This window comes from Dromiciops gliroides, chromosome 1 (genome assembly GCF_019393635.1).
Source record: "Dromiciops gliroides isolate mDroGli1 chromosome 1, mDroGli1.pri, whole genome shotgun sequence".
NCBI classification, from domain to species: domain Eukaryota; kingdom Metazoa; phylum Chordata; class Mammalia; order Microbiotheria; family Microbiotheriidae; genus Dromiciops; species Dromiciops gliroides.
In genome coordinates, this window is record NC_057861.1 from 73,473,452 (window position 1) to 73,540,178 (window position 66,727).

A 66,727-nucleotide genomic window follows, 5' to 3' on the forward strand; every position below is an offset into this window, starting at 1 on the left:
TGAAGCCTTTTATCACTAAATAACTGAGGATTTTCTCCACCTGCTTTGTTGAAATCTAAACAGAAATAAGTTTGGAGGTACAGTGTTCTAAGGTTGAAACCTTCATTCAAGTCTTCTGCCAGATTTCCAGTTTCTGAAAGTTTCAAAAAAGCCCATGTCATTTCAACAAATGACTCAGTATGATAGATAAGCAGACACATGTTCTGTAAACCAAATAAATAATTTTTCTCCCTCATAAATGGATTATTATGTGTTCAATTGTGTGTAGATAAAAAAAGATAAAAAATAAATTTAAAAAAAGAGTCAATTGTGTGTAGATGCTGGTGTCATCAATAAAATATAAATTCAGGGGGAAGCTAGGTGGCGCAATGGATAAAGCACAGGCCCTGGATTCAGGAAGACCTGAGTTAAACTCCAGGTTCAGACACTTACTAGCTGTGTGACCCTGGGCAAGTCACTTAACCCTCACTGCCCCACAAAAAAACAAAAACAAAAACAAAAAACAAAATTCAGGCTATAGAACCATGTATACCCTTTGACCCAGAAATACCACAACTAGGTTTATATCCCAAAGAAATGAAAAACAAAAAGGAAAAGGACCTATATGTGCATGAATATTTATAGCAGCTCTTTTTGTGGTGGCAAAGAATTGGGAATTGAAGAGATGCCCATCAATTTGGTGAGTGGCTGAACAAGCTATGGTATATGATTGTGATGGAAATGATGAGCAGAACACTCTCAGAAAAACTTGGAAAGACTTGCATGAACTGATGCAAAGTGAAATGAGCAGAACACTGTGCACAGTAACAGCAATATTGTACAATGATCAACTGTGAATGACCTATCTAGTGTCAGCAATACAATGATCCAAGATACTTCTGAAGGGCTCGTGATGAAAAATGCTATCCACTTCCAGAGAAAGAACTGATGGAGTCTGAATGCAAATCAAAACATACTTTTCTTAAACTTTATTTTCCTTTTTTTTGGTCTGTTTTCTTTTACATGACTAAAATGGAAATATGTTTTGCATTATTACACATGTATAACCTATATCAAATTGCTTGCCTTCTCAGTGAGGGAGAGGAGAGGGAGAAAGGGAACTTGAAACTCACAAAGTTTTTTAAAGGAATGTTAAAAATTATTTTTACATGTAATTGAGGAAAACTAAAATATTAAATTAAAATACTGAAAAATAAAATAATATACAAATTCACTAACAAAGTATTACTAGATTCATAGTAAAGTGTGTAGGTGGGAAAGAAGGCTGGAGTAAAAGATTGGCTTCTACCATGGCTGGAGCCCAGGAATAAGCCCCCACCAAGGGAGGGGGTTATGAAGTCAGGATTATGAGGTTCATCTCTTTTTTTTTTTTGGAGGGGCAATGGGGGTTAAGTGACTTGCCCAGGGTCACACAGCTAGTAAGTATTAAGTGTCTGAGGCTGGATCTGAACTCAGGTACTCCTGAATCCAGGGCCGGTGCTTTATCCACTGTGCCACCTAGCTGCCCCGAGGTTCATCTCTTGAAGAAACTGAGAAGTGGGGTTGGGTCTGGCTGTGGCTCTCTCATATCCCTAAATACATGTGACTTCTTCATAGGTATATGACCTTCCCCATACATGTCTTGTTCACATGGCTCTGAACCCTCCACATATGTGAGGCCCCCTCACATGGGTGTGACCCTGGGCCGGAGGCAGTTCCCAGAGAGGCAACGGAGACAACAGAGGCTGAACCGGAAAAGGGGTTGGCATCGAAAGAGGACACGGTAGAAGGTTCGGACAGAGAGGTCTCCGGAAGGGTCAGCATACTTCAGGGCAGTCAGGGGCATATAGAGGGCGTTGGTCTGATAGCGAAGGGACGGCTGTGCAGAGCCAATCACCTGGGCGATGGCCTGGAAAAAGTAGGCTCCTGACTCTTAGGCCCAAACTTCCTGAGCCTCCTAAGAGGCAAGAAGAATGAGGGACATGGAAATAGAAGCCCAAGGAGGAGAGGGGAAAGGAGGGAACGAGAGGTCAGGAGCCTCATTAGGATCAGAGGAGGTTGTGAAAGGTACAGCCAGCCTCATCCCAAGGCATGCCCAGCTCCAGTGGTCAAATGGGGAGAAAGAGTGGGAAAGGACCATCCCCCTACCTGAGCAACATCCTCAGGGCTCTGGCCCAGGGTCTGGAAAATATCCTTCGATGCTGGGAGGTAAACATCTAGAAAGTAGCTCAAAGTGTCAGGATCAGTGCCTGGAAAATCATCCTTGGAGACCTTGGCCACTAATTTGGCCTCAAAATCTGTGTTCACTGGCCCTGGTTCCACCAAGGACACACTGGAGAGGAATGAAGGCCCAAGACTTCTTTGGACTCCCATAAAGCCTTTCTCCAGCTACTGACTGCCCCAGGACTCATCTTGGGAGTCTCATTGTGGGGTATTCAACTCATTGGCTGGAGAGGGCACTAAGGTGTCAAGGACACCCTCTATCCTCAAAGGCCTTTCAGGGACTCTTCTCACCCTAGGCCCCTCCTCTTAGAGTCTAGGCCCTCTCCCCACTCAGAGGCCAAGACCAACCCCCTCCCTCAGGACACCCTTTCAGAGCTTAGGCCTCTCAAACCCATCAATCCCCTGCTCCCAGAGCCCAGCCCTTCCTATCCCCTTCCAGCTCAGCCCCCCACTCTCCCCTCAGAACCCCCTCCCCCATCACAGCGTAGACCCTCCCTCCTTCTTCAGGGCCCAGTTCCTCCCCTCCTCAGAGTACAGATCTGCCCCCCTTCTTCCCTCACGTCTCCCACTCAGAATTCAGATCCCCAGAATATTCCACTCTGAGTTCCATCCCCATCTCACAAGATATTAAACCGCAGCAGCTGCACAGCCAGACTCTCACAGAACCCCTCCAGTGCAAACTTGGAGGCTGAGTAGATATCATTGAATACGACACCTGGAAAGTCACACATGTCAGAATAGGAATGGATTCAAGTTCTATGGGTGTCTAGGGGACCCCATGCCCCAACCCTACCCCCTGCTCTGGGAGTATCTACGTGGCCTTCAATTTCTTCCCTCAGAATTAGGGGCCCTTAGGTAGGCAAGGTCCCTCTATCCCTGAGAGAGGGAAGAGACAGAGCAGAGCATTCTGAGTGAGGTCAGATCCCCCCTTTCAGAAGGGTCACCTAGGGTAAGGAGAAGTATTTGGGTAGAGGGAGATATTGAGTAGATGGATCTGAGTGGAGCTATCTTCCTACTCAGAAGCAGGACCCAACATGGAAGATCCCAGAGGGGGGGAAGGCAGCCTTACCCTGCAATCCCATGACACTGCTGACCACCACGATGTGGCCCCTACGTCTCTGCTTCATGCTGGGCAGCACAGCCTTGATCAGCTGGACTGCCCCGAAGAAGTTGGTTTCAAAGACCTTCCTGATGTCTGCCATATTGAGGCCCTCCAGAGGCCCTACAAGTCCCAGACCTGCATTGTTCACTGGAGGGAATAGGAAGGGGGCAACATCAAAGATGGCTGAGGATGAGCCCTGGCCACTCCCTCCCTAACCCTGGACAGCTCTAGCTCCAGTCTCAGCCCCTACTATACATCCCATCCCAATCTGGAACTGAAGAAGAGAACCAGAAGTCTAAGTGGGAGAGACTGACCTCAGACCTGGGGAAGGTGCTACTGTTGCCTGGGGGGGTGGCAATCAGGGAGTCAGAGGAGTCATAAGAACAGAAGAAAGAGCCAAGATCAACTAGGCCAACTCTCTCATTTTAACAGTAGAGGAAAATGAGGCCAAGAGAAGGAAAGTTACTCGCCCAGTATGACCCAACTTGTCAGTGTCAGAGCAGGGTCTAGAACACAAGTACACTAGAACTCCAAGTCTAGGAAGATGATAGGGTAGCATGGCTTGGGGCAAGAAGGGCCTCAGCCTTCATCTAGCCTGGGGCTTCTTTGCCTTCTTTGATGTCATGGACTACTTAAGCAGTTAGTCTGGTGGAGCCTAGGGATGCCTTTTCAGAATCACATTTTTAAATGCATAAAATGCATGGGATTATTAATAAAACCAATTATATTGAAATAAATATGTCATTTAAAAATTCTTATCCAAGTTCCCAAACCCTCAGAAATCTGTCCACAGTCTCCTTGAAGGGTGCTGTCCTTGGATCCCAAGCTAAGAACTCTCTGATCTATAACACAGTGGAATCAACCAAACTTCCAGAGGACTCATGACAAAACATGTTTTCTATCTCCAAACATAAAGGTGATAACCTCAGAGCAAAGACTGAAGTATATTTTTTGCATATGTTTTGCTTGAATATACATATTTCCAAAGGGTTTTATTTTTCTTGCATTCCCAATGGGCAGAGAAGGTGGAAGGGAGAAAATTCAGAACTGAAAATAAAACTGAATTTTTTAAAAAACCAACCCAGATCTAGTTTAACACTCCCATTTTACAGATGGAGAAACGGAGGCCAAAGGAGAGGTACATAGGTAGTGAGTAATAGCCAGAATATGCCAAGTCCTCAGGCTCCGAATCCAACCATCTTTCCACTACAGAGGGTGAAGGAAAGAGTCCAGCCCCCACACCCCACCCCTCTCCCTTTCCCATCCCATCCCTTCGCCTGGGCTGGAGGTAGACTGGATGACTCCTTAGACAGGCCGGGCTGAAGTTCTGTCTCACCTAGCACATCCAAAGGCTCTCCCTCAATGTTGCTTAGGCAGGCAGATACGGAGTCCTCACTGCAGACATCCATCTGTGCCACAGTCAAGGTCCGGCCCAGAGCCTCGCCAGCTGCAGCCTCCAGTTTCTCCTTCTTGCCCAGGTCCCGCATGGTGGCAGTCACTGCTCTGGCCAAGAACACTGCACTGAGAGTGGGGAAGCAGCACAGTCTCTGGGCTCCCTGCCTCCCTCAGCTCCTATGGGACAATTGCCTCTGGCTTCTGTGTTTTAGTGCGCACGTATGTTTGTGTACACAAGTGTGTATCTATGTATCTGTGCTCATGATGGGAGCTTAATACATGGTTGGCTCACATGTGTGTTATGTGTACTGCATGTCTATGAACATATAGAACCAGGATCAGAGAATGGAAGATACATGCATGACAGGAAGGCAGATTTTGGCTCACTATAAGGAAAATCTTCCCTATAGGTAGAGCTATTCAAAAAAGGAATGGGCCTCCTTGGGAGGTAGTGAATTCCCTGTCACTGATGTCAAGTGAAGACCAGATGAACCCTTTCTGAGTCTGTTTTGGAGAAGATTACATTTCACATGGAGATTAGACAAGATAACTTCTAAGGTCTCTTCCAGTCCAAAGATTCAGAGCTGGAAGGCCCTTTCTTTACAGGGGAGCAAACTGAGGCACAGAGAGGTTGGGTGACTTGCCCAGAGTCACAGTTAATAAATGTCTGAGGCTGGATTCAAACTCAAATCTTTTTGACTCTCAGTCTAGTGCCCTATCTACTACACTAATCTGCCTTACTTCTGAGAGTCTCTATGTCTGCTGTGTAAGGATAATTTGGCACAGGAGGAGAGAAGGGGAGGCTCTAGCCAATTTGACAGAAATCCAACTGGGGCCTCAAGTCCTAACCGCCCCCCTTTCCCCCCTCACCAAAAGACTTCTCTTTGCCCTTACCAACCCTTGATCCCTCTGGGCCCTGATGATTTGTGTGTAGGGTGAAGAGGGTGAGGTCAGGCTGGGGAACCAGGGGTTGTGGGATCATTTGTGGGATCACCAGATCTGGTGGGAGTGACTAAGAGCTACCTAGAAGGGGGACTGCAAGGGCCTCCCAGATCCTCTCTCCCCAGACATATGGAGGACTGTGTCCAAGGTTATACTTATGTAATAGGCTTAGTCCTGAAGGCATAATCCCAGAAGGAGTGAGGAGGGAGAGAAAGCAGGAAAGAGGAGATAACTGAAGATGGGGTAAGGAGTGGAGGCGAGGGGGTTCTTCAAGCCTGGGGTGAGGAAGGTCCCCATGACACGTCCTTCCCCAATCCTCACTTCCTTGGAAAACGGAGACAAAATGGATTGGAGTGAAGTAATGGTAAAGGACAGTTTTGTCGATGTGTCCATCTGTGCCGATGAATCTTTGTGTCTGTGTCAACACGCCTGCATCTGCATCACTAAAAATGGAATCAAATTGTATTTCTATGCCTGCGTGTCTGTTTCTGTGTTTGTGTGTCTATGTATTTCTGCATGTCTGCTTCTGTTTACATTTATATGTGTATAGGTTATTGTATCTCGGTCTTCTAAAATTGTGGACTCCCATCTTCCAATAGAAGAGATCCCAAACCCATCCCTCCCCCTTTGCCCTGCTCACCATGGTACCTCTGTTGAGGATCCTGGGCCAACTTTACAGCCAGATGTAGACCAATTCCTGAAGAGCAACCGGTGATTAGAACAGTCCTGGGGTGTCCTCCTGGGCTCTCAGCTCTTGCCATGTCTGACACCTCTGAGTCATGTGATCACCCCTGTTTGTCCGGTCATGCCTGAACTCCCCTTCCTTCCAGGATCACATGATTCCTTGCAGTGGGGTAAGAAGCGGGTAGTGAACCAAAAGCTTAAGGATTATGTAGGGAGGGGGACAGGTAGGAAGCTAGAGAAGACAGGAAGGAAGAGAGTAACAAAGCACACCTCCTCCAATCACTAAGCACAGGGAGCCCTTGAACCTAATGGATAATTTGGGGGACAATTGGAGTGTACACAGTGATGTGGTAGAGCATAAAGGACTCTTGACTTTGGAATCAGATAACTCAGGGTAGGACTCCTGGCTCTGCTGTTTGCTATCAGCGTGACCTTGGATAGATCTCTTAACATCTCAGGGCCTCAGTTTTCCTGTTTATAAAATAAAGTGGTAAGACTTAGATAACTCCTAATGTCCATTTTCTCTCTTAACATCCTTTATATCTCTTATTAGGCTACCATCCTTAGAACTGAGAGTTTGGGGAACCATTCCCATCCCCCTCCCCATTTTCTCAGATCTCAGTATCACAGATCTCAGGGAGTCAGGCAGAAAGTTGTGTTTCTGGAATCCCTGTTCCACTGGATGGGGCACAGGACTTTGGGCAAAGATCAAGCATGACACATACACACACAGAAGACCAAGAATGAGTTGGAAGCCCACTTATAGGGACTGAGGTTAAATATAAGAAGTTACTGGCCTGCAGTAGTTAAAAATCAAAATGAAACCAAAACTAAAACCATGTCTATAGCAGTACATGGACTTCACAACTGTAAAGCAATCAATTATATATTTTTGTGATGCGTGTCATATTGTGTGCTCCAACAAATGTCCATTTCTGTGAATGTATTTATTTTTTATTGTATATATTGGTGGGTTTTGTTTGTTTGTTTGTTTTTGGTGAGACGATTGGGGTTAAGTGACTTGCCCAGCATCATACAGCTATTAAGTGTTAAGTGTCAAGCGTCTGAGGCCGGATTTGAACTCAGGTACTCCTGACTCCAGGGCTGGCACTCTATCCACTGCACTACCTAGCTGCCCCTTGTACATATTGTTAAATGCAAAAAGGAGATATGGTTCTGTAATTCCAAATAGTTCAGGTGTGTAACTCAAATTATTATGTCTTTCAGGATAATGGTAGAGCAATATTAAACAAGCTTCCACTTTAAAAGAGGAAGAAAAAGAAGGAAGAAGAGAAGGAGAAAGAAGAAGAACTAGGAAGAAGGAGGATGAGGAAGAGGAAGAAGAGGAAGAAGAAGAAGAAAGAAAGACTACTACTGTAAAGTTGCTATCTGTAATGTGGATAAAATTCTAGCTAGTCTGTCTAAAAATCTAATGAGTGGTGGCCAATAAATTAGAAGCTTTAGCAAGAGTTTAGACTTTTAAGCATTTATTAGGGAGCATAAGAATTTGCTGAAGAGAGAGAAAGAGGCCTAGATTCAGCTATCTATCTCAGGGAGCCAGCGTCTCTAGCTCCACTCCCACCCCCCCACCCCCACCCCAGGTCCTGGTGAAAGAGAGCGAGAGAGAGCCCCTTCTTCATCCCACAAGCCTCCTGTGAGAGGCGCATCCCATACACACACACACACACACACACACACACACACACACACACACACACACACACCACATGGCTTGCCCTCAGACACCTTCTCCTCATGGCAAAGCTTTCCTACAGTATCTCTTCAGCAGGGGGCGTCACTCCAATTGTCACACTACCCGCGTATGATTTCCTGAGGGCAGCTAGGTGGCCAAGTGGATAGAGTGCCCAGGCTGAAGTCAGGAAGACTCATTTTCGTAACTTCAAATCTGTTTTCAGACACTTACTAGCTCTGTGACCCTGGGCAAGTCACGACCCTATTTGCCTCAGTTTTGTCATCTGTAAAATGAGCCGGAGAAGGAAATGGCAAACCACTCCAGTATCTTTGCCAAGAAAATCCCTCCTGAGGTCACGATTCAACAACATGATTTACTGAGCCTGGAAACGTCTTTGCTATTCACTCAGCAGAAAGAGGCCCCGGAGGTCTCATAAGTATTATTACTGAGTGAATAGTAGTGAGCCCGAGCAGGGATATTTGAGTCTCACCCCCATTCTCTGCCACCCCGACATCGGGCCAGAAACCCCCTACGTCTCTACCACTGCACACAAAAACTCTTTGTTTTTAAAGAGAGAGCAAGCGAAGAAGGGGTCAACCCCTCCCTCAGGGTCAGGGCCTCTTCTGCCCTCAGAGACTGAGCAAGGATTCCCCACTCCAACTCTCTCTGGTCTCAAGGTGCCGCCTCCTCTCCCCCTCACCTCCGCCCAGGTCTTTTGGTGCTTCCACAGAGAAGCTTACGTATGGGCTTATGTTCAGAGCATGACCAGCCCCAGGGGACCCCCAAGCCCAGACTCGAGTCCTGGAGCGACTTAAACGCGCGGGTGCGCACGCAAGCACACACGTGTACAGAAAAACAGACACAGATGCAGACACACATGTGCTGAAACCTGCCCTGGGTTGGGATGGGGCGGCAGAAGGCACAAATTACTCTAGGTCCCCCTACCTCAACTCTTAAGGATGAGGGGGAGGCTTGGGTTGGAATAACCCTTGCCCCAGCTCCAAGCCCTCAGTGAGTGTCCCTGCCGGGAGCCAGCCTACCCAGAACCGGCCAATTAGGTCTCTGGACAAAATTTTCCCAACTTAGGCTTCCCTCCAGGGAGAGTTCCAAGTGAGCACGCCTCCGCCCCGCCTCGCCCGGCCCCGCCCTGCCCGGCCCGGCCCAGGCTGGGCCCGGGAGCCGGGGTGGGGTGGGGACAAGACAGAACCAGAGGGGGCGGGGGCTCCGGCAAGTTTCTGTTCAGAAGTCTTAAGTCTTGCCTTAAGTTCGAAGTGAGAGCCCAGCTGAGAACATTCCCTACCCACCCCCATCCCTTCCACCTGTCCCAGCCGGTAGCAAGGAGGCTCTCCCTGTGCCCTTCAGCGGGTGATAGTGGCAGACAGCTGTGCCCAGGACCAGGGCCGGCTGGAATTGAGGATGAGAACTGGGATCGATAGCCGAGAATGGGGCAGGTCCAGGTCTTGGGCAGAACTTTTCCTGATCCTCACTTCCCTGGTGCAACTACCCCAAGAGGGAATAGGTAAGTGGGACCCCTAGTGAGGGTGAGTGGATTTCCCAAGTCAACACCCCCACCCCAGGTCCTGGAGAGGGAAAGGGAGGGCGATCCCAGAATTTTTCCCAGTGCCTGGGTGGGGCTGGGGGAATGAGGGTGTGATTGCGTGAGATACATAATGAACTGCAGTGTGTCGTTCCGTGCCAATAGTGGACAATTATGTGTATAACGGCTGCTATGTCAAAGCGATTATTAGAGTCTGAGTGATTTACGCGTGATTGTGACTTTCTGTTTGAAGTGGCATAGTGACTGGGTGATCGTGTGTCGGTGTATGTGTGACTGTATCACTACGATATGGTGGTAGTTGTGATTTGTCAGTGTGTACGATAATGATTGAATTGTGTGCTTCTAGTTGTATACCCGTGTGCCATTGTATCCATGTCTGTGATTGTGATGGTCACACACAGCACACTGTGTGCATTGTAACATTGTGAGGGTGCTCAAGTAATTGGGAGCATGATTGCATGTTTGTTTTCGAGACTGGTATTGTTTGAGTGGTCGGTGTGAATTGTGCTGTGTGACCTATGGCAGTTGGATGCAAATGTGTCTCAGTGTGTGATTTAATAATTATGTGTGTGATAAAGGGGTATGTGTGTATCTGTGACACTATGTGTATTGGAGGTGTGTGAAAGATGATTGTGCATCAGTGGTATTAATTAAGACCTGAGTTAAAATCTGGTCTCAGACACTAGCTGTGTGACCCTGGGCAAGTCATTTAACCCTGTTTGACTCCGTTTCCTCATCTAAAATGAGCTGAAGAAAAAAATGGCAAACCGCTCAGTATCTTTGCCAAGAAAACCCCAGATAGGGTCACAAAGAGTCGGACACGACTGAAACGACTGAACAACAATCGTGAGATTGTGTATGATTCAGTTGAGTTGCAACATGAAACTACGTGTAATTATATTGTATAAATCTGTTTTTATTGTATCATTGTGTACGTGTGGTGGTGGGGATGTGGGAAGGGTGTGAGTATTTGCGGGAGAAATTTATTTGAGAGAGGATTTATCGCATTAGCTTCTGCTCTTCCCTTGGCTTTGGGGGGAGGAGAGTAAAAGCGGGAGATGATGGCGCCCCCTGGAGGTCTGAACTGCCTCCCCAGGTCATCTTTCCTACCCTAGTGTTGCCCATGTCTCCACCTTTCTCTCCAAACTCCAATCCCATTTGCTTCTTTTGACTATGGGTACTCTGCCTGCTTGTCCGTAGTCCCTAGCCTGGGCTGCCCCGCCTGCTTCCTACTACACAGGAGCCCTGGGCGGTCCCTGAGGCCGCTCAGCTCAGCACCATGGACAGGGGCCCAGGGAGAAGGGGAGGGGCAGGGCTGGGTTCAGGGGCTGGGTTGGAGGGGGCAAATATCCTCTCCTCCCCCACCAGCTGCGACCCAGTTTAATGGTGTTTTTCCTTTCTAATTTCTCAGCATCCCCCGGGGTGGCCCTAGGCCTGGGTTGAGTGAGTCATCAGCGACTGTGACGCATAGCCAGCTGTGCATATCTGGCAGGGGGGGTGTCTTTCCATCCCCAGGGGAAGGAGCCCCCATTCCTGCCCTTAGAACAGGCATTCCTCAGGGTGAGGTGACTCTGAAGTACTCTGTCCTGATTGCTTCTGGGAAGGCTACAGCCCTTCTCCCACATCTGGGACTGGAAATCCCTTTGGTCCCCAGAGCTAACTCATATTAATATTTCAGTGCCCATAAAGAAGACCTTGAGCTCTGTAATTGCCCCAGACCTCTTTCATTCTTTCCCTAGGCCCTAGCTTGGCAGAGAGTTGGAATGGGGGAGAGGAGAGAAGCCACTGATGCCAACTCCACCCCCATCCTCTAGGACTAAAGGCCTCTTGTCTTTGGTCACTCTGGCCTGGGGGAAAGGGAAGGAATGAGCTAACTCCAAGAATAGAGAGAGCACCAGATACAGCCCTAAGTTTTAGAAAAGTCATCTGAGGAAGAAAGGGGAAGAAACTGAAATGGAAGCAGGAGGGATTTAGGTTAGGCATTAGCAAGAATTTACAAATGCCAGGAATTGTTGGAACTAGCAATTCCGAAGTATTTGCCCCCTCCACATTTCCACCCCATAGACTGGGGGGGGGGTGATAGAATGGTTGTGAGAGGGCTGATGGGGGAGAGTGGTCAGATCACCATTTATATTTCTTCCCTGACTAGGGGCCAGTGATTGTCCATAGGGAGTGATGTCTGTAATCAGCAGGGAGCCAGAGTCCCAGCCCCTATTTCAACTCCTACCCCCTAAGGGAGTCCTGTCACTAATCCTTCCCCTTTTTCCTCCAAATCCTTTTCACACACACTCAAGGGTAGCAGTCAGGACAAGCTCTAACCCAGATCCCACTTCCTGACAGTCCAGTTATGTGCCTGGCTATGACATTCAGAATCAGTCAAAAGAAAAAAAAAAGAAGGCAGAAATAAACACAAATACACACAGGGGGGGGACAATTGATGAGACAAGTTTATGAATCCCAAGAAAGGGGAAGAGAAAATTGTCTAATGTGGAACATTACCAAAGAAGGATCTGTAGTGGGGGGGGGGGGCTCTGAGGATCCAAGGGAAACCCCTCCCTCACTTAATATTCTCCCTTCCTGGGGGGGGGGAGAGGATTGGAATCTTGCCTCCCCTTTGGTGAAGTCAGCAGGGCTGGGAGATTGAAGTGAGATCATGGCAGATACTGTGGAAATCTTGATTCTGCCAAGAATCTTGGGTCAGAAGGTCAGTAGGACAGGAGGTTGGGTGGGGGGGCCCAGGGGAAGCCCCCTGCTCCTCCTCAGCTCTGCTCTGCAGCAAAGGGAGGGGCCCATCTGGATTCACTTAGTCTCCCTGCCTGGACTCCTTGGTTTTTCCCAGGGTGGGGGCTGCTTTACATAAGGCCCCCCCAATCACATTTTCTCCCTACCTGTCCCCTCCCCTCCCTCCCTCCATTCCTGTATCTGTTACCTTGAGGAGCTGGGGAGGGAATCGTCATTAGGCACCCCCAATACATGCTCCTTAATGGGAGATGGCTCTGTGGACATTGGGTGAGGGGGTCATTTGCTCCACATCTGGCCTCTTCCTGCTGCCAGCTTGCCTCTGTGTGTGTACGTGCAGGGGGGACACTTCAATAAGAACAAACCTTTTAGAACGTACATTCTCTGCACATGTTTTCCCTTCAGCCCCCCCCTTTCCCCCTTGTTTCTCGGGAAAAGATCAGGAGCCAGAGGGAATGAGAGGGGAAAGGACCCCAGGGGGAGAGGAGAGGGAAGAACTGCGATTTTAGCCTGACTAGGAGCAGGGGTGAGAGTTGTAAGGGCCCAGGGGCCCTGGACTGTGACTGGGGGAGAAAAGAGAGAGTCAGGCTCTGGGGCTCAGGCCAGGAACTTTTGATTCATCCTAAAACTAGGTCAGATTTTTTCTCACCAAAGACCAAGTAAAAAAGATTGGAGCCAAAGGCCTAACAGGATGGAACAGCTGGGGGTGGGGGTAGTAGGAGCAAAGAAGAAGGTGTCCTAGGCCCAGGTCCTGCCTCCCAAACTCCTAATTCTGGCTTCTCCCTTGCCAAATATCAGCTCCCCAACACAAGCCCAATACATGGAGAAAGTTAGGCTGTCTCAGCCCATCCCACCCCAGCACCCATGACCTTATGGGTTGTTCCTTCAGCTGATCTTGTAGATGTGCTTCAGGCACTGGGAGTCAAGGGAGGCCAAGCCAAGGTCCCCGAAGTCCCAGGATTCTGCCCCCAGAGGTCCCCAGAAGGAGATCGAGCATTCGGGGTGGGAAACTCCAGCCAGCTGAGTGTCCCCACAGGACAACTTTGGCCAGGTAAGGCCTGGGAGGGGAAGTCGGGAGGATGTATGGAGAGGTAGTCAAGGCCACCCGGGGAGGCTCCATTCTGAGCTGTCTTCTCCCACTGTCCCACCCAGGTGGTCACTTTCCAGAGAACTTTTCACTGCTGGTCACCCTGAGGGGCCATTCACCTGGCCAGGCTGTCCTCCTGTCCATTTACGATGAGCGGGGAGTGAGGCAACTGGGACTAGGAGTGGGGCGGCCAACCCAGCTTCTGTCTGACCCCCCCAGCCCCAGTCTGCTTCCCACCACAGTTGACCTCATGGATGGCAGGTGAGTGTACTCGGAGCTCTGACCAATTAACCTCAGCAGCGTCTCCTACCCCCACATGAAGGCTGAACTCCTCCTCCCCCCAGGTGGCACCGTGTGGCAGTCAGTGTGGACAGCTGGACAGTGACCCTGGTGGCTGACTGTGAGCCGCAGCCCCCAGTGAGCTGGGGGTGGCAGAGATTGACCCCCATCAGCACAGCTGGACTTACTATGCTGGGGACACAGGACCCTGGAGAAGAGGCCTTTCAGGTGGGGGCAGAACCCTTGGAGGGAAGGGAACCTGGAGGGCAATGAGAAAAATGGAGGTGGGGAGGTCTGTGAAGACAGACATAAGGGAGAACCTGACCCTGGGGGCCCTGATCCCAGTGCTAGGGCAAAACAGAAAACCAGGCTGGAGAATTGAAACCCCTCCCCACCCTGCTTCTACTGGAGTGTTCGACTTCTCTATTCATTGCTTCTCCCAGATCTCAGCTCCGCCTCCCTAGCTGCACTTCCCCATCCTTGCTCCAGGCCTGGAGATGGAAACTAAGAGTTCAGAATAAAGGAGTGGGTGGGGTGGAATGGGGCCAGGATGAGGCATCCTTCCCGAGCTGTTGAGAAAGTGCAGTCCAGGCCAGTCTTGAGATGATAATGGTGTGAAATTGTGGTGTTGCTTGTATTCCACCCTATTGATGGGAAGGGGTCAGGGTGGATTCTAGAGTGTGAAATGACTATGAAAGCAACCCCTTCCCTGTGTTTGGGGTGTTCATGTCCTTCACTGGAGACTTCTCTCCACTAGCCTCCTCTTTAACTTTGCTTTGTCCTTCCCATTTTCTCCTTTGGTTCTGAGGAGTTAGGACTATAAAAGAATGTGGGTGGAGACAGCTAGGTGGCACAGTGGATAAAGCACCGGGCCTGGATTCAGGATGACCTGAGTTCAAATCCAACCTCAGACACTTGACACTTACTAGCTGTGTGACCCTGGGCAAGTCACTTAACCCTCATTGCCCCACAAAAAAAAAAAAAAAAGAATGTGGGTAATACCAGTGGGGGGGGTAGAGGAGGCTCTCTGGGAAATTCTCTAGAAAGGTCTTGGATGAGAGTCTCTAGAAGAACTCTAGTGAGAATCTTTGGGGGAGTGTTTTTTTGGGAGACTTGCCCAGGGTCACACAGCTAGTAAGTGTCTGAGGCTGAATTATAACTCAGGTCTTCCTGACTCCAGGGTCAGTGCTCTGTCCACTGTGCCACCTAGCTGCCCCTCTAGATGATTTTTTCTGAGAAAACATTGATAGGACTCAGTGTGTCTCTGGGTATCAGAGGATTCTGAATATCTCTTAGAAGGTCTTTATGGGATCTCTGGAAGTGGGGAATCCCTGGAGGATATCTAAGGGAATGGGGTTGGTTTTGGTGGGGCCTTTGTGTAATGGTGATGAAATGACATGGGCAGGGGTAGTTGCTGAAGTGATGAGGTGGGAATCCCTGGAGAATATTCTAAGGGGTTGTGGGTTTTTAAAGTACTTGATCTGGAAGAGTTTCTTAGAGGAATGACTCTGCAAAGAGGAATTTCTAGGGAGTTTCAGAGACATGGAACTGGAGGATATTTCATTTTAAAGCCCCCAAAAGAGAACCGTGAATTGCTAAGATGTTGGGGATGCCCGTCTCTGAGGGCCTGATGTATATGGAGGGAGCAGAAATGTCCATGAGACCCCTCTCTTCCTGAAAACATACTTTGTGAGAATGGGGAGAGAGGGTATTGGGAGAGAGACATCTGGAGCAGGATCGGCTTTTCCAGAGGCTGGGTCCAGATTGGATACATGTGATTGACTTGTGGGGAGGAGGCCCTTCCATGCCCCCCCCCCCGTTCCCACAACTTGATGGGATGGGATAGGCCAGAAGATTCATTCCATTCCTTTTCTCCTTACCCCCCACAACACAACACTCAGCCCCGAGGGGGCCTGGGAGTGGTAGATAGTCTGAGTCAGTCCCAGCTGTTCCTGCAATTGTTTCCAGGGAGCCTACACCCCCACTCCTATCTACTTTCATACTGGGGACCTGAGACCACCTTTTCCCATCCTTACCCTGTATGAGATAGAATCAGAAATAGTCCTGGGGTTGGGGGGCGGGGAGGGAGGTGTCTAACTCTGAAAGCAGGTGCTATCAAGGGGGCTGGGAGAGAGCAAGGATGATCCCAGTTCCTGATTCTTCAGACCCTCCCCTCACTTCTCTCCTTTTCCTTTCCTCTTTGCAGGGGGATGTCCAGGAGCTTATGATCCTGCAAGATGCTCAGGCTGCCTTTAGGGCCTGTGAAAACCTGCTGCCCAGCTGCGACACCCCCTCTACCTCAGCCACCCCAGCCACAGAGGTAAGCAAACCTTTGCATTTGTAACAAAATAAATGACTTAGAGGCAGCTAGATGGCGCTGTGGATAGAAGGCTGTACTTGGAATCAGGAAGACCTGAGTTGGAATCCTACCTCAAATACTGTTATTAAGCCAAGACCAAATGACTACTTAATTTCTTTTACTGCAGTTTCCTCACTCATAAAATGAAGGGGTTCGACTTGACCTATAGGGTCCCTTCCAGTTAAATTTATGATACGATGACTTTATATACTTTGGCATATATACTTTTTATATATTTATTTACATATTTATTCTATATAAATTATTTATATATTTATCATATGTGTGGGGGGGTGTATAAAATTATCCTACCATGGAGTGGGTGACCCCTGACTTGTTGGCATTGGATGGATGACCCCTGCCCTGGGGCAAGTGATTTTAGATTGCTCACCTTGGGGCAGGCTAGCCCCTAATAACTCACAGTCCAGGATCCTATGTGATTAGAAAGCCTGGTTCCGAACCTAGAGAAGGACAGCTTCTGGGGGGGGGCACCTTCTGGGCCCTGAGCAGAATGCCTTCTTACCCAGGTTGAGCCAAATACTCCTCCTCCCCAAAGGAAGGGGAAGGGGAAAGGGAAAGGAAAGGGCCGCAAGGGCCGCAAGGGAAAGGGCAAGAAAAAGAAAAACAAGGATTCTGAGAAACCAGAAGTGCCTCCAACCTTACCAGAGGACCAGGTAAGGTCTCCCCCCACCCTACCCCACCCTCCACCATCTAAATTCCCCAAGAAGACTGATCCCACCCATCATTAACTTTCATTAATGGCGACTAGTGGTCATTAAGAAGGGACTGGGGGGGGTGGCAAGAGGTACAGCTAATCAGAGGTCTCTGATTAGGGGTCACTGCAATGTGTCCCCCAGGATGTGGGGAATGGCTGGAGTCCTTCCTGGGCCTTTCCAGGCTTCTTTAGTCCTCCTTACCCTCCTTAGTCCTGACCTTTTGCCTAGGAGCTATCTCCTTACCTCCCCCCCCCCTTTTCCTCCCTTGACCCAATTCTTCCAGCAGCTGCCCCAGGCCCCAGGGAGTTGTGGGGAAATAAGTCTGATCCTGGTCCACCCCCACCCCCATCCCCTTGTTCTGGCCAGACTGTGCAGGACTAACCACTGAGTGCTATTCTGGGGCCAGGGTAGACATATTGCCTCTGGCTTCCAGACACCTGGCCCTTTGGGCTGATACTGACTCTATTGTTCACAAGCCCCACTGTTCTCAAGACTAACATCCAGAACCCTCAGCCTGGCATCTGAGATCTCCAGTCTGACCCTAATGGACCTCCCAGAGTTCCCCTCCTGTGCCTCCCTTCTTCTCCAGCTAATTCTTACTTTTGTTCATGATGTCACCCACCCTACAATTCCTTATCCTTGCCCCTCTTCTATAAATACATCCCTCCCCTACCCAGGACACAGATCTTGGTGAAGCCCCCCTTTCCCTATAAGCACAGCCCACTAGGCTCACTCCTCTCTGAGCTCCTGCAGAATGGGAGGTCCATGCTTTCCTCTACCTGTGTTCAGTCTCTCCTAGTCTTGTGCTCAACTGTTTCTTGGCCTGTGTGATATCGTGTGTGGGTCTGTCTGCCAGCCTCAGGTCCTCCAGATGTGCTGATCTGTTCTTTCTCTCTTAGACTAACACTTACATTCCTGAGGCAGAGACTCTAACTCTCCCCACTGAGGCAGACACTGTGGCGCCAACTGCCCCCCCAAATGTCACAGTCATCACATCCACAGTGGCCATCGATTTCAATGCCACCAGTTATAAGGTAAAGTCAGGGTCTGGGGAGGGGGATTGGGAAGCTGACAGGACCTGAGGGGCAAGAGTGAAGGAGGGAGGAAGGGAGACAGAAAGAAAGGGCTTATTTGGGCTCAAAAGGATGAATGATGTGTCTGGTTTTCCTGATCCCTGTGGCTTCTTCCAAGGACCCTGGAAATGAGCCAGTGTCCTCTCAAGCTATCAAGGAGCTCCCTGAAGCAAGGGAGGGCAGGGATGAAGAGTGGGGAAATTATACCAAGAACCCCATCTACGGGCCAGCTGAGCGTGGACCAGAGACCCAGATCTATCTATTTCCTGTGAGTTTGGGGGAGATCTCTGGGGAATAAGGGGAAGATGTAAGGGGACTTGGGGAAGATATGGGGCCCTAGGAAAATAGGCTCCAAGGGAGAGGAGACTCTGGGTAGGGATGAAAGGTGTTGAGAGATAGTCTCTGAGTAGCATGAGGGGTTTGAGAAGAGGAGGCTATCTCTGAAGGATGAAGTGCTCCCTGGGGAATAGGAAACTATGGAAGAATTGGGAATTTGGTGGAAATGGAGGGCTCCAGGGGTACATGGGGCCTTGGGGAGGTTGAGGGCCTGGGATACAGAACCCCTAAGCAGAGGGGACAGTATGGTGGTACCAGTATGGTGAGCCCAGTGGGCTTATGGGGAAACCAGGGTTTCAGCAAGATCTGTGTCCTGGGTAAGGGAGGGATGTATTTATAGAGGAGGGGAAAGAATGAGGAATTATAGGATGGGTGACAACATGAACAAAGGTAAGGGTTGATACTTTACCCAATGGGGGAGAGGAGCTGGGTGGGGTTTCTGAGAGATTCTGAGTCTCTGTATTGCACTCCTCTCTTCTCTTTCCACTGTACCCCAGGATGCTGGTGAAAAGGGTCAAAAAGGGGAGCCAGCAGTTATTGAACTGGTGAGTGGGAGACAGTAAACACCAGGTCTGGGGCAGTGTTGGATTCCCCCCCCCATCTTTCTGGGATGTGGGGGAGGGGGTGCTGTGACTGAGGGGTGTGGGGTCATACTTGTGTTTTTCTCTCAGGGCCAGCAGTTTGAGGGACACCCAGGACTTCCGGGGCCCTTGGTGAGCATTAATACCCCAACCCTTTCTCACTTCCTTTCCGTTTGGTCATCCCACCTTTTCAACTCCTGGCTCTAGGATGAACTTTAGTAATAATTTCTAGATTGACTTCCATTCTTCTCAATCCAAAGCCACAAAACCAGAGAAGAGGGCACATAGTCGGGAGAGAGGTTGCTTTTGAATCAAAGGTCAGTAGAGTTCAGTGAGGAGGGATGATTGAAGGGAGTCTGGCGGGGATCATTGAAGCTCAGTGAAGGACTTGAAAGGGACACAGTTATGGCGGTCATTATAAGAGTAGCTGGTGGGGGCAGCTAGATGGCGCAGTGGTTAGAGTACCTGAATTCAAATCCAGCCTCAGACACTTGACACTTACTAGCTGTGTGACCCTGGGCAAGTCACTTAACCCCCATTGCTTGCCCAAAAAAAAGGGGGGGAAAAAGAGTAGCTGGTGAGGAGTGATTGAAGGGGAACAGTGATGGGGTTCAGATAGGGGGGAACTGGAGAGGGGTCTAAAGGGGATCATTTGGAAAAAGGCTTTGTGTGACTTTAATATGTATAATGGGTTTCCTATTTCTTGCTTCTTAATGGTATAGATGGAGGGAGAGAAATTGGAACTGAAAGTAAAAATAATTTTTTAAAAAAGAGGTCAGCTAGGGGCAGCTAGGTAGTGCAGTGGATAAAGTACCAGCCTTGGATTCAGGAGTACCGAGTTCAAATCCAGCCTCAGGCACTTGACACTTACTAGTTGTGTGACCCTGGGAAAGTCACTTAACCCTCATTGCCCCACCCCCCAAAAAAGAGGTCAGTGTTGGAGATGCCAGTGTAAAGAGGTCACTATGGGAACCACTGAAGATGGAATCAGTCCCAACCCCAGACATCTCTTACATTTTGACTCCTGATTTTTCTTTTCCCACAGGGAACAGTCGGCCCTTCAGGCCCTCCTGGCCCACCTGGCTTCCCTGGGGACCCAGGTGAAAGGGTAAGAAGACAAGCATGGAAGGAGAGATGAGGTTTGGGTGACACTTCAGAGACTGGGGGAGGCAGAAACTTGGAAATGAGTCTGGAAAGAAGTCCTGACTCAGGGAATTAGAAGACTTTTGTCTGAATTATGGTTCTGCTGTTTAGTGTGACCTTGGACAAGTCATTTATTTGAGTTCATTAGGTCCCATTTTTCTCATCTGTAAAATGAAGGGGCTGGATTAGGTGATCTCTTCACCCTCTTCCAATGTATCCCTGACCAATGTTATTCTTTGTTTCTGTTTGATCCTTTTCTTCTCCTGTGGTCCTCATACTATTCTATCTTGAGCTCCCTGTATTGCCCTGTCTCTATGTGAATCTCCTTGAATAGACATGGCTTTTCATCTCCTCTCTGTCAGGGCCCTGCTGGTCGCCCTGGTATCCCTGGAGTAGATGGTGTCCGAGGCCTCCCTGGAACTGTGATTATGATGCCTGTGAGTTGGGAAGGGGAATGGGACCAGAAGGGGCTCTGATAGTGGAGGGGACCCGTGTCTTCCACATTCCCTAGTAATACTTGGATATGGGAGAGAACGGTGATCTAAAGGGGAAGAGGCTGTCCCTCCATGGTACAACTCTGCCTTCCTCCCCACTGCACATGTAGGCTCTGATATATTTGGGGGGATGCTCCTCCATGGCTCCACCCCACCTTCCCCCATTGTGTGTTTGGGGGACCCTTATTTATAGATGAATGTCCTTCCATAGCCCCTCTGTCCCTTTCTCCCCAAATGGATGTACAGAAGTGGGGGTGCACTGGCTCCCCATTTGTAAATTTCACCCTGATCTCAAACACTGATATGGTGATGGGGAAATCTGTGAGTAGACTGTCCCTCCATGGGCTCCCTTATTTCCCCTCCCCTCGTCCCCTCCGTGTGTGCTTATGAGAGGGGCCTTGACCTATAGATTTGGGGTAGGGCTGTTTCTCTTTGGTCCCTCCCTTACTCATCCTTTCTATCTCCCCAGTTCCAATTTGGGGGTGAGTTCCTCAAGGGTCCCCCAAGCTCCTTTCAACAGGCACAGGCACAGGCAGTGCTACAGCAAGCCCAGGTGGGAGCCTACATGGGTAATGAGAGGCCTATGGGAAGAATAAGGGGTTCTATAAGAGATGAGGAAGCTTTTGTGGAGCTAATGAGGGCTCATAGAAATTAAACTTGGGTAAATGAATGGCTTTAGTGGGTAGGGGTGGTTAAGGGTGAATAAGTAGGCATTCATGGGGGTAATAGACAGGGATATGACGAGAGAAGGTAATGGGCTGGCATGGTGATGGAAGGCCTCTCGTGGTACATCCTGGGCTGATGGGGACATGTCCCTTCTTCATCTCCTTCCCGTCTTGGGTGGGGAGGTTCAGGAGGGACTCAGAGTGGTATTTCTCTCTACTCTCTGGGGAGGGGTTGCTTGGTATCTGTGGGGATAATGAAAAGGCTCTTGGGGATACACTAATATCTCTTCCCAATTCTCCAGCTCTCCATGCAAGGCCCTCCTGGCCCTGTGGGGCTTACAGGTCGAGCCGGACCCTTGGTGAGTTGGGAGGCAGGACCTGTAATGGTGGAGGGGGGTTGAGGGTAGAGAGGAGGCTTGCAGAGGAGGGAGGGAAAGTGAGGAAAATCAGTTCCTGTGTTCCCCCTGGGTGGGTTACTTCTTTCTGATCACTCACTGTTCCAACTCTTCTGCCCCTGTTCAGGGTCTCCCTGGATATCCTGGTCTGAAAGGAGAAACAGGGATAGCAGGACCACAGGTGAGTTTTTTGGGAGGTGTTGGTATCTGACCAATGATGACCAGGATGAGAGGGATCTTTCCATGGGTCAGGGCACAAGAAGGAGCTGGTTTGGAGGAAAGACTGAGGGAGGTGGCTGGGGCCTTTATGTCTGTGAACCCCCCACCCCCTCTTCATCCTTCCAAGGGTTAGGGGAAAAGTTGAGACACCCTAGGATTTTCCTACCTCTATTCTCATTCTCTTTCTCCTACAGGGTCCTAGAGGTTTACAGGGCTTACCTGGGCCTCCCGGGAAAGAAGGAAAACAGGTAAATGACCTAGAACTTCCATTGAGCTTCAAATGACACAGACATTCTTTTCTGGAAATGTGGCATGACAAAAGGAAGATCAGAGACCTGTAGCTCTGAACCCTAAGCATCTTCTGTTTCATTTTACCTGGACACAGCAGTGAGATAAGAGCTGTGCTGGTAGAGAAGCTGAAAGTCTCAGAGGGCAGAGGGTTTAGCCAGTGTGACAGGAGGGTGGCCAAGAGGGGCAGGGAGGACAGCCATGTCTTCTCACCTCTCTGTCCCCTCTCACCATCCTGACCTGACTCTCTCCATCTTGGGCTACAGGGTCGCTCTGGAGCAGATGGGGCACGGGGCCTCCCAGGGGACACTGGGCCTAAGGTAGGTGACGGGAATTTGGCAGGGCAGTGTGAGGTGTCCTCAGGTTCAAAGCCCAACTCATATCTCTCTGAACAGGGTGACCGGGGTTTTGATGGCCTTCCAGGGCTGCCAGGGGAGAAAGGTCAAAGGGTAAGTGTCTCAATACCCTCCATCCCCTGGAGAATTCTTTTCCTTCCAATGTGCTTCCTATACTCACTCTCCCTTATTCTTTCTCCAGGGAGATGTTGGCCATGTTGGGCAGCCAGGGCCCCCTGGGGAGGATGGTAAGAAGGTAAGATGGGGGAGGGAGGTTAGGGGTTGGCTATGAGTGGGGAATCAAGGTTAGATGGCCTATCTGGGAGCAGTGTGGTGATCAGACTCATGGCCTGGGGCTATAACCTGGGTACTAGGGGTGGGATTCTATATAGAGAGAGGGATTTCCCCCCTACTTCAGGAAGTCTTTTTTCTAGTTAGCACTTCCCATCTTTATGGATTTATTTATCATTCGTTTATTTATTTATCAAATATTTATTTATTTATTTGCATGTTTGTTTATTATTTATTTGTCCATTAATTCATCCATTCCATCTATTTATTTATCTGCTTATTTACTCACTTATTCATTCATTTATTCCTTCCTTCCTTAATTTATTTACCAATTTGTTTAATTATTTATAGGGCTCAGAGGGGCCTCCAGGGCCCATTGGCCAAGCTGGGGAGCCAGTGAGTATCCTGAACCCTGAGACACATTGTACTGGGAGAGAAGAGGGACTAGACCACAGCTTCTTAAACTGTGGGTTGTGACCCCATACAGGGTTGCATAACTGAATGTCAGGGGTCGTGAAAAATTAGGCAATAGTAAAAGGCTATTTTATAGACCTATGTGCCTGGAGTCACATAAATATTTCTTGGGCAAAGAGGGGTCACGAGTGGAAAAAGTTTAAGAAGCCCTGTACTAGACAATTTCTAAGGCCTTTTCAGGCTCCATATCTATGACTGTATGATCCTAGCTTTCCAGAGCAATGCCAAGATTCTCAATCCGTACCTCAGTCTCTCTTTGCCTTCCTCTGACTGCCACTGACTTCCGTGTGTGTGTGTGTGTGTGTGTGTGTGTGTGGGTGGGTGTGTGTGTGTGTGGGTGGGTGTGGGTGTGGGTGTGGGTGTGGGTGTGGGTGTGATTTGAATCTAGGTAGAGATGATCATAACTGAGGTCAACAGGGATGGTGATAGTACCTTTTGTTTCTTCCAGGGACCTCGGGGGCTGATTGGTTCAAGAGGGCCCCCGGGCCCCCCAGGACAACCAGTAAGAAGTCTATCTCCATCTTTTTTCTTTCTGAAATTCTGTATTTTTGTTGCTGTGTCTCAACTCTCACACTCCTTTCCCTCAGGGTATGATAGGGATAGATGGACCTCCTGGTGCCAAAGGAAATGTGGTGAGAGTTTATTTCTCTCTTAGACCCTCCCCAGCTGTTCTCACTGGCCCTCCTCTAACCTCCAACCTCACCGTCCCCACTCTTCCCTAATGACTCCCATCTTCTTTAAACTCCACCTTGTCCTTTTCTCCCCAGGGTATCCCAGGAGAGCCAGGCCCTCCAGGTCAGCAAGGAAACCCAGGATCCCAGGTATGTGACAGGATGGAGATGGGGTGGGAGGTGGGGTTGGGCAAGGTAGCAACAATGAGGTCATTCAAACTCTTCAAAGTCTCTCCTCCTAGTTTGCCAGGCTCTGAGCTTAGGGATCTTCCTCATGGCTCTTTTCTTCCTCCTGTCCCCCCTTTCTCACACTCCCTACCTATCTTTTCCAGGGTCTCCCTGGATCACAGGGCCTAATTGGGGCACCAGGAGAAAAGGTAAAGGATTGATCCTCTCTTCTCCCTATGATCAGGGTCTCTGGGGCCAGGGGGGAGACTTTGACTAAATGCCTTATTCCCATCCTCAGATCCCCGTCCTATCTGCCTCATGGCAGGACAGACCTATTTGAAAGTAGCACCTAGTTCTACACCGGTGGTTTTCAAAGAGTGTACCATGAGATGTCAGATGTTATATTATTGAAGATAAAAGAATATTTACAAATAATTTTGTTTAATATGAATCTCATTCCCCTAGCACACAAAGTACAAGAAGTATAGAGTTTGTGAGTTAAACAAAACTTGTCCGTTACTTATACCTACGCCCATCAAGCTACATCAGACCTTGAAATGACAAAGCACTCAACTCAAACAGCTGTTCTTATTGAAGTGAAAATGCATGGGTACAAGCACAGATTCCTCAGTTCTCCCACAGAGTTGCTAAATGATACATTCAGTGTGCCACAATTCTTCATGGCAACAAATATGGTGCTATGAGCAAAAAGAGTATAAGAAATCAGGAAGTAGTTAAAATCTGGCCTCAGACACTTGTGGTGTGACCCTAGGCAAGTCACTTCACCTCTGTTTGCCTCAGTTTCTTCATCTGTAAAATGGGGATAATAATAACACCAACTTCTCAGGGTTGTTGTGAGGATCAAATGAGATCATATTTGTAAAGCACTTGGCTTAATGCCTGACACACAGTGGGCACTTAATAAATGCTTATTCCGTTATGGCCTTATAAAGCCATTGTACTTCACTCTAACACCTCAGTCAATGTAGATGGCCATTCATGCTCTACTCTTTTTTTTTTTTTTTTTTTGGTGAGGCAATTGGGGTTAAGTGACTTGCCTAGAGTCACACAGCTAGTAAGTGTTAAGTGTCTGAGGCCAGATTTGAACTCAGGTCCTTCTGACTTCAGGGCCAGTGCTCTATCCACTGCACCATCCTCTACTCTTCCAAGAGTTGCATGACTTGGCCAGCTACCCCCAAGGTGGGGAGGGAGTCCCAGAATTTCAGGCTCTATGATTTCTCCCTTTTGCTCCACCCTATAGAATAATATTCCTCTTCCCCCTAGGGGCCCCCAGGAAAGCCAGGAATTCCAGGCCTTCCAGGAGCTGATGGCCCACCGGTGAGGACTGGAGTTATGGGAGGAGGGGGTGTATGGAAGGATGAATGAGTGGTCCAGTGGTTGGGAGGGGGATGGTGTTATGGGAGAAGTGGAGACACCACTGATGTTTGGGAGTAAGGGCTGAAATTTGGGGATAAAGGAGGAGCTTGGGGGATTATGGGAACTTCTAGGTTTTGGATAGCTGGCTGACTCCTGACCTTCCCAGGTGTGTGTCCCCCATAGGGTCACCCCGGCCATGAGGGCCCCACAGGAGAGAAAGGGGCCCAGGTGAGTATACTGAGAAGATGGGTTAGGCTCAGGCTTGGGGAAGCTTGGGACTTGGGGGTCATTAATTAGGAATTTGGGGACTGTAGACCAGGAAGACAATTGAGCAGAGAGACTTGGAGGTCTGGGAGTTTTGGGGGGGGTTCAAAAGAATTAATTTGAATGCTGACCCTGCTTCAATCCCTAGGGTCCAGAAGGGCCCCCAGGCCCAACAGGATATCCTGGGCAGCGAGGAGTGAAGGTCTGTAATACCCATGATCTGTAGGCACAGTGGGCAGAGCTCCTTATATGGGCAATCCATAGGAACTACATTCTAGGAACACTCCCCAATGATAGAATGGTTCAGTATGGACCCTTGGGTGTATGGAGAGAAGGTCAAGGCCTGGCTGGTCAGGGTGTGGACTGCAGTGTTGGGCACAAAGTCATATTGTAGCCCAGCACAGAGTCACATTGTAGCCAGAGTACAGAGTCACATATTGTGTGACCCAAGAATGTTCTGGGGCTTCCTAAGTGAGACAAAGGGCTGGGATGGAATGTTGGGCCCCCAGGAAGGGGGGGGGGAATTGAGTGTCTTTATGAAAGGGCAGAAGGAGCCTAGAGGCAGAGTGTCTGGGTACCACCAATCAACTACACCCTACACTGCATGCCCACATTATTCTAGCAAGCAGATAGGGAGTTGGGGGAGATACTTAGGCAAGCTAACCCAGGTCAAAAAAAATCAACCCATCTCATATACTATGAGTGCCACAGGTCTTCGCCTTCAGGCCTGCTCTTAGTATTGGTTTTCACATGACTTTACCTGGGTGTGGATGGGCAGAGGGGTGAACTGGGAGGGGGTCATCTATCAATACCCATTAGGAACTAACAGCTCTGGCTAAGATCCCAGTAGACACTGGATAGTGACAGATTTTCTCCCTAGCAAAGGTATAATGGATTGTGAGACCCCAACCCATATGTTTCTCAACAGAGGGGCTTTATCTCTACAGGGTACATCTGGAAACCGAGGCCTAAAGGGGGAGAAAGGCGAGAAGGTAAGAGGGAAAGTGGGGTGCCAAGGTTCTTTCCCCAAATGATTGAGGCCTTTTCTGTGCCCCTCCCCAAAGACCCTATTTTTAACTTTTGTGCTCTCCCCCAATCCAGGGAGAAGATGGCTTCCCAGGCTTTAAGGGTGATGCAGGTCTAAAAGGAGATAGAGTAAGATTAAGGGGTGAGGGGTAGATGGAGTGGAGGGGGTGGGGAGTGGGAAAAAGGAAGTGTGAGGAGCTGAGTTAACCAAGGTGCATCTTCTCTCTTCCAGGGTAATCCTGGACTGCTGGGCCCAAGAGGAGAGGATGGACCAGAGGGGTTGAAGGGTCAGGCAGGATTGCTGGGTGAGGAGGGACCCCCAGGCCCAGCTGGGGAGAAGGTATGAAAAGAGAGAACACCCTCTCCAACTTCCTCATTGGCACTGCTTTCTCCATTTGTGTCCCTGTGGCTCAGATCCTCTCCCCTCTCACCCCTGTCTATATCTAGCTATTGTCTGACCTCCAGCCTGGCCTCTGGTCCCACCCCCACAGACACATCCGCAGAGGGCTGATTTCTGTAACCTTCGCCCTCTGTTCTCTCGACAGGGCAAACTTGGTATCCCAGGCCTCCCAGGATATCCAGGCCGTCAGGGCCCTAAGGTAAGGGGATAGAGAATGGGCAGGGGGCTCAAAAACCCTGCCCTGTGACAAGATAATGAGGAAAGGGAAAGTCATGTACAATGTGAGGTTATTTAGTTTCTGTGGAGTACTTACCAAGGGCCCATGAGATTGCTCTGGCAATATATAGAGAAGGGTAAGATATTCTGTGTCCTCAAAGATACTCATTAGTCTAGGAGATACTTGGCAAGTGGTCCAGAAGTCGGCAGCCAAGATGGTGAAGAGACTGGAGACCATGCTATACAAGGAAAAAACTGGGAAGGTTTGACCTGAAGAAAAAAAAGACTTGAGGGGACCCAAGCTCGTTCACTAGTGCTCGCTCTCTCTCTCTCTCTCTCTCTCTCTCTCTCTCTCTCTCTCTCTCTCTCTCTCTCTCTCTCTCAAGTATTTAGAGGAATAAATAGGGAAGAGAGACTTCATTTTATTCAACTTGGCTGCAGAACCACCCACAGGGGAGCAGTGGGTGGGTGCAGCAGAGATCTCTGTTCAATGTAAGGAAAACCTCTTGACAATTAGAGCAATTCTGAAGTGTGATGGGCTGCCTGAATTGAATGATGGGGAATGACAGAGAAGGTGGTGAACTGCCCATCACTGGAGGTATTCATGTGGAAGCTGATTGAGGGCTTTTCAAAAAGCTTCATTTATGGGCAGCTAGGTGGTACAGCAGATAGAGCACTGGCCCTGGAGTCAGGAGTACCTGAGTTCAAATCCGGCCTCAGACACTTAACACTTACTGGCTGTGTGACTCTAGGCAAGTCACTTAACCCCAATTGCTTCACTAAAAAAAAAAAGTTCATTTATTCCTTTTAATTTCTACATTCTTCTCATTTATGGATGAAGTGCACCTCATCCCTTCCTACCCATAATAAGTCTTACCTTGTTATAGAGGAAAAAAATAAAAGATTAGGAAATGCACCTGACAATCCTGGATGACATTTTGGGAAAGATATTGCCGTGGGGGGGGGGTCTCAATCAGGTATGTGTTAGACCAGATATCCTCTGGGGTCCCTCCCAGCTGTGAGCCCCCTGTGCTTTCATACCACAAGGTCTATGGCTTTTCAGAGGAGGGAGAGGTGCCAAAGAGCCAGAGAAGAACATGGAAGAAGTGGCAAAACTAGGCCTAGGAGGAGCAGCTAGGTGGTACAGTGGATAGAGCACCAGCCCTGGATTCAGGAGGACCTGAGTTCAAATCCGGACTCAGACACTTAACACTTACTAGCTGTGTGACCCTGGGCCAGTCACTTAACCCCAATTACCTCACCAAAAAAAAGTAAATGTTGGGGGAAAAAAAGTAAATGTTGGCAGCATCTCCTTCCTTCTCCTCCTCCCCTGCTGCCCCAGCGCCAGCTCCCATCTCCTCTCTGCTTCTCCCTACTCAGGGATCCACTGGGCTTCCAGGACCACTCGGTCTGGCTGGTGAGAAAGGGAAACGGGTAAGCAAGGAGCAGGGGGAGAGACGGTGATCAGTGTATCTGAGTGGGAGAGTGCATGCACCTTACTGCGGAGGGGGTGGGGACTGACACCTTCTCCCCCCTCCCTTCATTCTGCCTATCTGAACTGTGTTTCTCTTGTTCAGCTATAATTATGTGACCTTACTCTCCTCTCTCTCTCTCTCTCTCTCTCTCTCAGGGGAAGGCTGGTCAGCCAGGACAGGAAGGAGAGAGGGGACCACCAGTAAGTAACTCTCTCTTCTTCTACTTCCCATCACCCAAACTCTTGCCTCCTCCCTTGTGATGGGGAAGGTTGGGTGGGAAGGATGGGTGAGAATTAGACAAGGAGAGAATGGAAGGGCTTCACCTGGGCCTTCCCCTTCCCACTCTATCTCAATTGCTTTCTCCTCTTAGGGATCCCGTGGAGAGAGAGGACAGAATGGGCCCACAGGAAAACCAGGCCCCAAGGTATAGGAGAGGGCATGTAGAACCTCTTCCATCAAGACCCCTTTTCTCCCTTCCTTACAGACCCTGCCTGATATCCAAATCCTCCCAAACCTCCTGAGAGTGGAGTATGGGGGTGAGGGGGATGTGTTGGGTCAAGGCCCTCACCCAGGACCTTTCAAAGGGGAACAGTCCCCATCATGATCTCCCAGTCCCTCCCAGCCTTTCCAGTTTAGTCAGGTCTTGAGTTGAGCTTCTTTTCTGTATCCTAGGGAGATGTGGGCCATGATGGTGCTCCAGGGGTTCCTGGAGAAAAGGTCAGTGGGGGCACAAGGAAGAATCTGGGGGTGGTGTTGGGCAGGTCCTGGGGTCGTGGACTCCTGGGAATGGAGGTTGGAAAAGCTAAGTCCTAGAGACAGACATACTAGAGAATGTCCAGGCCAAGGAAGGAGGGACCTGTTAACCACCCTCTTCTATTCCAGGGCCCCCAGGGCCTGATGGGACCCCCTGGATTTCCTGGGCCAAAAGGACCTCCAGTGAGTTACTCTGTTCTAGGGAGGGGTGGAGAAGGAACCGAGGCTTAGTGCTCCATGTCTCCTCTCCCTTACTGCCCTGAAAATCTTTCTCCAGGGCCCTGCAGGGAAAGAAGGAAGACCTGGTCACCCTGGGCAGCGGGGAGAGTTGGTAAGAACTGCCCAGACCTACCCACGTCCTGTCTACCTCCTAACCCATGTTGCCTCCAACTCTTCCTCCTCCGACTTATCTATGTTGTTCCCCACCCGCACCTTCTCACCCCTCTTACAGCTTGCTCATTTCTTGTCCACTCCCCTGTGTTCCCACCCAACTCTTCCTCAGTGTCCTCCCAAACTCTTTCCCCAGAATTCTCCCACATTCTCCCACATCCTCTCCTTCTCTTCCCACCTCCTTTTCCTGATTCTGCTCATGTTTTCTCAAGGCCACCTTCTTTCCATGCCTTCCCCTTCTTTCAACTCTCCCCTGTGGCCTCCCCAAGGTCTTTTCTCCTGGTTCCTCCAGCAAAGTATCATGGAAGAAGGCATTGGATTTGGAGACAGGACATCTGGGTTCTGTCCCCAGCTCTGCTACAGACTAATTGTATGACTTGGCACAAGTGACTGAGCCTCAGTTTCCTCATTTGTCAAAGAAAAACAATATTTGTACTACCTCCTTCCTAGTCTCAGTTTCCCCATATGTTAAATAGCAATTGCAATAGCACCTACCTCCCAAGATTGTTGTAAGGATCAAATGAAATAATATTTGTAAAGTACTTTGCAAACCTTAAAGGACTATAGAAATTCTAGCCATTGTTACCTCCCTCTGAGATTTGCTGGGAGGGAATCTATCATCATTATCATCATTTATTATTATAATTAATATCAGAACTATATCTTATGTTTATCCTTTTTTCCTCCCCAGGGCTTCCAGGGCCAAACAGGTCCCCCGGGACCAGCTGGTGTCATTGGCCCCCAGGTCAGACCTCATCCAAGCTTTGGGAGGCTCTGGGTCTGTGGGCTAGGGGAAGGGTTAGATATGGTTGGGGCAGATTTTTTGGGGTCCTTCCCCACCCTTGTGATCCAACTGGTATGCCAGGAGGCCATTTTGAGTGGGGTAAGGTCTGGGAGTCACAGCACCTTTTCCCAATTCCCCACTCTCCAGGCTCTCAGACAGGTCTTTCCCATTTTTTTCCTTAGGGAAAGACTGGTGAAACAGGGCCATTGGGTGAAAGGGGCCACCCAGGCCCTCCTGGGCCCCCTGGAGAGCAGGGGCTGCCAGGCTTGTTTGGAAATGAAGGAGCTCAGGTAAGACATCCCTGGAGGCTGGCACCCCTCTCTTAAACCTCTCCGGGGCAAATCTCAATCCCTCAACAGCCAGGGGAGGGGATAGGGTAGAGTTTGGTATGGATGCCAGCCCCGATACTGGGGAAAGTGTGGGTATATGGGTGGCTGGGATATAATATCTCTGCCCCATGCTGTGACAGGGGGACCCTGGACCACTTGGTCCCCCTGGGAAGGATGGCCCCCCTGGTCCCCGAGGCTTCCCTGGACCTCAAGGAGCCCCTGGAGAGACAGTGAGTATTCGTATTCCTGTGTCCTTAATGAGCATCTTCCCTCCCTCATCCCACCACCTGTGTGCCCAGGGCTTGGTCCTGCCTTCAGAGAGCTCAATGTCTGGGGGAAACAGAAGGAGCAGACTCAGACTTTTCCCCTCAGGGAATTCACCTTCTGAGAGAAATAGAAGGCTGAGTCAGGACTTGTCCTCGGGGAGCTCTGGGGAGGGGGGTTTGGAAAAAGGGGATGGACTCACCTCAAAAGAGAGGTGATCAAAGCTATCCAAGGGGTGAAGGTTCTAAGTGTTTGGGGGCCTCAGAGGAAGAGACATCTCAGTAGAACAAAGGAAAAATCTCACAAAGGTGGAGCTTGAGCTGAATCTTGATTTGGCGAGTTGGTATGGGGAGAGGGGAAGTAAGTGGGGGAATATCTCAAGTGGAGAATTATTGAGGACATCTTACTTTGTTTCATCTCACATCCCCTTTCCTCTTCCAAGGGAACAACTGGTCTGAAGGGGGCACAGGGCCCCCCTGGCCCCATCGGTGCCAATGTAAGTCTCACCCTGGTCTGGGCACTCTTGAGGGTTGGAGTTGGGGGTTTGGGGCAGTTCCTCAGGGACTCTCCTGAACTGAACCACTGACCCGAACTGGACTACTCTGCCCCACCCCTACCTTCTACAGGGTCCCCCTGGAGAACGAGGTCCTGTGGGTCCTGCTGGGGGCATTGGGTTGCCTGGTCAAGGGGGTGGACAAGGGCCTCTTGGCCCTGCTGGAGAGACAGGAGCAGCAGTAAGTAATAAGGACAGTAAGCCATTCCCCCAGACCTCCCCTGACCCACTAAGGCCTTCTTCAACACCATATAAGTTCCTACATACAACTAACTCTCAAAACTTCCCATGCCTCCCCAGACCCCACCCTTGTCTTACTTCAAATGCCTCATGGGTTCCTCCATGCACCCTAAGGATTTGAGGTCACTACTTCCCCATCCCCTTTCTCAGTCTATTATCCCATTGGGAAGCAGAGGGCGTGTGGCTCCAACCAGAGCCCCTGATGAAACCCACCTGTCTTAGGGGGAGCGTGGACCCCCTGGCCCCACAGGGAAAGATGGGATTCCAGGGCTTCCAGGCCCCCTTGGACCAGCTGGAGCCGCGGGACCAGCTGGGGAAGATGGAGACAAGGTGAGAGGGAAAAAGAGGTGAATGACGGGAGGGAGAAAGGGCATTGGTGGGGAGGAAAAGATGAGGTGGTAGACTGGAACTGGGAGGAAGATTTCATTTCAGCTTTTCTTTCCTCCAGGGGGAAATGGGTGCCCCAGGCCACAAGGGGAGCAAAGGCGACAAAGGGGAGCCGGTGAGTTGGGGTGGGGAGACTGCGTGTGATGACAGGGAGGACTAGGGAGATGGTGAGTGGAGTGAAGGAGACAATAGATAGGATACTGATCTGGGAGACACCAGGTAGGAGAGAGAAGAATTTCCTTGTTATGGGCCTAACATTCTAAATCTGGTGGGGTTCACCCTAGCTCCAGACATTTCTGACTCTTTGTCTCCTCAGGGTCCCCCTGGACCAACAGGGATCCAAGGTCCCGCCGGACACCCAGGCCCTCCAGTGAGTGTCTTCCTGCCCCATCGCCACCCCAGGATTTGAGCAGGGAGGAGACGCATCAAGATCATATGTCTCAACTCTGTTGTCATCCCCAACCCCAACTCTGATTAATGATCTCTAAATCCTAACTCCGACACTGACTCCTGACCACCAACTCTGGATCTGGATTTCTTTCTAGGGTGCAGATGGGGAACAAGGACGCCGGGGTCCACCAGGCCTCTTTGGACAGAAAGGAGATGATGGTGTGAGGGGCTTCCCAGGAGGCATCGGCCCCCCTGGCCTACAGGTGGGTGTGTCTGCAGGAGTGGGGTGGGGGTAGGTTCCATCCATTCCCTAGGGATTTTCCTCTGTTGGATGAGGCTCGCTCCCTATCCCCAACTGTGATGTCCTCTCTTACCAGGGGATGCCAGGACCACCTGGAGAGAAGGGAGAGATTGGAGATGTGGGCTCCATGGTGCGTATACTGCCAAAACACAAGGTTATTCATTTGTGCCCTTGCATCCCCAGGATGGGAAAGAGCAGGCAATGAATCACAAGGGTTATTTGCGAGTTCCTTTTTGGCGGGGGCTCTGAGTTACTTGGAGGATAATTTAGGGATCACCAAAGTACCTCAGAGATATTCTTCTCTGGGGCTCTCTGAGTGTCCCCCATTTCCTTGTAGGGTCCCCATGGTGCTCCAGGTCCCCGAGGACCTCAGGGTCCTAGTGGGTCAGAGGTAAGTGAATTAGTGTCTGGAGGATCCGTGGACAGGGCAAGGGGATGACTGATCTCTGAAAGGGGGTGGGGTCATCTAAAGATGACAGCCTCATGGCTCTTATATATTCCTAGTTTGTGGGACTCTTTCTAGGAGTCAGATTTCCAGCTCTCCTTCATTCCCTCTAGGGAATTCCAGGGCTTCCTGGAGGCATTGGTCAGCCAGGGGCTGTTGGAGAAAAGGTAAGTGAAAAGAGAAGGGGCTGGGAGTTGTGGGAGCAAGGCCTGGAGAGGGTCACATTTCAATCCTTCCCCCCTACCCTGAGTAAGTGTGTTGTTCATGGACTATTTCCCCTTAAAAGCTCTACCACATAGGGGGCAGCTAGGTGGCGCAGTGGATAAAGCACCGGCCCTGGATTCAGGAGTACCTGAGTTCAAATTCAGCCTCAGACACTTGACACTTGCTAGCTGTGTGACCCTGGGCAAGTCACTTAATCCCCATTTCCCCGTTTAAAAAAAAAAAAAAAAAGCTCTACCACATCCCTAAGCAGTTCCTTCATTTCATCCCCATAACCTGCATCCTCCCATTCCCCTTTCCCTTTTTGTCTCTCACACTCTTTTTTCCTTCAGGGAGAACCTGGGGAAGTGGGGGACCCTGGTCCCCCAGGCAAGCCTGGCCCAGTGGTAAGTGTCTTAGTCCTTTACCCTTAGTTTCCCCAACCCCTGCTCCCCTCTACTTGTGCCTAATATTGTGAACTCAGCTCTCAGAGGGGGCATTTTAGAACTGCTTAATCTTTGACCATTTGGACAGTCTCAGGCCATGCTGACCACTGATCCTCTGTATAGTACCACACCGTACCAATATCCCTGGTCCCTTGGGTTTTCCCAATCCTCAGTGATCCCTGATGTCCTTAGTAGTTCCAAACCACACTAACCCCTGACCATCATCTCTATAAAGGGACCCAAGGGAGAATTTGGTGAAAAGGGTGACTCAGGACCATCAGGGGCTGCAGGGCCTCCAGGAAAGAAAGGACCTCCTGGTGAGGATGGAGCCAAAGGGAGCCTGGTGAGTTCTGGTGCCTGCAAGCACTGGTGGGGGGAAGGGCTAATTAGAAGATCGATGAGCTCTATGTAGGGCCCCACATCCCATCCTGAAATATAATCTTGCCACTGCTGAAGCTACAGGCTCATCATCATTTTCAGTAACCTCTCCCCCATGTGAGAAGCCTCCTAGATGATGATCCCCTCAAGGGGAGTCAGGGTTTATATATCTTCTGCGTCTACCAGCACAGAGCTGAATACTCAGGAGGTATCAGTAAGGACTATGTAAAATGAATGAGTGAAACACTTAATGGGGGAATACACGAAAGAGTAAATGAAAGGAGTGAATGAATGAATGCATATGGATAGTGATTGAGTAAATGTGTTAATGGATGAGTAAGTGGATGGATAGATGGATGAGTGAATATAAATGAATGAATGGATGGATGGATGGATGGATGGATGGGTGAATAAGAGAGTGGATAGATAGATGGATGAATGAAAGAATGGGTGAACTGAATGATGAATTGGTGAAAGAGCAGTACCTAGCCCTCTGGCACTGGTGCCCCGTAGACACTTGTGTTTGGATGAACAATATATGGCTACTTAGAGTAGCAGCCACTCTTAATGTCTTAATCTCAGTGACCCCCAAACACTGAGAGTTCCAGACCCCTTTCCATGTCTTTCCAAGTATTTACCTCTCAGTAGTATGCAGGTAGAGAGGTAGGCAGTCTATGACCCCCTATTCTTTGGATTACAGGGTCCCACAGGGTTCCCTGGAGACCCTGGTCCCCCTGGAGACCCTGGTGTTGCTGTGAGTATGACCCTTACTTCTCTTCCTGGTCCTTCTGCCCAGTCTCTGCTTCTCCTCATCAGACTTAACTGGGTCTGGATCCATACTTCTCCCTTTCCATGCTGGCTGAGCCCAGCAGCTCCCCTAACTTTCTCCACCAAGCTTCACCTCATAGTCAGGGTTGGATCCTAACTGTGAACACACCAGCTTTCACCTGCCACTACAACCCTCCAACTCTGTCTGCATCCTTCCCCCTAGGGCAAAGAAGGTGTCCAGGGGGAGAAAGGAGACCATGGGGATGTCGGGGCTCCGGTGAGTGAGGGGCTGAGCCTGAGAGTGGGGCTGAGAATGAGGGGGGAAAGTAGGAAGAAAGTTGGGGAGATTTAGACAAAGTTGGGGAGAATCCATTGAGTTGGGAGAGGCTGAAAGTCAAAGCTGAGGGAAGCTAGGAATTGATAAGTGACGATTCAGGATTTAGGACTTAGTAAATGAAGGAGGGTAGGGGCCAGCGTATGGAGAGGCTGGAGCAGGGCTGAGAGCGAAGGAAGAACAAATGAGTATGAGAGGCTTGGCAGAGTTCACAAGTAAGAAGCTTAGAAACACTGGAAGAGGTGGTGTTTCTATGACTTGGGCGGCCCCGTTCCCCACAATTCATTATGGGGGGTTGGTGAGGGGTAGGGGCGTGGGACAGTATAGTATAGTGGGAAGAGCCCTGAATTTGTAGACCTTGGTTCCAATCGCAGTTCTACCACTGTCTGTGTGACCTTGGGCAAATTGCTTAGCCTCTCCAGGCCTCAGTTTCCTCAAGTTGGACTAGATGACCTCTACGATTCCTCCCAGTTCTAAAGCCATCATCCTATGACTCAATTCAATTCAGTAAACATGTATTAAGAGATATAATATAGCTATACATATATGTATGTGTATATGGATATATGTGTGTGTATGTGTGTGGTTAGGGAAGGCTTCCTGTAGAAGGCGAGATTCTAGTTGGGACTTAAAGGGAGCCAAGGAGATCAGTAGTTGGAGTGCAGGAGGGAGAGCATTCCAAGCATGGGGGACAGTCAGAGAAAATGCCTAAAGAAAGGCAATGGTAGGGGGCAGCTAGGTGGCACAGTGGATAGAGCACTGGCCCTGGATTCAGGAGGACCTGAGTTCAAATCTGGCCTCAGACACTTGACACTTACTAGCTGCGTGACCCTGGGCAAGTCACTTAACCCCCATTGCCCCACAAAAACAAAAAACAAAAACAAAAGAAAGGCATTGGTGGGGTTGATGAACCCTGGGGTGTGGAGAGAGGGAAGCAATTGGGGAGGCAGCTGCATAGGGCGGGATCTCTTTCCTGACTACAGAGATCTTTCTGCAGGGCCCGCCTGGTGCCTCTGGGGAGCCTGGCCCTCCAGGGCCTCCTGGGAAAAGGGTAAGTGATCTCCTGTGATTGCCTTTGGCCTAAGCCCATCCCTCTGCCAGTCCACCTCCCATGCTCCACTACAGAGCCAAATACCAACACGCTCAGAATCAAAGATTCCCATAGTTGGAAATAATCTCAGGGCTCATCTGGCCCAACCCTCCTCGGAGCAGAAATTTCCTCTAGAGTCTTTCTGACAAGTAGTTAGCACCAGAGAGGTGATGAGCTCAAGATGCAAAATGAGGTGCAATTTTGTACACGGCAGTGCGGGAATTTGCTTTGCTATACTTTGTATACTTGTGATGAGGATTTTCTTTTGCAATTTGTTCAGCTGAGGGTAGGAAGGTGGGAAGTGGGAGAGAAAAGCATGCTTGTTCATTAAAAAATACAATAATAATCTTTTTAAAAGCAGTCACTCAGCCTCACACACATTCCCATACATACTCTTTCTTTCTCTAGGGGCCTGTTGGCCGTGTGGGTCATGAAGGCCGAGAAGGGGAAAAGGGGGCCAAGGTAAGTCCTCCCTAACTTCGGTCACTTTTTTCCCTCCAGTCCTTCCTTCGCCCCCTGAAGCCCTGGAACCATCCACTGACTATTGTCATCCTTTAGGCTCTTGGAGTGGAGGGGCTACCCCCCTAGGCTAAAAGGGCAGAAGAACCCTGGAAGAAGGGACTCAAGTCACTTCTTTGTGCAACATCTGGCACATTGTGACACTTAATAAATGTCTGACTAACTGATTGATCCTGTGAACTTCCTCCTCCCAGGGTCAGCCTGGTCCCGATGGCCCCCCTGGTAGGACAGGCCCAGTGGGTCCCAGGGGCCCTCCTGGTCGGCTTGGGGCCGAGGGCCTTCCAGGGATTCCTGGCCCCTCGGTGAGTCTGGGGAAAAGGGCTGTGGGAGGACAGAAAGAGCCTTTGGCCACAGTCCCCACTGGCAAGGAAGGCCTGCTCAGGACCCTTCCTTTCTTTGTATGGGCCCTGAGGGGAGAGTGGCTGGTTGGTTAAGAAAGCTCCTGCATTAGGGGTGTGGGTCCTCCTTTATTGGACAAGGATGATGTCCTGTGCCCCTCCTTCTCCCCAGGTGGGCCCTGGGTGGGTGGAGCAGGTGGAAGGGGAAGAAAAGGATTCTACATTGGGAAGTTAGACAGCACCCGCATGTGCACTCACATTCCTCAGTCCCTAGCCAGAGGCTCACACTCTGTACTATTTTGGGTCCTTAGGGTGAGCCAGGTCTTCTTGGGCCTCCCGGACAGATGGGTCCACCTGGGCCCCTGGTAAGCCACTGTTCTCATCCTAGAAACCTGTCCCTGCTTGTCCCATTGACACTCATGGCCTCTGCTGACCAGCTACATTGAATGATCTTGTGCACTAAGCATCCTACTGACCATCCTCACTGATGGGATTTGGGGCCAAAAAGACATTAGGAAGGGGTGTCTGAGCTCTTGCCGGTCTGGGTAGCCCTGGGGGCTCCACACTAACCACTCTCCCACCCATCCTTACTCTGCTCTGGCTCAGGGCACAAACATACTTATGCCCAAGTGGATGTTGGCATGTGGCACTGACCCCACTGTTCTCTCTCCAGGGGCCCAGTGGCCTTCCTGGCCTGAAGGGGGATCCTGGCTTCAAGGGGGAAAAGGTAACAGCCCCTGTGGTCCCCTTTCAATCCCGTGCCCCACTCCACTAATCCTTCCCCTATCCCTCCCTCAGCTCTTGGGAGGAGATAGGATCAATTCATTTCATCCCCATACCCACTTCCCTCTCTCTCTCAGGCCTGGGTGAAAGTGTCTCCTCTTTTCCCTGGGCTCTGGGGGAAGAAGCTTCCTTCTCTTCCTGGTCCCAAGGCTCACTCCTATCCCTCTTCTTCCCTCTAGGGTCATATTGGGCTAATTGGCCTAATCGGCCCCCCTGGAGAGGCTGGTGAGAAGGGAGACCAAGGAGTCCCAGGGGTACAAGGTAGCCCAGGCCCCAAAGGAGACCCTGTGAGTGTCCCCATGGAGGCAACATCTTTTGGGGGGAGGCGGGATGTGTCCCTGAGTCTGGAGGAAAAGGGTAAAGTGTATTTGTCTAAGGTAGCTGGGAAGTGATCTGTTCTGAGGAGTGAGGATGGGGCAGGGGCAGTGCAGCGGGGAGCAGGGGTCTTTCCCAAGAATTAGTAGAGTACAGGGAAGGTTGTTTCTGGGGGATCCAAAAGGGTGCAAAGGCCCTGTTTTCTGGTAGAGAATAATGGGGTGGGGAAGGGAGGAAGCCATAGATGATATTCAAAAGTAGAACCTCCATCATTAACTCTGATGTCCTTATTCTGCTTCTCATAAGGGTCTCCGTGGCCCCATAGGCCCTCTTGGTCACCCTGGGCCCCCAGGCTTGGCAGTGAGTATGGGGAGAAGTATGTCGGGGGGGAAATGGGGAGATCCCTTGGATTAAGGCTGACTAGAAACAATGCTTCTTCTCTCTTCCTTTCACAGGGTCCGTTGGGGCAGAAAGGATCAAAAGGGTCACCGGTGAGTAAGGATTAGTATCCCAACACATCCTAAGCCCTTTAATTCCAAGAAGCAGCTCATGCTTACAGTGCAACCAGAGACCACAGGAGACTCCAGCAATGTAGACGAAGCCCTTCTCCCCAGACAGGACCCTGCCCTTCCACCCAAATGGGAAGTGGGAAGTTGGGAAGATCCAATCACTAGAGCAGCCCTTCCTATCTCCCAGTCCCCGTCCTGAGTCACTCTTTTCTACAGGGATCCGTTGGCCCCCAGGGAGACACAGGACCCCCAGGACCACCTGGACCTCCGGTGAGTCATCCATCCAAAGCAGGTTGAAGGGATGAGGGTTCAAGTCTGAGGTTGGGAATGTGGAACACAGGAGTGGAAATGGATCCTCCCATTTTGCCAAACATCCTCCCTTACCTGCCCACCCCACCCCCCTGCCCCAACACACATAGGCCCTTTCTAGCTGGGGCAGTTGACCCAGGACTGTTGAAGGAAGATAAAGGAATCCATGAGTTCCACGAAGCCTCCAAGTCTGCACTATGTCTATGTGTGTGTGTCTTTCTCCATACCTTACTGTCCTTGTTCCTATCTCTCTCCTCTCCCTTCTCCATCTTTATCAGTTTTTCTCTGTATCTGCATTTCTATCTCTTTGCCATTTGTCAATTTTCCTCTGTTTCTTTCTAAATTCATTTCTCTATCTGTTCCTTTCTTTGTCTCTTCTTTTTTTCTTTTGGTGAGGCAATTGGGGTTAAGTGACTTGCCCAGGGTCACACAGCTAGTAAGTGTCAAATGTTTGAGGTCAGATTTGAACTCAGGTCCTCCTGAATCCAGTGCTTTATCCACTGTACCACCTAGCTGCCCCTCACAGAGTCTCTTCTTCAATCTCCCTCTCCATTTGTTTCTGTCTCTCCAACTCTGTCTCTTCATCTGTCTCCATTTCTGTCTCTACCTCCACCTCCACTTTAATCTCAGTATCTCCCCATCTCTCTTTGTCTCTCCATTTTGCCATCTCTGTCTCCACCCTCATAGGGCCCCCCAGCAGAGGTGGGGGAGCTCCTGCCCATGGCGGGGTCCCGGCAGCGGCGCTCAGCTGAGGGAGTCCTTGGGCCCAGTGAGAGTGGTCTGGAGGAAGTGTACGCCTCCCTCAGCTCCCTGAAGAATGAAATAGATCAGCTGAGAAGTCCTCGAGGGACCCAGGAGAGCCCCGGCCTGGTGTGTAAGGAACTTGGCCGGAGCCATCCCCACTTGCCTGATGGTAAGACGACCTGTAGGGCTGTGGGTGACAGGAAATATTTGGTCTGGTGTTCAGGAGCACAATGCCAGAGGGAAAGGGGCAGAATGTCAGGGGATGGGAGGACCCAGCCTAGCCTGAAGGATGTGAGTGGATAGTGGATACCAGCGACTGGTACTTCAATGGCCCAACTCTAGTCCTGTCTCTCTTTCAGGGGAATATTGGATTGATCCCAACCAGGGATGCTCAAGAGATGCTTTTAGGGTTTTCTGTAATTTCACAGCAGGAGGAGAAACATGCATCTTTCCTGATAAGAAGTTTGAAGCGGTAGGTGGAGGTCCTGGAAAGCTCCTTTTCTCCCTTCTCCTCCTCTCCCTTCCTCTTCCCTTCACCTCTCGTCTTCCCTCTTCCTCTATCTCTGCTTTCCTCACCTCTCTTTTCCCTTAGCATTTTTTTTATTCCTCCATTCTCTCTCCTTCCTCTCCCTTCATTCCCCTTCCCAACCTCCTGACCCTTGGGGAATTATTTGGTTTCTCCCAATTCTCAAGGTCATGTTTCCTCTCTGACTTGGTTTGATGGGATCAATGCTGACACAGGGCTCCTGTTGGCTCTACTTGACCTTCCTACCAGCTCCTGAGAACTTCTTGGGGGGAAAATAGGCCATTTCCCTAGGAACTCAACCCCCCTCCACCCAGTCAGTGAGTTCAGTGGGAGCTCAGGTGTTCAGACGACCCTAGGCAGTGGGTGTTCAAGTCCCCCAATCATGGGGATCTCATGGGGATCTGGGGCTTGTTGGTTGGGATGGGAGAAGGGAACTATGACCTTCTCCACACTCCCCTCCCTATCCAGGCCACCTCATGAGTCAGACCATAAGGGACTTGGGGGCAGGGGGAGTGGCGAAGGATTGCAAGTTGAATGACCTTCCTCCGTCCCTCTCCCACTTTGGCCTTAGGTAAAGCTGGCTGCCTGGTCTCGGGAGAAGCCGGGGAACTGGTATAGCACATTTAAAAGAGGGAAGAAGGTGAGGAAGAAGAGAAGGGGGGAAAGGCCCAGGTTGGGAATGGGCAGAAGCCTGGCATGGAGGTCTGGGTGCAGAGGATGGGGATGGGGACTGGATGGGGCTGGAGAAGGGGCATCGGGCAGAGTATGGAGCCCCAGCTGTGGGACCAGATGTGGATGGATGGGAGGCAGCACTGATTCTCAATGTCCTGGCCCCCAGTTCTCCTATGTGGATTCAGATGGCAATGCCATCCGTGTGGTGCAGCTGACCTTCCTGAAGCTACTGAGTGCCAGTGCTCGCCAGAGCTTCACCTACATCTGTCAGAACTCTGTGGCCTGGCTGGATGAGGGTGAGGGCAGCTACAGCCGCTCCCTCCGCTTCCTGGGAGCCGATGGCGAAGAACTGTCTCACAACCACACCTCAGACATCATCCAGGCCCATCACGATGGCTGCAGGGTGAGGGGCTGGAGAGGCAGGGTGTAGAGGGGGGCTGGGGGCCCCAGTGAGGAGAGGAGGAGCAGGTGAGGGACTGGAGGAAATAGGCCATCGTTTATAGGGCTTAAGAAGGGTGGGGGGATGCTCTGGTTGGGATAGATGACCTCACACACACACTCCTTCCCTTTAGTGGGGTGGGAATGATGGTGATCCAAGAGCTCCTTTCCCCGGTTCTCTCAGATTCCCATCTAATATAACCATTTTCCCCTTACCACTCCCCAACTCAGGTATGATTTAGAATAGTGGAAATTTTGTGTATGTAGTCAGAGGACATGGGTTCAAATCCCAGCTCTGTCCCTTTACTAATTGTGGGACCTTAGGCAAATCGATTAACCTCTGTGGGTCTCAGTTTTCTCTGTCAAATGAAGGGCCTCTGAGGTTGCTTCCAGCTCTAGCTCTCTGATCTCTGTCCCACAGCTCCGGAAAGGCCAGGCCCAGACAGTCCTGAAGCTCCGATCTTCTAAGGTGGGCCAGCTACCCCTCAGGGATGTGGCTGTGTCAGACTTCGGGCAGACAAGCCAAAAGTTTGGATTTGAGCTGGGACCTGTCTGCTTCAGCGGCTGAACTTGGAGGGGTGAAGGAAAGCGGAGCCACCCCTGGATACAAATGTGGGGGAGAGGGGGACAAGGCAGAGACACTAGGGGAGAGCAAGCCAGAGCCGTTCCCAGAGCAGATGGATGGATGGATGGATGGATGGATGGATGGATGGATGGATGGATGGATGGATGGATGGATGGATGGATGGATGGATGGACAGATATCATGGTGCTGTGGCTGAGAGAACTATTTATCTTCCCTGCCTGTGGCTGTGGGAGCCTGTGGTTCACTGGTGTACTTTGTCACTAACACAAGTTTAACCTCTTGGTGTCTGGGTGCGCCCATTCCAAGGGCCCCAGATCCTCCCTCCTAGCTTGACACAGAGTAAGGCCATGGCTTTCTCAATGGCCCCTGCTCCCCAGTTCCCACTTTTTCTTCACCATGGGCTCCAGGGATTCCAGTTCCAGGTGCAAGTGGGTCCTGAGCTCCTAAGTAATGAACTTTTCACAGGGTAAAGCTGACCACCTCAGGCCCCTCCAGACCTTTGGTGCTATGATCCTAACTTTAGTGAAGCACTGGACCCTTCCTTTGGGTGGCTCAGTGGCAAGGGCAGGCCAGCCCCTGGACGGGTTGGGGGGCGGGGACTGGGAATTATGGTGATCAAAGAGCCCCACCCCCTCTCCAGTTCTCCCTGACTCCCAGTTCACCTCCCCATTTCCTCCTCCCCAACTCAGGTTTGGCCTAGAGGGAACTGGCCTTCAGGAGGGTCTACTGTGAGAGGGATCTGGGTGTAAGGGAGATATTCTCCAGGTGGGTAGGGGGAAGGGCTCACGTAACTCAAAGGCCCTGGACCAGCCCCTACCCACACAGCCCCCCCTCCCACTCCAGCTTTCCTCTGGCCTTCACTGTCCTTGGTGCTGTTGGGGGTATGGGGGCAGCCGTGCAGGTGCCCCTAATGGTGCTGCCTCCTTCCCTTGTTAATACAAATGTGTATTAAAAGGAAATATTGGAGTTTTATTTCACCAGCTTCCAGAGTCACCGCCCCAACCCCTTTCCTTTCCAGCTGGTTGCTAAGCAACACATTTCGAGCCAGGATGCCAGAGTCCCCAGGCAAAGGCAGCCAGGATGGGGAAGGGACCCGCACCCAAATGATCCTGTTGACATGCTTTGCCCCCACCCCAGCTGCAGCCACAGCTCCAACCCACCAGGGTCAGCTTGGCCTGAGGAAGAAGGATCTGTGGAGCCTAGAAATAAATCAGGGAAGCTGGGAACTAGGTCAGGAAGATTTGCTCTCCCAGAGCTCAGAGGAAGGGCAGAGGCCCAAGGAAACAGCTGCCTCCTTTCCAATAAGAAAATCAGCCTACCTAGTGAGACTGCAGAGACGGGTTTCTGTTGGAGAGAATGTTGGAGCATTGCCCCCCTCCCCAGCTTTGTCTTTGTCATTCTTTCTGACTCTGTTTTTGTCCCTAACCTCGTCTCCTTTTCTCCCAGTTCCCACCCTCATCAATCTCTGTCTCTGTCCCTCCCCCTGTCCCCATCTCAGTACCTCACTCTTAGCTTTGACACCAACTGTCTGTTTCCTTCTCCCTGCCAACTCTCAATAGCATTTCCCATCTCCATCCCTTTCCCTAACTTCCTCTCTGTCCTCATCTCTATTCTTGTCACATTTCTGTCTTCATCTTTATCTCTTTCTCTGCACCATGTCTCTATCTCTGCTGGAGCTGGAGTCAGAGGTTCTGGGTTCAAATTCTGGCTCTGACACTTACAGTGTGACTTCAGGCAAGTCACAAGCTCTCCTCAGTTTCTTCATGTATAAAATGAGGGGGTTGGATTCAGTAACTTCTAAGGTCCATTCCAGTACTAAATCTGTGATCCTCTGACCTTCCCCAATTGGGCCTGTTTCGATGAATGGTATGATGGACCTGTCTCCAGAAATATCTTTATGAAATGGGCATCTCCCAGATAGGGACTAAGACTGGGTGGGAATGTTTCCCTTAACAGGATCCAGGTGGCCTTTCTTACTCTGGAGGTGGGGCAGGTGTGGAACTGCAAACCTGGGCTGGTGATTGGTTGGGTATGGAGGAACATTTCTAGATTAATTCAAAAAGCTTTTCTAAGTGCCTACTGTGTGAGCAGGGAAAAAAAGATTTAAAATTATGCAGGGACCTTATTCTCAAAAAGCTTATACAAAATGAAATTCAATTCCACAAGCACCACCTATCTGCCAGACTCTGTGCTAGACCTTGGGTTACAAAGACAAAACAAAAATCAATCCTTACCCTCAAGGGGATTACTTATCATGGCATGTTGAGGTGGCGGGTGTAGTGAGAGAAGTAACAAATATGGAGACGATGCCAAGAGATGTGCGGTCTTTGGGAAAAAGTTAGATTTCGGGAGTACCACGTGAGGAAAAGGAGATATAGGATGAAGGGGAGCTTGTTAATAAAAGAGAACCAGGGGGATGCTGAAGGGAGGGAGGTAAAGGCCTGCTAAGAACTTACCTTCTTCAAACCCTCTTCCACTTTGGCCTTAGGTAGAGCTTGGCTGCTTGGTCTAGGGAGAAGCCAGGAATCTCATATAACACAGTTCTGGCTCTTGGAGTTTGTATTTTACTCTAGGGGCAATAGAAAACACCAGAAGGTTCTTGAGTAAGAGAGTGTCATATACCAAACTGTGCCTTGTAATGATTATTTAGGGAACTATGTAGAGCAAGTGAAAAAAGGAAAGATGGAAAACAGAGCAAAGAATGAGGAACCCAGTGAAATAGCCACGAGTCAACAAAAGGGGACAGACACAAAATAGGTTGTGGAGGTGGAATGGGTAAGATGATAACTGAATGGATACAGGAAGTAAGGGAGAGTTAGGAGTTGAAGGTGGCTTCAAGACTACAAACTTGGGTCCTTGGAGTATTGATGGCACCCTTAGCAGAAAAGGGGAATTTGGGAGCAGGGCAGGTTTGGAGAGTGGGCGTGGCAATGGGAATGAGCTCTGTTTAGGATGTGTTGAGTTTGAGATGTCTATGGGACATTCAGGGGGTGATGCCCAGCAGAAACCTGATGATGTAGAACTTGAATGCTAAAGAAAAGTTAGGCCTGGGTATATGGTTCATCTATGTCATTTATATCGAGATAAAAATCAGATCCATGATTTGTCACTGAGAAAGTACATGGAAATGAGGTCCCAGGACAGAGTCCTGAAGTGTACCCATGCAAAGGCATAAGTCAGATAAGTAATAAATAACCTAGCAAAGGATACTAAGGAATTACCAGGCAGGGAGAAAGGAAACCAAGAAAAAACCAGTGTCATGAAAACCAAGGGAAGAGAGAATATCCAGGAGGAGTAGATGGTCAGTAGTATTGAAAGTTGCAGAGGTTAAGAAAGAGGAAACCTGAGAAAAGGTCCCCAAATAGAGCTATCCTGAGAGCATTGATAACTCTGGAAGGAGCTGGGTCAGCTGAATGGTGAGGTTGGAAGCTAGATTAGGAGGGGATGAGAAGTGAGTGGGAGGTGATGAAGTGGAAGCAACAAATATGCACAGCCTTTTCCAGGACTTTGGCTGTGAAAGGGAGAAAAAAATAGGGTGATAGTTTGAGGGGGTGGTAGGGTCAAGTGAATATTTCTAAAGAACGGGAAAGATGTGAATATCTCTGTACACAGCAGGGGAGAAGCCAGATGACAATGAGGGATTAAAGATGAGAGGCAAAGGCAGAGGGAGATGGGTGGAGGGCTATTCAATGTGGCATCCCTCCAGAGGAGACAAGATGAAAACTACTAGAAGAGGGCTCAGCCTTGCCAAGGAAAAGGGCCCCCTCTTTGTCAGAGACTGCAGAGGAGGAAAAGAAAAAAGGGGTTAGTGTGACATGATTTAGAAGTGGAGAATCAAGGAGAAGAGGAAACTTAGAAGGATGACTTCTGTTTTCTCAATAAAGTAAGAGACGAGGTTCTGTTAAATTGGATCAGGGGTAGGGTGGTATAGGAAACCTCAGAAGAAAAGAGGTCTGGAATAGCTGCAGTAGGGACAGTAAGAGATTCAGGGAAGAGTGAAGTGATTGCTGTTCAAAATCAAGGGCCCAACTGAGATTAGATAACAAGTTTCCAGTGGGCACAGTTATGACCCCCTCCAGCAGTGTTCAGCAGCATCAGGCCCATCACTTGCTATATAAAGGGTCCTACATCGTGACAGCAGAGAAAGTTAACAACCTAGGAGATCAGGGTGTTTGAGGTCGAATTAATAATACCAAAGCCTCCAAATATGAGGACAGGGGTTGGGGTAGAGTCAAGTACTGAACTTTTAGAGAAAAGAGAGGATATGACTTGGGTCCTAGAGTTGTTTAGTCATTCAGTCATGTCTGACCTTTTTGTGACCCCATTTGGGGTTTTCTTGTCAGAGATACTCGAGTGGTTTACCATTTCCTTCTCCAGCTCATTTTACAGATGAGGAAACTGAGGCAAACAGGGTTAAGCGATTTTGCCCAGGGTGACACAGCTAGTAAGTGTCTAAGGCCAGATTTGAACTCAGGAAGATGAGTCTTCCTGACTCCAGGACCGGCACTCCATCCACTGAGCAACCTGGATGTCCTAGATACCAGGTCCTGACAGATAATTTAAACAAAGGTCTAGATAAGATAGTATAGATCAACTGATTAGTATTCTGCTCCTGGTTCTCAGTATATACATATATTCATCATATATATATATATATTATATATATATATACACACAGATATAGATATATAGACACTCATGTTTGAAAAGTTTGGAAATAATCCTATTACCCATCATGCTACAAATTCACTCTCCAGTGACTTCAGTCATTCAGGAAATTGGGCCAAGTTGGGCCAAGTTACAAGATGTTGGGAAGACCTGGATGGAGTCTATTATATAAGTTGCTAGCAACCCTGATGATGCCTTTTGACTGATAGGAACAGAGAAATAAAAGGTAAAGATAGAAAGGATGGGGCAGCTAGGTGGCACAGTGGATAGAGCACCAGTCCTGTAGTCAGGAGTACCTGAGTTCAAATCTGGCCTCAGAGACTTAACACTTACTAGCTGTGTGACCCTGGGCAAGTCACTTAACCCCAATTGGCTCACTAAAAAAAAAAGATAGAAAGGAGAACAGGACTCTCAATAGATGACTCTCAACTCAGGCTATTGTTTGCTTACTCTCAGTTAAGAGACAGCAATGAGGGGAAACTCCTCTGAGCAAGAGAGAAATCAGAGATGTTCCTTCCCTCTCCTTACCTCTTACTACCATTTCCTGACCCCTCCTTGAAAACTCAGGGATCACCTTGCCTGCCTAGCAATGGCCTCTAGGCCTGGGAAAAGGGAAGAGAATTATAGCATTTAGAGCTGGAAAGGAACTGAGATCATCTAATCCCACTCAATCATTTTGCAGACGTAACCCTCTTCCACAAAGCTCTTGCGCCCACATGGACTGGAGTCAGATCTTAGAGACCTTCCTCAAAATGGTAATATTCTCTTTAGATCATTGACCCCATCAAGAGTTTGCTCTAGGAGTCTCCAAATATGGTTCATGTCTAGGTTTCCCCAAATGGAGGTAAAAAAGAGCTCCCAGATCCTCCTGTACAAGCATTCAAGGTACATATTGGATGTCACTTATGGGACAACCATATTTTCATATTTTCAGCTGACAGAAAATACAAAGGAGTCACAGGAGCCCATAAACAAGTGCAGGAGGGACAGCTAGGTGGCACAGTGGATAGAGCACCAGCCCTGGATTCAGGAGTACCTGAGTTCAAATCTGGGCTCAGACACTTGACACTTACTAGCTGTGTGACCCTGGGCAAGTCACTTAACCCCCATTGCCCCGCAAAAAAAAAAAAAGTGCAGGAAAACATAAAACATTCACAGTAGTTCCCTCTGGACAAAACTAAACTCAAAGTTGCCATCAGGGAAACACTCCACATTTTGGTGAAACTCTAATATTTCCACGGATTCTTACACAGTCCACTTCAAACTTGTTCAGGCCCCCGTGGGGTTGAATTCTCCCCATAAAGTAAAAGACACTTTTGGGGCTGCTAGACAAATAGAACCAACCACTTTTCTGTTGGAACTGCACTGGTCAAATAGTTCATTGGTGAGTTAATGACAAGATCTAAAGCTTTCTCTCCAAGAGGCATGATACTCAGGAAGTCGCATTCTAAAACTCTTGATATTGGGCTTTCCATAATGCAACCCACAAGGCCAAGAATTTTTTTTTTCTCTGAAAGAAAGCTAGATTCAAGGGTCAAGCTGTTTAGAAAATCAAAATCATCTACACAAGAGATTGGGGTTCAAGAACATTGTCTATAAATTCCTCTTTTGGGCTAAGTAGACAAGCATATATCTGCTTCTGCCATATGCTTTTGCTGCAAATTGCTATAAACTATTCCTGGTTAGGGACATGAGGAGAGGATCCTCTCTCCCTACTCCCAGGCCTTTGGAATAAAGGCACAGAAAAGGTAAAACAAGCAAAAGCAACGTCGAGTCCCTTCTCCCAAGGCCCATCTGACCAACTCATCCTAAGGGCAGCCCGAGGTGCTGAAAACCAATCAAGAGTTGTCTTTGTCTTCTTAAGAAGATGCTAATGGGAGTGTCTATATTCTACTGGAAGGGGATATGCTCATCAGATTGGGGTCCGGGAACCTCCCATGATCAACTTCCCTTTGCACAAATGAGAAAATTGATACCCAGAGAGGCTGAGAGAATATTTGAAGGTCACACAAATAGCAAATAGCAGATCTGGCTCTTTTCAGCAGACCATGATGACAGGCAGGGCTGATGATTAGCTTAGGGAACATTGTGGGAAAAATACAAACAAACCATGTGAGGTAGAGCTGAGGGGTACAGAGGGAAAGAGAGAGGAGGAGGGCCCAAACCACTAGTCTATGTCAGAGGGAAGGAGTTCCCAATGGAAAACTTTTTGAGCTGCTCAATCGAAGATTCAGGGAATTCTCATACCCTCATTCCTCCCTCCACCCCCATACACATTAAGGTTTCAGTTTCTGGGAGCTGGGGAGAGGCTTGAGAGGTCCAGGTCAGGTCACATGTCCCCTTTTATCTTCTCTAGGAGGGTCCCGATGGGAAGGGAAGAAAAAAGATATTGGGAGATACTAGAGAGGGTCTCTACATGGGCAAGGGAACTAAGAGGAAGGCTGCCTGGGCCTAGAGAAGGGTAGCTAAGTTTTCTCTCTGGAAGGAGGGGAAAGAGATGTGGGAGTTTATGGAGATTAATGAATATTTTAACAAGAAAACTTTAATTAGCAAAAAAGCCCTTGAAAGAATTTTTTAATGCCCTTAATAAATTAAAAGGCTAATTGTTTGAGGTGTGAGGAGGGAGCTCTCCAGCCTCTGAGAGCTCTGGGTATTTACTTCCCTAATTGCCAACACCAACTCAGCTAATGAGAAAAACCTCAGCTGATCTGCATATGCCATGCCATAATTAATTACTTCACATATGGATCAGGAGAGCAATTACCAAACTGGCTGCTCCAGGCCACTCAGGGAGGGGCTCCAGGATCTGCCCAGGAGGCTGAGAAGGGGCCTGGCTCAGTACAGACACAACACACTCACATTCAATGTCTCATCGTGCACAGCCAAGCAGACATTTATGTCTATGGTGTATCTCATACACACAGATGCTGATACATAGTTTTTTCACCCCAAGACAGTATTGCAGAAATATACCCCACCCCTCCAGATTTGGGTGTCCCAAATGCTCATAGATATTCAGTTGTATCCGATGTCACACACAGATATTCCAGCACCTACTCGGTGACATGAATCCCCCACAGATATTCAAACACATATCCATCATAGTGTCACAAATGTATGTGGTTATACAGACACAGGTACATCCAGTGTTATGAATATTCAGAGAATCTGGATATGTGTACACACTGATACAGCCTCACACCCATTTATGCATGAGTGAGCACACACACACACACACACAATTACTCTTGAACTTCTGGGCTCCTTGACAAGGGTGGAAGGAGCCCTGGGGGGAAAGAGAAAAGAAAGATGGGGGAACATGAACAAACAGATGGGATCTAGGAGCCAGGCCTCTGTTGATCACAAAGTCTCTGTGTCAGCACTTGGAAGGTCATTCTGTCCCCCCGACCCTAAGTAGGGTCATTTTCACTCTCACAAGATTCAGGGCTCATCATAAATTGGAAAGTCAGATCCTGTCCAGCCCCTAGTGCGACCCAACCCAGCCTTGTCAGCCCACATCCTGTCTCTGTCCCTAGGCTCCCAGGCCCTTAATGAAAACCACATGTCCTTGGACTTAGTGGAGCCTCTGAGTCCACAGTGTCCTGTCTATACTACCCCCCCCTCCACCACAACTTCCTTTCTCACAAACTTATTCCCAGACTCCTTTGGTCTCAATGTGTATATATATGTACACAATGATGTGTGTGCATGTGAGCACGTGTGACTGTGTGTATACTGAGTCTGTCTATGTGACCATGTGCATTGAATGAGTCTGTGTTTGTATGTGAGGGGGATAGCATGTGTGTGTGTGTGTGTGTGTGTATATACACACACACACACACACACATATATATATATATATATATATATATATATATATATATGACATGTTTCTAGAGGAAAGCAGTGAGATAAAGTAGAAATAGTCCTGAGCTTGGATTTGAAAGACCTGGGGAAGCCAGATCTGGCTCTGTTACATATCTGCTATATGTGACCTTGGACAAATTCACTTAAACCCTTAGAGCCTTATTTTCCTCATCTGTAAAATGGGTGTGTCATTTGTACTGTCTGTCTCAGCAGGTTATTGTGAGGATCAGATGAAATATGGATATAAAATACTGAGTGAGTTTTAAAGTACTAGAGCTAACTAACATTTATGTGGAGCTTTAAGGTTTGTAAAACACTTTACACGTGTTACCTCATTTGAAACAACCCTGGAAGTAGGTGCTATTATTATCCCCATTTTGCAGATGAGGAAACTTGAGACAGGCAGAAGTGAAATGACTTGCCCAGGGTCACACAGCTAGTAAATGTCTGAAGCTGATTTTCAACTTGATTCATCCTGATTCCAGGCACAGCACTCTATGTACTGAAACATCTAGAACTACCAATACAGTGTAACACTGTAAGCTATTATTGTATTAATATATACTATTATTATGATATGTGTATACAGAGTTGGAGTGAAAGCCCACCTTGATATGAAGGAAAGAATACTGAACTGAGAATTAAAAGACTGGGGTTCAAATTCCAGCTGCCATGAATACATTGAGAGGCCTTGGGAAATTCACTTTGCCCACCCTGCCTCCTTAGGCTCAGTTTCCTTTTCTGCAAAATGGGAGTATTAGTTCTACTGCCTTATAGGGCTCTTATAAGAATCAGTGAAATAATGGATAGAAGTAATGTGTTTTGCATACATATAGGCTGTTCTTAACGATATTCACAAATATATTTATATGGAAATTACCAGCAGGATTTCCATGAAACAGAATTATAGAGTTCTATTTTTTTCCAAATAAATTTTTATTGACATCTTTTGTTTTTACATCAACTAGATTTCCCCTGTACCTTTCTCCCATTACATTTTTTTTAGTTTTTTTTTAGTTTGTTTTTAGTTTGTTTTTTTTTTTTAGTATTTTTCTCCCATTACATTTTAGTATATCCTGTTCTGCTCTACAAACACCTATTAAGTACCCACTGTTTTTATAACTGTGTTCAATGCTGAGGAAGGGGAAAATAACAAGCATTTATTAAGTGCCTACTCTCTGCTAAGTGCTTTACAAATAGTATCTCATTTGATCCTCACAAAAATTTTGCATGGTCTATGTTATTATTATTCCCATTTTATAGCTGAAGAAACTGAAGCAGACAGAGGTCAAATGACTTGCCCAGGGTCACACAAGTGGGAAGGCCCCGAAGCTGAATTTGAACTCAGGTCTTCTTGACTGCAGGTCCAGCTCTCTATCTACTACACCACCTAGAAAGAAAAGACATAAAGAAAAGTAGAGAACCAAATACAATTCCAAGTTTATATAATACTATTCTTCAAGTTCATTGCTTTTGCCTCCTGTTACCTGATTTCCTTGGTTCCTGAAGCTAGGGATTGGGAGGATAGAGAGAAGGTAGGAAAGACACACCAAGAAATGATCTCTCTGCAGTGGTTTTCTTCCTTCAATTCAGACCCTTGTGTTATCTCCAAACCAGATCAATACTGAGACTGTGTCGTTGTATTCTATGTGTGATAGAGAGAGGCTCCAGAGCAGAGATCACCCCGTTATGTGCTCATCTCTGGACTGTGCTACCCTATAGGGGATATGGTATGAGGAAAAGACCCTATTAGAGAAACCAGAGAAGTTTCAGCCAGGAGGAAGATGAAGTCCCCAAGCACAGTCATCTTGGTATCTACTATTCATATCCAATTTTCAAAATGCAATTTATTAAACATCTGCCATGTACAAGGTCTTGTGCTCAGCACTGGGAATACAAAGAGGAAAAGTAATAACTTCCCTCCTAAAACACTGAAGGCTTCTAATGGGGATGACAAGTGCACAAATAAATATGATACAAAGTAGAGTGTAATGGGGAAAGGAAAGGTCTGGTTGGGCTTTAGGAAAACTTGCAAAGAGACAGAAAGCCCTTTCAGCTGAGGGGATCAGAGAAGGCTTCATGGAGGAGGTGACATTAGCTTGGCCTTGAAGGAAAAGGATTTTTGTTGGATAGAAATGAAGGGGGTGTGGGTTCCAGATGCAAGAGATGACCCAAACAAACGCAAAAAGGCTGAACTGAAGATGGGGGGCGGCTAGGTGGCACAGTGGATAAAGCACCAGCCCTGGATTCAGGAGTACCTGAGTTCAAATCCGGCCTCAGACACTTGACACTTACTAGCTGTGTGACCCTGGGCAAGTCACTTAACCCCCATTGCCCCACAAAAAAAAAAAAAAGGCTGAAGATGGCAGGTTTCCCCACACTACATTTTTATAGCTTGATCCTTTCCCAAAATTCCCTCCCCTTGCCACCCTCCCCTGTAACAGAGGAAAAAAATAGTTGAGGACAACCAACCAATACATTGTCTACATCTGGCTGTTTACCCAACATCATCCATCCTTAGTTTCCTACCTTTCTACCAAGAGGAGAGAAACCTGTTTTACCATGTGCTCTCTGAGGCCCAAATCAGTAATTATGGTTGCTCTCTCTGGGACTTTCTCATTAAACTTCACAGAGGTTTTCCTTTGTTACAGTCACTGTGAGCCAAAGTCTGTGCCTCATTCTGCCAAGTGCCAAGTAGCTATTGTGATTTCAACTTGACTATCTGATTATTCAGTGATATCGGGCTATGTCATTGAGATTGTGTTATTCCTTCCATCAGAACCATGGACAGAATAAAACCGCCAGAGTCAAGGAGAAATTAGCAAGAGGAGGTTTCTACCCCCAACTCAGCTCTCTCCCCTCAGCAATACGTCATGGAGATGTGGCCAAGATAGTTTTCCATAAGTATTCATTGAAGGGATTGGGGCTGTTTACTCCAGAAAAGAGAAATATTAGTTATCTTCGAGTATTTGAAGAGATGTCATTTTTAAAAAGAGATTACTCAAACACACAAGGGGATCAGTGATTTCATTGATTTGGGAATTCCTGACCAGAATGCAGATCATAACTCACCTATCCATCTCTGCCTAGCCTTCTCTGTTTTCCCATAAATTCACCATAAATTGGGGATCTGCCCAATGTACTGGAGGCCTCTTCGCTTTCTCTTGACATCACAGGGATACCAGTGGAGCCCTCTGGTTGTCCAACTGTCATCCTTTGCCTTGGTCATGTTCCTCGTTGGCTGTCCACAGCATCTTGTTCACAACTACCATGTGCCTTTCCATATCGCCCTGTACGATATTTATTTGCATGTCTTTGGTGACAACCATATTCTATGCTTCCCTACCATACAGAGACACTGGTAGAATGGTTATACTTTAAGAAAAAGATGAGGGGGCAGCTAGATGGTGCAGTGGATAGAGCACTGGCTCTGGAGTCAGGAGGATCTGAGTTCAAATCTGGCCTCAGATTGACACTTACTAGCTGTGTGACCCTGGGCAAGTCACTTAACCCCAATTGCCTCACCAAAAGAAAAAGAAAAAGAAAAAGAAAAAGATGGGCTGTTATTTCCATGGGAAGCTTGGAATCATTGAGGAAGTACTTAAATTTCTTGAAGACAATCCAGCCCTCTATGGTCCTCCTGTTCAGTTCTGGGCCCAGCTCATTGACCATCTGTACTATAAGTCCCAGGTGTACTTACTGAAAAATTAGCTCTATAGGTCATCAACTCAATTCCATGTCACAATCTGGAAATAGACATTTTTCATGCACTTAATCTTTCCTGTGTGGATCATTAAAACAAATTCTTTGAGAACTTCCAGATCTCTTTAAGCAGATTCTTCAGCGTTCCTGGGTTTGATGCAACCTGTACAATGTTATCCACAAACAGAAACATCCAGAGGATTCCACCATCCACAAAGAGTCTATTTTCAACTTGAAATCTGTGCTCGATCACCTCCATAATAACAATGAACACATTTGGCAAGTATATATCTCCCTGTTTTGTTCCCTATTTGAGGTTTATTATCTGAAGATTGTTAGACAAGGTATTTCTGTTACGTCTGTCAAGAAATTTTGAGTGTTTTGATGCATGACTGGGATACCCTGCCATAGGAGCACTTGACATGAGTGACTCCATCTTAAATTTGTAATGAGCACAATCATTCTAAGCACATAGGAATATAAACAAAATGATTGTATGGGTCAATAAGCAGATGCTTATAGTGAGCACAAATGATTGTTTATATTGGTCAGAATGGCCAGATTTGTTTATCACAAGCTATCTACCGAATCTTTGATAATTACCTTGATGTATGATATAAAAAATGATACAAACAACCTTGGCAACCATTTAAACCATCTAAAAATTGATTGGGCAAGTTTTTCTTCAAAGTAGGACACACTGAATCCAAGTTACTCCTTATGATCTCAACTGAATGTCTTGGTGCTGAGGTGGAGAATTCCCAAGCAAAGCAGAACCAGGAAAGCCCTTATTGGTAATGACTTGATATTTAAGAAGAAACCTCTTTGGCTTTCTGGAGCCTAGAGATACCTGACTATAGCCTCATCAGAGACTAGGCAGCATCTATCTCATAGGCATCACTACCTTTATCAATCAGATCTATCTGTTGACATCCCAACTCCCCCAATTCTCCAGTTACCAGATAGCTAGGTGGCAAAGTGGATAGAACATTTGGCCCAGAGTCAGGAAGAACTGTATTCAAATCTGTATTCAGACACATACTAGCTGTGTGACCCAGGGCAAGTCATTTAAATCATTGTCTGCCTCAGTTTCCCTAACTGTAAAATGGAAGATAACAATAGCAATTACCTCCCAGGGATGTTGTAAAGATAATATGGAATGATGTTTGTAACACATTTAGCATAGTTACTGGAACATAGTAGGTACTTAAAAATGCTTACTTCCTACCTTCATCCCCAGATGTCCAATCCTCCATCATTGTTGCTGCTATCCTGGAAGTGGTAAGGTTGTATTGGGTAGTTTAAATGAGATGTTGGGCTAGGTATTTTTTTATTATAAACCTTAAGGAACTTATGTGATTCCATTGTGTGGTGTAGGAATCAGAGAGGGATTTTCCTCTCTATTAAATATTTGAGTAATTCAGTAAATTGAATGAAGTAACTAAGAGTGTATATATTGATTGAAATAAATAAAAACAATTTGTTATATTAAATCTTGCCTTCCCTTAGTTTTGACTGCTCTTTTTCATATAATGCCTTGATTACTTGTAGAAGTCAATAAAGGGACTCCAGGTAATCTCAACAGAGACAGCCAGCCTGTTGGAAAAGAGTCTTTAATGTGGAATTTTGTTCTACTCCGTCAAAAAGAAAATTTTTTAAATCAACAGATGATAGACACGATGGACCTCCATATCTTTCAGTCTCTTGTGAAATGCTATAGATGTGGTCCATTGTTAAATGGCCCTGGTGAAAGCCTACTTAATCTCTACTATCCTCTATTACCCTCACTGAGGATGCTCTCAATTCTGATATATACAATGAGAGAGTAGGCAGATTGGTCAGTAGCTGTTGATATTTTTTCAGTTACCTTTTCTTTCTTTCTCCCTCTTTTTTTACATTAACAAAGTTCAAGATTTTTCTCATTCCTCTGGTATTGTCCCCTTCTTCAAATGCCTTGAACATAATTTTTTCAGTTCTTCCATGATTGTCTCCTCCAACACGGATCTCCTTTCCTCAGAAAAGAGGTTAGGTTTGTCCTATCTGATACCAGAGAGAAAAATTTGAAGCAATAGGTGGAAGTTAGGCAAGCTGAAATAGCCCCAGCTTTCGATTCAATCTAAGGAAAAACCTGCTAACAATTGGAGTTATTTCAAAGCAGAAAACCAGTGGCAGTAGATTCCCTATTACCAGAGACCTTCAAGTAGAGGCTGATTAAACTATAGGAAATATTTCAGACTCTGAGAAGACTCTCAGTTGAGCTGAAATATCTTGTTCCCAATGGAAGAGATCATACGCTCTGTGTGTTGTCTGGTATATTCTCATCTGCATACCTTTACTAATTTATGCTTGCCATTAGCTTGAAAACATGGGTTTATTTGTTATTTGCTATGTGTCCTTTGTGAAACTGGCATTTAGGAAGGGAAGGGACCCAGCATTTATATAGCTCCTACCAGGCACTGTGTTAAGCACTTTTTACAAATATCTCATTTTATCCTCTCAATAATATTGTGAAGGAGGGATTCTTGGATTGTTACCCCCACTTTACAATTGAGAAAACTGAGGCAAACAGAGGTTAAATGATTTGCTCAGTTAGTAAGCATCTGAGACCAGCTTTTAACTCAGAACTTCCTGTCTCCAGATCCAGCACTTCTAAACACATTTGGTGAGAAGAGAATCAAACTTTGGATATATAGCTTGGGATATTTCTTCCCCATTAAGCAATAACAATCAGGAGCTCAGCTTGAACCTAAACATTACCTCCCTTAGACTAACAATATGGGAGAGGGTAGATAGATATTCTTGCCAAGTACCCTCTCTCTGAGGAGAGCAGAGTGGCCAACCTCTGAGCCCAATGTCCTGCTCATCCTCCTGGCAGGAGCAATCTCCTTATGAGCCTCCCTGTGAGCCACATGTAGACAGACCCATGTGGACACTCATAACCCTACACTGGCAAAACACACCACATTCTCCCTACAGGGCATGACGTAAAGGTGAATCACTGACCTCTGGGAGTCTTTAATTTGAGGCATTAGAATTAAGAAATCAGAAGGAAGAGATTCTTTAAGAATACGATATAGGGGAAAAAATGTTTCCAACTGACTCAGCTGACGCCTTCACAAGCTTTGCTGGGAACTTGCTGACTAAAGAAGCAGAAACTGCTTTGCTGATTGGAAGGAGCAAGGTTTGAGCAGCTGCTAGAAGTTCATTGGTTGAGAGCTGAACTTTGCAGCCCTGTGAAGAGCTATTGGGGCTATTACTCCCTAGTGCCATCTACAGACGAAAGTGGGGAAATCTCTTAGGGGTGCCTGTCTTGCCCTCCACTGCCCTCTCTGGTTTAAGAGTGAGAAACAGGAGTGGGACAGAGACTTTGCAATTTGTTCTAGAAATTTGGCTTTGCTGGGATAAGAGGCTTGGAGACAACTGGGGGGGGGGGGGGAGAAGCCAACTCCTCTACTATTTGCAAACATTTGGTAGTTCTCTAGCTTCAGGGAACTGTTTGGTCACTGTAAAAGGTCAACAATTTTCCCAGCACCCTGTGGAGAGTGACTGTGAGTTAAAAGAGTTTGTCACTGCTTTATTGGTTCGAGAGTAGAAGAAAAGCAGAAGAGCACTGAGGACCAGAAGGGAAAGAGTTAGCAGTGGCTGTTAGCAGTCCCCTGAAGGGAACAAGGACATCAAGTCCAGCATTGTGAGTGACTCAAGGTAAATGGATCTCCCCACTCATACTAAGTTTCTGTAAGTGTATATGAAAGCTACCAGTGCATATTGCTGGAAAAGTATGACCCAGGTTTGTGGATAGACCGTTATAATTATTCTTGCTCTGGCCTTCTGCTGAATAAATGTTATGATTATGACTGTTTTTGTATTCTTTTAAATTAAAAAATGTTACTTTTTCCTGCTTTTGTCTACTGATGAGTTAATGTTTTGTTTATTCCTGCTTTTGTCTTTTATAAAGTAAATGTTATGATTACTCCCATTTTTACCAAATGATAGGTAATTTTAAAAATCATCATTGAGTGAATGTTTTGTGTTTTAATTAATGGTGTTGTGGTGACTGATTTTGAATAAATGGGAAGCATACTCATGGGGTCTCTGGGCTATAGTGGCAAATAATAGGAATGGTTTCCCCCACACAATAGTGTTACCTCTAGAGCCATGAGAAAGAAAGTTTGAGTTGTAGCAAAATGCTTATCCCTGGACACCCCAGACTTGCCAGTGGGAATGCAGGTTGGAATGAGTGAAGTTGCTCAGCGAGTGAGAGTGGGTAGTTATGCCATATATAGCTTATATTAATCACATTGTAATCTTGATGTCAATCCTCAGCAAAATTCTAAAATAAGGTATTAAGTAGCTGGTTTAAAGCACTTAGAAGATAATGCCATGATGACTACCCAGCCAAAACAGGTCCAAAAAGTCATATCAAACTGACTTTTGTGATGGAGTCATTAGACCAATTTAGTTAAGAAATGCCATAGACATAGGGCATCTGAACTTCAACAAAGTATTTGACTCATTCTCTTGACATCTTTTTTTTTAAACCGATTTTTTCAATTATCAAGTATTTATTTTCTCTCTGTCACCCCCTTCCCTGGAAAAGGAAATGAAAAACAAAATGCCTTGTAACAAATAAACATGGCCAGGCAAAACAAATTCCCATGTTGGCCCTCCCTGTCCAAAAAAAGTGTCAAATACTCCACTACATCCCCATCAGGTAGTAGGTAGCCCAAAAAAAGAACTGATTCAACCATTTTGGAGAATAATCTGGAATTATGCCAAAACGTTATTAAAGTGCCTCTACCTTTTGACCCAGCAACACCACTACTAGGTCTATTTTAAAAGATGATTAGAAAAAAGGGAAAAGTACCTACAGATTCTAAAATATTTATAGCAGGGGCAGCTAGGTGGCGCAGTGGATAGAACACAGGCCCTGGAGTCAGAAGTACCTGAGTTCAAATTCGGCCTCAGACACTTAACACTTACTAGCTGTGTGACCCTGGGCAAGTCACTTAACCCCAATTGCCTCACTTTAAAAAATATATATTTATAGCAGCTCTCTTTGTGGCAGCAAAGAACTGGAAATTATGGGGATGCCTGTCAATTGGGGAATGGCTGAACAAGTTGTGATTGTGACCCAATACTACTTTGCTATAAGAAATGATGAGCTTGAGGCAGCTAGGTGGCACAGGGGATAAAGAACCTGTCCTGGATTCAGGAGGACCTGAGTTCAAATTTTACTTCAGACACTTGACACTTACTAGCTGTGTGACCCTGAGCATGTCACTTAACCTTCATTGCCCAGCAAATAAATAGATAGATAAATAATTTTTTTTTTTTTTAGTGAGGCAATTGGGGTTAAGTAACTTGCCTAGGGTCACACAGCTAGTAAGTGTTAAGTGTCTGAGGCTGGATTTGAACTCAGGTACTCCTGACTCCAGGGCTGGTGCTCTATCCACTGTGCCACCTAGCTGCCCCTAAATAAATTTTTTTAAGAAGAAATTATGAGCTTGATCATGCATAAACTTGCATGAAATAATGAAGAGTGAAATGAAGAGAACCAAGAGAATATTGTATACAACAGCAATATTGTTTTAAGAACAACTTTGAGTGACCAAGTCATTTTGACTATTAAAAATATCCAAATTAACTAGAAAGGACAAATGAAGGAAGATGTTATTTGCGTCCAGAGAAAGAACTGATAAATAGAAGTTATGTATAGAAGGGTTTTACACATATATACATATGTCTAATGGAGGGGGAGAAGAAAAAAAAGAAATTTACATGATAACTTTATTATATATCTATAAAGAATAACAAGTCGTACATAATAGATTTGCAGTTTCATGAATAATCATTTTTAAAATTATACTATGTTATGGAAATGCTCGTTTTATTCCATAAATTAAAAAAAATTTTAATGAAATTTTAAAACAAAGTAGGTTGTCTCCTTCACCCTCAGTTTTCTAGAATCTGGGTTGTTGATTCATGATCTTGCTATGCTTTTGACAAAGGCAGAAATGTGGACTGCATAATAGCATTTCTGTGCAGATTTAGGGCCAGTTGAATAAGGTTACGCCCCCCCCCAATGTTGAGTAGTACAAGGAGAGTTGGTTCATGACTTTTTGTTCACAGATGATAATGTACTCAATGGAGCTTCTGAGGCCACGATGCAGCAAAGCATGGATCAGTCCTCTACCAGTTTTGCTAATTTTGGCCTGAAAATGAACAGCAAAAAACCACAGGTTTTCCACCAGTCAGCACACTATCACCCACACATGGAACCATAGGTTACAGCAAATGGAGAAATACCGAAAGCTGTGGATAAGTTCACTTATCTTGGTAGTATACTTTCCAGGGTTGTACACATAGATGATGAGTTTGATGCACACGTTGCCAGAGCTAGCTCAGGGTTTTAGAGGCTGCAAAGGGAAATGCAGGAGAGAAGAGATAGACTGACTACCAAACTGAAGGTCTACAGAGCCATTGTGCTGATCTCATTATTGTATGCCTGTGAAACCTGGACAGTCTACCAGCACCATGCCAGGAAACTGAATTGCTTCCAATTAAATTGTCTTAGGAAGATGCAGATAATCTGGCAGGATAAGGTGTGGGACACTGAGGTCTTCTCTAGAGCTAAACTGCCGAGCATTCAAACTCTACTACAGAGACCACAATTCCAATGGACTGGCTGTGTTGTTCAAATGCCAAATATATATTTGCCTAAAAAGACTATTTTATAGAAAACTCACACAAGGAAGGTGCTCATATGGTGGTCAGGAGGAGATTGATTCATGGTCTCTCTGAAGAACTTTGGAATCGATTACATGATGTGGGAGACACTGGCACAGGATCATCCAATATGGTGTGCCCATATCAAAGAAGGTGCTGTGCTCTATGAGCAAAGCAGAATTGCAGTAGCTCAAAAGAAATGTGAGATGTGCAAATTTAGAGACATCTCCCTCCCAAATGTTCATATGGACTACTCATGCCCAACTTTGGTAGAGCCTTCTGAGCTCATATTGGTCCAATCAGCCACAGTTGGACACATTGTACCTTGACTCCAACAAAGTGATGCCATTTTGGTCCTCTTTGAGAATGAAGGACAACCACCTCACCCCACCCCACCCCCAAAAAAAGGTGTCGATTAGAGACCCTTCATAAATCTGGCTAGAAGCTTTTAGTTGTGGCCCAGAAGGCCTCTGATCTGTTGCTTTGTCCTATTCAAGGTTTTTATTAGCAACTTGTATGAAGATGTGGAAGGTAATCTTATCAAATCTGTGAATATGAGCTCACATCCATATAGTACTTTGAAGTCTGCAAAACACTTTGCAAATATTATCTCAATTTATCCTCACAACCATCCTGGGAGGGAGGTACTATTAATATTCCCCATTTCACAAGTGAGGAAACTGAGATAGAGATTAAGTGACATGGTTGGGTCACAAAGCCAGTAAGTGTAGGGTCAAATTTGAACTCCTCTTCCTGACTCTGTATCCATGGTGCTACCAAGTTGAACACCATGAAGCTGGGAGAGGTAGATAGTATGCAGGATAACAAAATCAGGTTTGGGGCAAGTTTGCCAATGTCTACCTTACCTTACCAATGTCACCTACCTTAGTAGGTGACTCATAATTAGTAGAAATAAAACTGATCTGCTTCAGGGCCACTGGATGCTTACAGGAGAATAATAGTGAAATAGTGATGTTTACACATTGCTTTACAAAGCATTTAACATCACAATCTCATTTGTTCCTTACTATAGCCCAGGGAGGGTAAGTCCTATAGTTATCATTACAGCCATTTTACAGATAAGAAAATTGAGATTTTTAAACCCCATCTCTTCAACTCCCTAAATATCTTTGTTTACTTGTCTTCGTTTGTCTGACTTTGTTGCTGTTTGTAGAAATGAAGGGCATTAATCCATACGGATGGATCCCTGCTAGCATATTGACTTAGTTTTAAAATGTAATGTAATATAATGTTTTATCTTCCTTTTATTTGCTTTGTTAAATATTTCCCAATTACTTTTTTTTTTCCTTCAGGGCAATGAGGGTTAAGTGACTTGCCCAGGGTCACACAGCTAGTAAATGTCAAGTGTCTGAGGCCAGATTTGAACTCAGGTCCTAATTTGAACTCAGGTCCTCCTGAATCAAGGACCAGTGGAAGAAGAAGAAGAAGAAGAAGAAGAAAAAGAAGAAGTAGTCCTTCACTTTGGACCAGGATTAGGTCAGCACAGCTCATGCTGAACTTGAGAATTAAGAGCAACCTAAGGGATCGGGGTAAAGGTTCCTTTGGGTCTAAGGTCCCTTTGAGTCTTAACACTCTATGACTATATGAAAAGTAGTACTATCCCTCCTTCCACTTAAATAAAGGAAGAATGGTTTTCTGACCTGGGGGGGGGGGAGGGAACAGTGACAGTGGAAAGGATACTGTAATCACTGTGTTCTAGTGCTAGCTTTTCTGTGTGACCTTGGGCAAGTCATTTTTTTCTCTCTGGGACTGTCTTTTCTCTACAAGAGAGGGGAGGGGCCAGGTGATCTCAAATATCCCTCCTTGGGCTCTGACATTGTATACTTGGTGGTAGGTGTCCCCTTCCAGCTTCCATGGACACGAATTCATGCCCCCTTCTGGCTGTGGTGAATATTATTAATTATTAATTATTAATCAGGCACTGAAACAACAGTGCCTGGGATTCAAAAGGCAATCTCAGAACTCCAAGCAATTATTCCAGCCTGAAGCTGAGTGCCTTCTACAGCATCCCTGACTTTGAATTCTTTCAAACTCTGGAGACCCTCAGTGATGGGGAACACATTACCTCTCCATTCCATTTTTAGATGGCTCTAATAAGAAAATTTTCCATATATAAAGCTTGGAGTTCAACCGTGATTTCCTACTTAGGATAGGGCAGAGGTAATAGAAAACAAAAGTGTACAGTGTTTAAAAGTTTACAAAGGCACAATGATGATTATTCCCTCTGAACTTCTTTAGATCATAAGACTTAATGCTAGAAGAGACCTTAGAGATCAGTCAGTACTAATATTAAAAACCACTGCTGGACCCAAGGAGCTAGGCAGACACATACACCCTTACCCTAAGTGTCCTACTCCATGCACCTGGTCTAGACTGAGTTCATTTCTGGGGGAGCCCGGCCTACAATGAGAGGGTTAGGGCACCTTTTATCATACTCTTTCAATAACTATTCACCTTCCCCAATAACTCAGGAGAAAAATTCTTAAAGCTTAGGTTCAGTCTCCAAAAAAGAGAAAAAGAGAATGGTACTCGATGTATGATATGGATTGGGTAAGGTGCCAGTACTAATTTCCAACACACAAAAGAAATGCTAAAAAATACAAAACACAGCATAAAACAGGACTGAGTAATTTATGACCACTGTTATACTCTCTTGAGGCTGATTTTTAACCCTTATAGGAGCATAAAGCAATTTGTGGAGCTACAGAATAGGTACTCCATGGTTCATCTCAGCTTTGCACTGTCCAAATAGCTTCTGGCCATCCTGCTATTGGGAGTCATCTTTGTTTTGTTTTGGTTTTTTTGTTTTTGTTTTGTTTTGTGAGGCAATTGGGGTTAAGTGACTTGCCCAGGGCCACACAGCTCTTAAGTGTCAAGTGTCTGAGGCTGCATTTGAACTCAAGTCCTCCTGAATCCAGGGCTGGTGCTTTATCCACTTCGCCACCTAGCTGCCCCAAGTCATCTTCTTTGATGGAAAAACTTTCCTTGCCACCCGTTAGCTTTACATAATAGACCCTGGATTTCTAACTCACAAGGTTATTTCCTTGCATGGATGTTATGGGCCCAGGGCACCCCAGAAGTTCTCTGGGGCACATCAAAGAACCTTCTCCTTGAGAAACTAAACCAGAGGACAGATACACCTAGAGAGATAAGCAGAACCAGTTCCAATTGAGCTAGCTCCGGACCCCCACCCTTCATTCTAGTCTCCCTCAACCCTGGGGCGATAAGATTAGTTGTGGCTGCTCCCTTTGTGTCCTGAAGAGATGGCTTGGGAAATCTGCAGCCACCCCTCACCCAACTCCTCCAGCCACCACCAGTGGGGGATGGTTCTCCCTCACAGTGAGGGAAAAATCCATCCTCTTCTCAATAATTCTCAATAACTCAGCAGCAAAGTGACAAAGGCTTTATTTTCTGCTCATGAGGAGGCACCCTAGTGTGCAGTTAGTGGGTGCCCAGAAAGGGGGCTCGAAGGCCCTGTTTTATACCCTAGTCCCTAACACTAATGGACCCTCCCCTTTTTCATCACTGGTGGGGTTACAATCACAAAAACTAGCTAATCAGAACGCAGTATCCCCACCCCTCTTCCTTGTATGGGCATAACTCAGGAGTGGACCTTATACTTTCTTATATGGACACAACTCTGGCTGGAGCAGACCTTATTGAGACCAGGGCTCCTTGAACCATGTGACCTTGCTAACTTGAGGGGGAGAAGGGGATCTGAGACCTTTGTCCTACAAAGAGGTCAGGGGGAGTACACTGACTGTTATATCCACATTGAGAGGAGACAACTACCCATTTCTCACACTCAATAAAGGAACTTTCCACAGTCAGATGGTCACCCCCATAAGTCCTCTATAAAAGTACCTGCCAGTCTCCCACTCGAGGAGTTTGGTATCTCAAAGCCACGTGCTTTGTGCCATGCTTCTTCTCCCCATAAGAAGTCCAAGGATTTCTCTTGGTTTCCCTTCCCTTCCTGCCCTAAATAAACTACCATCTTATTCTAACTACTTTTGTGTGCAAGAGGGTGTAATTCTTTAAAGAGGAATTCCTAAGGACCCCTACCCCAAACCCCATACCCCATTTTCCCCATGACAATGGATGTATGTCTACATCTCTCAACATCATGCCCATTTACATTTACATCTCAAAAAATTATATTCATTTAACTACTCAGGAAAAGAATTATGAAGCTAAAAAGACAGTCAGGGGCCCAGATTCAGGCTCACCTAGATAAGTCCATTCTCCACATGGGACCAGCTACGGAGTAGGACAGTATCCCCCATCCCTTCAGGAATCCACCCTTACTGTCCAGGACTGCCTCTGAACAGCAGCACGATCAGCAGAAGGGCCACCAATGTGTACCATTCCCAGAGCCTGGGGCTAGGTCTGGGCCCCTGTCCCAGACCCTAGCAAGTGGTGGAGGAGGCAATTGATGGCTCTGGGCTAGATTGGACTGGGGGCGCTTGAGTGTCAATCAGAAATGCTATAATAATCATAATGTATGCTCCATGCTATGTGGTATGCTCCCGGTCTTTTGTGCCTGGTCATTACCCCCAGCTCCCTGGAGTTGGGCTGAGGGGCTTGAGGACAGAGATGTGGAAGAAACACCGGGGAGGGAGGAGGCCAGGAGCAAATAGAAGCAAATGACAATGAAAGAAGGCTCAGGGACACAGTTTACATGTAAATGGAGCAATTTCTGAATAAAGCATTTTTAATATTTGATTTTCTGAGGAAATCTGGTCTTTAATCTTGGTCCACAGAAATATAAATGAAAGAACTGACTGAGGGTCCAGGCCTGGGCTAAGGATGTGAGGGACCACTCCCTCCACTAAGGGCCCCTGGTGGAGGAAGGAACCAAATCTCAGGCAACAATGCCCCCTCCCTTTCCCCACCTCTCCCTCCTCCAAGTTCCGCCCCTCTCCCCCCCACCCCCACGTTTTTTCTAGGGGAGCGGCCCAAGGAGTCCTTCCTAGTGACCAAGGGCTGGTTACCTTCCGGGGGTGCTTCCAGATCTGGCCGCACGGCCTGATGACCGTTCCCCTTTTCCCCAAGGCAGCCCTAGGGATACAGGAGTGCATTCAAGTGTGGGGGCGGGGAGTGGTGGTGGTGGTGGTGGTGGGGAAAACTAAAAAGTCACGTGACCAGAGACCCTCCCCTTTTGGCGTCCTTATGACGCCCCCAGGCCCCCCATTTTGGGAGCAGGGCTCCCATCACTGACCCCCACCAAGTCTTCGGGGAATAAAAGAGTGGGGAATCAGAAGACTTTGGCAAGCGCTCCACCCTCAGAGGACAAGCGCGTGCCCC

At 47.6% G+C, this 66,727-nt stretch overlaps 2 protein-coding genes across 2 annotated transcripts; one reads left to right on the forward strand and one right to left on the reverse strand.

The window, feature by feature from the left end:
- Positions 1–1,591: 1,591 nt before the first annotated feature.
- Positions 1,592–6,402, reverse strand: RDH8 (retinol dehydrogenase 8). Its single transcript, XM_043978782.1, has 6 exons — positions 6,282–6,402; positions 4,641–4,802; positions 3,272–3,451; positions 2,824–2,917; positions 2,128–2,311; positions 1,592–1,888 (listed from the first exon to the last, which is right to left on the reverse strand). Exons 1-6 carry the CDS (start codon positions 6,400–6,402, stop codon positions 1,664–1,666), a joined length of 966 nt encoding a protein of 321 aa, XP_043834717.1. The 3' UTR covers positions 1,592–1,663.
- A 2,902-nt stretch (positions 6,403–9,304) lies between these two features.
- Positions 9,305–43,411, forward strand: COL5A3 (collagen type V alpha 3 chain). The gene is made up of 67 exons (XM_043977022.1): positions 9,305–9,537; positions 13,205–13,366; positions 13,468–13,663; positions 13,747–13,909; positions 15,888–16,001; positions 16,568–16,714; positions 17,656–17,790; positions 17,948–18,097; positions 18,663–18,710; positions 18,837–18,878; positions 19,792–19,854; positions 20,252–20,326; positions 20,853–20,936; positions 21,351–21,407; positions 21,571–21,624; positions 21,857–21,910; positions 22,217–22,270; positions 22,346–22,399; positions 22,488–22,541; positions 22,928–22,972; positions 23,499–23,552; positions 23,638–23,682; positions 23,818–23,871; positions 24,054–24,098; positions 25,174–25,227; positions 25,450–25,494; positions 25,679–25,732; positions 26,478–26,522; positions 26,632–26,685; positions 26,789–26,896; positions 27,102–27,155; positions 28,553–28,606; positions 28,803–28,847; positions 29,018–29,071; positions 29,320–29,364; positions 29,530–29,583; positions 29,678–29,731; positions 30,482–30,535; positions 30,757–30,864; positions 31,044–31,133; positions 31,610–31,663; positions 31,794–31,901; positions 32,183–32,290; positions 32,409–32,462; positions 32,664–32,717; positions 32,893–33,000; positions 33,115–33,168; positions 33,376–33,429; positions 33,597–33,650; positions 34,038–34,091; positions 34,366–34,473; positions 35,209–35,262; positions 35,500–35,553; positions 36,608–36,661; positions 37,109–37,162; positions 37,414–37,521; positions 37,869–37,922; positions 38,231–38,284; positions 38,520–38,627; positions 38,962–39,015; positions 39,111–39,146; positions 39,381–39,434; positions 40,161–40,386; positions 40,577–40,689; positions 41,315–41,383; positions 41,582–41,818; positions 42,275–43,411. Exons 1-67 carry the CDS (start codon positions 9,435–9,437, stop codon positions 42,419–42,421), a joined length of 5,310 nt encoding a protein of 1,769 aa, XP_043832957.1. The 5' UTR covers positions 9,305–9,434; the 3' UTR covers positions 42,422–43,411.
- Positions 43,412–66,727: the final 23,316 nt, after the last annotated feature.

What these genes read in the sequence shown, in the direction of transcription:
- RDH8 (XM_043978782.1), bottom strand. Translation starts at nt 6,402, where the DNA reads ATGGCAAGAGCTGAGAGCCCAGGAGGACACCCCAGGACTGTTCTAATC. An exon ending in CAGTGTCATGGGATTGCAGG is followed by an intron (nt 2,918 to 3,271) that starts GTAAGGCTGCCT and finishes GTGACTTTCCAG; the next exon opens with GTGTCGTATTCAATGATATC. An exon ending in GCCCTGAGGATGTTGCTCAG is followed by an intron (nt 1,889 to 2,127) that starts GTAGGGGGATGG and finishes TACTTTTTCCAG; the next exon opens with GCCATCGCCCAGGTGATTGG.
- COL5A3 (XM_043977022.1), top strand. Translation starts at nt 9,435, where the DNA reads ATGAGAACTGGGATCGATAGCCGAGAATGGGGCAGGTCCAGGTCTTGG. An exon ending in CAGGTCGAGCCGGACCCTTG is followed by an intron (nt 21,408 to 21,570) that starts GTGAGTTGGGAG and finishes GCCCCTGTTCAG; the next exon opens with GGTCTCCCTGGATATCCTGG. An exon ending in CCCATCACGATGGCTGCAGG is followed by an intron (nt 41,819 to 42,274) that starts GTGAGGGGCTGG and finishes TCTGTCCCACAG; the next exon opens with CTCCGGAAAGGCCAGGCCCA.